The sequence below is a fragment of the Cryptomeria japonica genome, chromosome 1 (genome assembly GCF_030272615.1).
Source record: "Cryptomeria japonica chromosome 1, Sugi_1.0, whole genome shotgun sequence".
Taxonomy (NCBI): Eukaryota; Viridiplantae; Streptophyta; class Pinopsida; order Cupressales; family Cupressaceae; genus Cryptomeria; species Cryptomeria japonica.
In genome coordinates, this window is record NC_081405.1 from 632,015,510 (window position 1) to 632,087,598 (window position 72,089).

The 72,089-nt window shown below is 35.6% G+C and overlaps 1 protein-coding gene across 1 annotated transcript; it reads left to right on the forward strand.

Annotated features, from left to right (window-relative positions):
- Positions 1–26,969: 26,969 nt before the first annotated feature.
- On the forward strand, positions 26,970–54,503 carry LOC131042487 (uncharacterized). The gene is made up of 4 exons (XM_057975795.2): positions 26,970–27,538; positions 53,328–53,595; positions 53,770–53,874; positions 53,972–54,503. Exons 1-4 carry the CDS (start codon positions 27,327–27,329, stop codon positions 54,080–54,082), a joined length of 696 nt encoding a protein of 231 aa, XP_057831778.1. The 5' UTR covers positions 26,970–27,326; the 3' UTR covers positions 54,083–54,503.
- The last annotated feature ends 17,586 nt before the right edge of the window (positions 54,504–72,089 follow it).

Below are 72,089 nucleotides of genomic sequence, written 5' to 3' on the forward strand. Positions count from 1 at the left end.
TCTTTCATCTTCTTCCATTTCAAATTTTCATACCTGACCCAGAAACATTCCAGTTTTGCAATTTTGACAGTGGTATCTCCTTCATTCAATGTCTCCAATTCATGCCAAACAGCTTTAGCAGTAGATCGATCTGATAATCCCATTATTTTATGATCTGACAAGGCGCTCAAGAGTGCTTCTCTTGCTTTGCAATCATTCTATTGATCCTTACCCAATGTTGGTGGACTAGGTTGATTCGGTGTATAACCATCGTAGCCATTCTTTGTAACATCCCATATATCTTTTCCAATGCAATTCAGATGTGTCTCCATTCTGATCTTCCATAGTTCCATCAAGTTTCAGACTGTCCTTTCTGAAAAAGTTAGTTGCCATAGAAACTCCTCAAGTTGTTAAACTTCTGCAAAAAGAGGACTTGGCTCTGATACCAATTGTTAGGATCCGGAGGCAACTGAGAGGGGGGGGGGGGTCAATAAGTTGACTATTAATTTCAAGTCCAATATAAATTAATCAAAACTTGATACCTAATACCGGTAAACCAAACTTAATGCCGATTAACAGTTAATATCAATACCAATGAAACTTAATGCATGAAACAGAAAGAGAAACAACATCCACAACACATAACACAAAGATTTGTACGTGGAAACCTTGTAAGGGAAAAAACCACTGTGGGAAACCTTACCCACAATCAGATGATACTACTACAGATAGTATGTGTATACAAAATGGGGTTTGCACATGCAGAAAGGCCAACCACCTAGAGCTCACTGCTCAATCACAAAATAGGAGTCACACTGACTACAATTGGATGATTAAATCCAATGATAATGTACTACCCAAAGTAGCATCTCCAATGCTGGATTCAGTACCGGTTAAGCTCTAATAATCACCTTCAAACCTTCCTTGAACCTTCTCTATGGTCTACTCATATAATCTTAAATATTCGCACATACCATGTTACAATACCATAACCATATACCGTCTCTCTATCCTTTTTTGTTACTACCTTCATCTCATAAATGAGATCTTACATATATACCAAAACCTAAGACCAAATGTGTAGGTCGGATTACCAAGAATATTACAATTAAACCAATTACAAATAAGTCAAGATGTGATGCATCATGTCGGCTTAATACAATTACAATAATATCCAATTAATTAAATCATCTCCATAATGTGTCGTGCTGATCTGGAATAGATAATGCATGTCAGTCCATAACCTATACCAATTTGCCGGTAACATCAAATATGTCAACCTGATTAGACCAATAACCAAAATACCAAAACCAAGTGTCCAAACCATTTCTTTGACATAACCAAGTGATCTCCAGATGATAACAAGTCATCCTCAGTGCCGGTGAACAATATAACCTGTTGGTGAACAATATACTGATGACTGTGCATAAGTCATTGAACTTGTCGGTGAACATAATGTGCTAGTTCAACGTAACCAAAGATCTCCAGAAGGATAAGTGTTGATAATTGTTGACATCAATGACAAAACCAATGCAACACATCCATAATACCAACACAAAACATAGTGTCTTAACTTTTGAGTTGAGAAAATAAGAGCAAGACATTGTGTTTCTATCACAATATATTGGACCTAATAATCAAGTGAAGTGTGACTTATATAATAAACTGGACATTCTTTACCATATCTATTATATTGTGCCAATAAAGTTATGAGAGCATGAGAAGAAGCAACAATATAAAGAAGGAAAGGTTGACTAGGAATAACTAGTTATACAATAGTAGGATTAGCCAAATAAAGTTTCAAAATTTCAAAAGCTTTTTGACTCTGTTCTCCATCAAAAAGTAATATATTTCTTAAGCAATTGATTAAAAGGGAAAGTTTGATCCACAAGTTGTGAAACAAACTTATGAATAGCCTAAATTTTTCTTTGTAAACTTTTCAATTGAGATAAATTTCAAGGAGGTGGCATGCTCACAATGTCATCTATTTTCTTCCTATCCACTTCAATACCATGATGTGAAATAATGAATCTTAATAGTTTTCCACTATCCACTCCAAAAACAAATTTTTGAGGATTCAAGTGCATGTTATATTTGCAAATCCTTTCAAAAATTTGACGAAGGATCTTGACATAGTCCTAACAAGAGATAGACTTAGCTAGGACTTCATCAACATAATATTCTAAGATTTTATGCATATAATCATGAAATATAAGGGTCATCACACATTGATAGATGGCACTAGCATTTTTTAATCTAAAAGGCATCACAACCAAAAAAAATGTACCACAAGGAGTTGTAAAAGAAGTTTTATATTGAGCTTGAGGATTAGTAAAGATTTGATTTATCCAGAAAAACCATCCATAAAAGATAACAAAGCATGACCAACCATATAATCAAATATCATATCAATGTTCAAAAGAAGAAAATCATCCTTCAAATAAGCCTTATTGAGATCCTAATTTAAGTCAGTGCAAATTCTAATCTTATTATCAGGTTTGGCGATGACAACAATATTCAAAATCCAAGGGTAATAATCAATAGAGCGAATAAAGCCAACTTCTAGAATTTTTCTATTTCAGCCTTAACAAGAAAGGCTATCTTGGGGTTCTTTTTCCTAATCTTCTACTTCATGGGTTTAGCATCAGTAATCAACACTATGTTACGAGTCACAATCTTATGCCAGGCATATTTGAATAAATCCAAGCAAAAAATTTAGGGAATTCACGTGATAGAGAAAAATATTCATCTTGTTCATCATCGCTTAAACACTTGCCTATATTTATGATTTTCTCATCATTGTAAGGATCGATTTTGGCATCAATGGTATCACTCACAAAAATATTTCTTTGTTGAGGAACATTCATTGGTTGAGGAAATTTTATCATCCTCAACATTCATTGGTTGAGGAAAATTCATGAATCATCTCATCATTATCATTCTATAATTCAATGTCTTTCCCAAAGTATGCCTCAACATTTAAATAGCAAGGAAATCCACGACTATGAAGATAATGAGGAAGATTATCATAGACTCCTAAAAACTCACCCAAGGAATCATCTATAGAAAATATGTCAAGGGAAGGTGGATAAGAGCCAAAATCAATTAAATGAGGATGCATTAAAGAGAGCGAATTAGAAGAAAAGATGGCATTGACATTAAGGGATGGTCTCTTAGATGCTTTGGTGGGCTTAGAGGGATTATATGCAAGTCGAAAAGATGCCTCATGGGTATGATTCTCTAAAGGAACTTTTATCCCTTGTTCATTTGTAGCACAACCATTGCCATTATATCCAATCTTAGCTAAGATATGAAAACTGGGACCATAAAGGGAAGCCATTTTCGTAAGGGATGGTGGGGCCTCATATGTTTGAATGTCATAGGTAGATAGAGTAAAATAAGTGTTTGATTTTGAAGTAGCCAGAAAATTGTTACTAAGTTGTTTAGACAAAGTGGGTTTCTCTTCAGGCTCAACCATATCATCCTCCTTTTTAGTCCCAGACTCTAGTAGGGGAATTTAATATTTCCCTATAAAATAAGGTGTAAAATCGAGAGACCCCCAATCATCTAAGAGTGCCTCTTTAGGTGAAGAAGTATCTTCAAGAGGAGATGGTGACTCATCTTGAATGATAGAAGAAGTAGGATTAGTTGAAGAGGATTTGGAACCAAATGAAGTTTGTAAACAAGCTTGTAAATTGGTATCATCATGCAAAGTATACATCTTGTTGTTATAAATGAATTTGAATTGATGATGAAGAGTAGAACGAACAACTTGCATACTATGAATCAGGTCATCCTAAGAAAAGATTGTAAGTAAGGCTATCAGGCATGACTTGAATAGGGGTAGGTAAAATAACAAGTCCTACCTTTATATGTGAGGTTATAGTACCTAAAGAATCTCTAGCAACATTGTCAAAACCATGAATAGAAAGAGATTCAAGTTTTATAAGAGAAGTATCGACATTAATCTTATGCAATAAATCAATGCTGCAAACATTAAGGCCACATCCATTGTCCATAAGGGTTTGTCTTAGAGCACTACAATTAATAAGGACAACAATCATAAGAGGATCATATTGATTTTGAGTTTCCTTAGAAGGTAACTCATTTTGTGAGAACACAATTTGAGCTTTAGGTATTTTCATAGAGTCAATGAAAGAAGTCATATTATTAGGTGTCATTGCGGGTGGGACATCTAAGTTCTTTAAAGTGTCTTGTAACATTCCATGATGTGTGGATGAATTTTGAACCAAATATCAAAGGGATATCTTGGTGGGAGTAGCTTTAAGTTGTTCAATAAGATCATACTCTTTACCAAGATGTTGTGGTAAACAAGGTGTTGAAGGAAGTATTGGTTGAGAAGAAGGAAGAGAAGAAGAAATAACCAAAGAAAGATTAGGTTGACTATTTTTTCTTGAATTATAGGTATGGGCAACCAAATTATAACTCTCTCGGGTGATTATTTATCATACTCATAAGAACTCTTGGTCGGATAACCCCCTTGCACAATAATAATTAGTTTGTTAGGAGTGTAAAAGGTATCATTAATATAACCACCTTGAACCACAAAGAAAGGATTGTTGAGAGGTTGAGAAGTTTGAGGAGGACTAGCACCTTGTATCACAAAAAGAGGTTTATTGAGTGTTTGAAAATTATGTTCATAGCCATTCACATTTATCATAATCTCTTAGATGTTTTAAGATTGTTTGAAAAAGTTTTAGTAGAAATCAAATCATCCAGAACATCATCTAGCATAGCATAGTCATTACTACTAAATGGTTGATTATTGGATTGGAAGGGAGGCAAATAATCATAAAGGGGATTGTCATATACCACCATATTACTAGATTTGGAGGATTGCTTTGTAGGGATGACTTCATTAAAAGAGTCATCCAACTTATCTAAATCATCACTACGAAATGGCAAAGTAACTATGTTGATTAGTCTTTGGAAAAATGTTTGTTTAGAAGGTTGAGGATAAAGGAACTCATCAAGAGCCTCATCAAGTTATTCCTTACTAAAATTGTAATCATCATAAGTAAAAGGATTATCATATGTATGAAAATCTTGTAAATAGAGATCAGACATTGTTGAAAACTAACTTTTTAAAAATGAAAAATGCATATAATTGTAAACACGCACAATGCATAAAAAAATATTTTTTTCTTTTTTTGTTTAAATTTTTGACATGAAATAAACACGAAATGATAAGATCTGAACAAAAAATACAATGTAAGAGGGTTGGGTTCACTAGAATGTATTGGATAAAAATGGAATCGGGTGGTATTAGGACCTAACTCCACTTAAATTCAAGAGTAACTCTCCTTGACTAACTCTTATGAAAGAGAGTCAAGGGATGCTTCTAGGGTTTCTATTCCTTCACTTCTATGTAAAGGGGATGTGTAAAGTATAGAAGAATGTAAAACTATGATGAAAGTAAAAAGGAAGGTGAATATACAGTAAGTACAGTAGAATGATCTATAACATAACTGAGATAATAAGTACGTAAATGACAAAAAGATTTAATTGTGTACCTGTGACAAAAATTTGAGCTTGAACTAACAGGTCTAGGGCATTGGGTGCCTATTGAGCTTCAATTTGGGGATCTGATTTATGAGACAACTTGGACAATGACCTAAAAATCTGGAGTAAAACAAAAGGCACCAGGGCGTGGGGGCACCCTGGTCCTTAGACAAGGGCGTTGGGTGCCCTAGTCCCTGAAAACCAGGTTCAACTTCTGATAGTGAATCTACACCTATTTACTAAGATCTTTAAGAAACTTCCTCCTCTAATGGATACTTGTGATTGCACTTTTAATTTGAAAATGGCGTGGTTGTGGCTATATAGGGGTTTGTCTTAGTCAACCCCCTTGTTTTGGTGATTTCCACCTCCACAAATTATCGATATTGTAACTAAAAATTTGTGTGTACACTTGAATCTTATGTGTTTGTAAGATTGTCATGAGCTAAATGCAAAGTAGAGTTCTACCCAAATGTATTAGAGAAAACCCTAAATGCTTGTAATGAGAATGCTTTAAATCACAATTTTAATGCAAATATAAAGCAATAATGTAAGTCTGAAAACCAATGTGATGTAGATCTAAAGCTCAACATAGAGACATAAGAACAACATGAAATCATACCAAATCCTAAGAAAGAGGTACAAGCCAATCAACAGTCGGTGATTCCCTTATTATTCTTCAATATCTCATAAATCTTTCATGATTGCTGAAGATTTTGATGAAGACTTGATTAATGGATGAATTTGTAGATTCGAAACTTCACACAAAGCAATACTTTCACTTCACAAGAATCTCCTTCTAATTTCTAGGTTAGGGATCCTCAAGTGAGCAAATAATTGCTATATAAATGAAACTGTAAGTTTGAATTTGATAAAAGGCCTACTTAGAATTGATGAAATTTGATACCAAGTGGGATTTGGATAAGTTAGGACCGTGTTATTATCCTCTCAAAATTTGGGGAAAAAGTACGGGACCAAGTTGTATAATACCCAGTCTCGACAATATTTTTTTGATTTTCTAGGAATGTGAGATAACAGGGTTGTAATTCCAAATCCAACTTGGTGGCTCAAGCCATGATATGTAGATATATGAAATGTGCCTTGAAGATTTAAATTAGGGTAAGATTGGGATTAAATAAAAAGGGGTGTATTTAAGATCAAGGGCCCAATTTTATGATATGTAAATTCATGAGAGAGCACCTATGTTTAATTAAATTAATAATTAAATGCCTAGAGAAGTCCTATAATGTATAATGCAATGGGACACACTAGGGTGGGTGCTAACCTAAGCACGAAATTGGACAAGTAAATTAATTGTGTACAATTTACAATGCTACACTGATTAAGCAAAGAAGGGATCTCAATAGAATCAGTAAGATCAATAAAAATGATGGATCATTTGCTTAAAAGCTTGAGGAAATATCTTTAAAAATAGTGCTTTTTCAAACAATTTCTCAATAACTTTGAAGGATCCAACTATGAAGAACAAAACAAAATATTGGATCAGATTCTCAAATTGGTGAATGATAGGCAAACAAAGATTTGAATACCAGAATTTTGTTAGAAGAAGTGGAGTAGGCAGTCAAATAGTTACACTTGAATAAGGCCCCTAAGTTGGAAGGCTTTTCTGTAGGATTCTTCCACAATTGTTGGCACATTATAGGTAGGAATTTGGTAGAGGCCTTGGAAGTAGCAATAAATTGTAGTAGAATCCTGCGAGAAATAAACAATACCTTTATTGCTCTCATTTCAAAGAAAGACAAGGTGACTGAACTTGGGGATTTTAGGCCAATCTCACTTTGCAACATAACATAAGGTTTTGGTAAAAATAATGGCAAATAGGATTAAACCAGTGTTGTCTCACATCATCTCAAAAGAGCAAACAAGATTTATTTTGGGTAGATCAATTCTAGATGGAGTCGTCATTGCCCAGGAGGCGATTCATTTCCTCCAAGGAAATCAAGAGCTGGGAATTCTTATCAAACTAGATATAAAAAAAGTCTATGATAAAATGGACTATAAATTCCTATGCAAAACTTTGTTGGTTTTTGGATTTGATAAGAAATGGGTTAACTAGATTTTTACTTCTATCTCCACCCCTAGGTATTTATTATTGGTCAGTGGATCATTGGAAGGATTTTTTGAGGTTTCAAGGGGATTGAGATAGGGGGACCCTATCTCCCCTTTCTTGTTCATCATAATGGAAAAATCATTATGAAGATGAAATAGAAGAGCATAGGTAGAGGGTCTCATCAAAGGAGTAAAGGTGGCTAGCTCTTTGGAAGAAATCACCCATCAAAAGTTTGCAGACAATACAATTCTCTTTGGTATACCACAAAAAAAGGAAGCCAAAAATCTCAAAGATCTGCTGAGACAGTATACAATCACTTCTGGACAGGAAATCATTATTGAGAAATTGGAGACCTTCTTCTTCTCTGTCACACCAAGAAAAGAAATGAAGATTCTAAGAGTTTTGGGAAAAAAGATGCACTATTTACTGCACCTACCTAGGTCTCCGAAAAGATAAAGGAACAAGGAACACTAAGTTATGGGATCCTTTAAATATAAAAGTAGAAAAGAGACTTTCTTCATAGAAAGGGAGGTGGCTCTCTCGGGTAGGGAGGATCGTTATATTGAAAGAGACAATATCTTCTATTCCAATTCATCTACTGTCATGTCTTGATTTCACCATTGGATCAAAGCAATTTATGTCCCAAAAGATGAGAAAGTTCTCTTAGCAAGGGAATGTTGAGAAAGACAGAGTTGCTCTAATATCCTAGGAGAAAGTATACCAGTCAAAAGAGTTAGGTGGCGTTGGATTGAGGAATCAACTTTGGCAAAGCAAAGCATTAGGTGCAAAGTTGATTTGGAAAATGTATCAGGAGCCACAATTGAAGTGGGTCAATATTCTTCAAGCCAAATACATGAACAATAATGATCAAACAAACATTTGTGGGTGGCCAATCCCCTTAAAGGATCTAGAGTCTAGAATTTTATGATGAGTTGCAGACTAATCATTACAGATCACTTACACAAGGATGTGATGGATGGGGATATGACCCTCTTTTGGTAAGACTCTTGGGGGGTATTCGAGCATTGATAGTTTAATAAATGTGGATCGAATCAAAGGATATATCAAGCAACACTGGGGATGTTTTGTCAAGGACTATGTTATTATCCCAAATAATGATCCGGTATTAAGATGGAAATGGAAAGATTTCACCCTTCTCCCTTTGCCAAGGCCAGAGATTGAGAGTCTAATACTTGTCCTCAATGACATGACATTGACTCTCTGGAAGGGAAGTGATAGATTAGTTTGGGTAGTAGCTAAAAAATGTCAATTCAATGCAAAAGATGAGTATAAGGTGGTGGTGAAGGATCATCAATAGAGAGATACTGAGATCCGAACACAACTATGTTGGAATAAACATTGTTCGCTGGAGTGTTCTCTCGGGTGACATTACATAATAAGATCCTAACAACTGAAAGGTATCAACAAATGGGTTATGAAGGTCCTTCTAGGTGTGTCCTATGCAAATGTAGTGAAAAGATTGTGGATCACATCATCCTGGGGTGTTCCTTATCCCAAAGGTGTTGGAGATGGCTATGCGCTAAATTGAGATGGATGATTGTCTTGTCTAATGATGTGATGAGTGTATTCAAAGGTTGGCCAATCAAGAAAGGGATGGGCTTATTGGGTAGTCTTTGGATCATATGTCCTTCCATACTTTTGTGGGAACTATGGAAGAGAGAAGCAAAATAATATTTGATGATTAGTCTCAAAGCCTTGAGACTTTCCTCAATAAATTTGAGACATCCATACGAGAGACTGCAAATAGAAAAATAGGGAAGCATCCAAATAAAGAAATTTTTTTAGAATGCGATGGAAAAATGAGGCTTGGGTGGAATGGGCTGAAGATTTCTCCATTCCTCAAAGGAATGGTGGGAATAAAGCATAGAGTACTAGAGACAAGGCAAAATGACAACCTTCAAAATGGGGCAAGTTTAAACTCAATTTTGATGGGGTGGCTAGAGAAAAATCTTGGCGCCTCTGGAGTTAGATGCATCATTTGATTATGGGATGTGAGTATTGTTGGTAGGCTAGATATACCATTACAACATGACACCAATAATATGCCAAAATTTTCTACTATCACTCAAGGATTACTATTCAATATAGATTTAGAAATCAAAGAGGTGGATATTGGAGGAGATTTAGCGATAGTAGTGAATGCGATCAAAAAGAGGGAGACTCCAAATTAGATGTTGAATGCAATAGTCAACAGGATCAAGGAGATCTTAAAATTCTATGATAATTATATTATAAACCATGTCTGTAGAGAAGCTAATTTAGAGGCAGACGCTCTTGCCAAATTGGCAGCGGACAAGGTGGATATAGTGACATAGGGGCAAAATTATGGGGCCCATCATAGTTAGCATGTCGAGTAATCAAGCATAAATAGTAACTAGTGCCACGATGGCTTTTTGTTGACGAGGATCTGGTCATGATTACAATAATCATGGCAAGGTGACGATGGTAGTCTCAGACTTGATTGCCAATCCTTTTGAGGGTGCAATTAATGCATAGCATCACATCATGCAAGGTTTAAGTGATAACTCTCACACTTGTTTTATAGGTTTTGGTATTAAAGGACATAATTCTCTAGCTATAAATCAAGGAAGGATGCAAGAAAGATTGCATTTATGAGTTAGGCTATCTAGAGATTAGTTTTCTTCTCATTTTGACATATTGTAGCTCAACATTTCTTCTTTTTTTCCATTTCCCTCCCGATTTATGCCGCAATGCACTCTCCCATTAGGCTTACTTCGAACAAGAAGCAAATATTGTGTATAGGCAAAATAAAAAACAAGAGACTGAAGATGATTCTGAATAAATCCCATGAGCTGATAATTCACTGTCTGTGTAATATCTTGGGCAAGGAGTTTCTGTTCACAAACCACTGATATAGAATCAACACAGACAACATGACAAGTTCCTTGGGCACTGTCCTAGTGGTTGGGGAGTCAAAAGAGAGAGCAAAAATTGCTCCACCAGAAGGATTTCAATGAAGATTCCATGGGTGAACTAGATTTGGTGTTAGCAAATGTGGACGGGGACCAAAAAATCTCTAGCCCTTGACGACAGAGGTGTGTCAAAATGGACGATGCTCACAATTTGGCAAGAATACAACTTTGAGCTTAGGAAACCCATTATTAGGAACCATCTGGGTTTTTTGCTGAAATTGTTTGGGGTGGTGGATAATGATGGCAAATATTGGATTGCGGAATATAAACATGATGAAGGCCTTGGTCATGTGGATGTGGACGGGAGTGTTAAAGAAAATTTTCAAATTGTTTTGCAGGTTGAACGTGATGGAGCCCTCCCTATCCACAATGTTGATGAGGTGGCTAGTTAGACATGAATTTTTCAATGGCCTTGGGCACGACTTCTAGTAGGGTCTTTTGGTTTTTTATCCTTATCAAGCAATAGTTTGTCCTTATTTTTGTATAAGGTCATTTTAATTGTTTATCTCAAGGGTTTATGGCCCTCAATCTATCCAGTATGACCATTTTTTCATTAGCCTATGGGGGGCATAATTGGTGTCAAGTATTCAAATTTTGGTTTTCTGGGTATGAAGGTCATAAACGGTCATCTCTATAGAATTGTAATGTAAAACATTTTAATATTGATACAAAATCTTCACAACATATCACTTAGCAATAAAAAAAGAATAATCATATCTCAAAACTAAAACTAGAAAATCAGATCCTAAGGAACGTAGAAAATGTTAGGTTTGCCAAAATCAAAATAACTAAGAACTCATTTAAAAAATATCTAGACTAACAATTAACTAAACAATAAAAATTCAATTAATCTAAATATAAAAAACCTGAGTTTTATTAAATTTTAAATATCTTAAATGAGCTAGCTATTATTTACATAGTTTAAAAAAATTATATTAATGAATATAAAGTAAATAACCAATAATTAATAATTAATCACAAGCATAAAACCCTGAACACATAATCAATATGGGAAAAACATAAGATAAAAAAATCCCACACAACATCATACATTAAAAAACTTACATAAATATCTATAAAAAATAGACAAATGTACTTAGAGGATAAATATATTCTCTTATCTCCTAGGTGGCCTCTAGAGATCTTCTTATATCAGGTAATAATTCTCTTAGAGAGAACTCCCCTTAAATATGGGCAGGATGATAAATGGTTGTAGGATAATTTTTAACACCTTTTAAAAATAACTATAAATAAATAATAATTAAATAAATATAATTATTTTATTAAATTATATTTATGAAAATTTAATAGTTTTTTAATGAATCTTAAAAAAGTATATGATCTCTAACAACAATATGTTCTAATACCCTCTTTTTAAGGTTAATAGGAGAACAAATGTTTGCAACTTCTTTAAAAGAAAAATATGAAGTTCTCAATAACATATGATTTGTTTGACTAACATATAATAGGGACAAAAATATATACCAAGATAAAGATTATATATTCCAAACTACATGAAAATCATCTTGTCATAGATTAAAATTCTATTTTTTTATGATGATGCTTTAATGTGGTCTTATTAAATTTTGTTGGAGCCCAAGTTCCCTCAAATTATCCTCCCTAGGTTCATTACATATTTCTCATAGGTCATATATAATACAATGCTTTAGAAGTGGTAGAAATATACAAAAAAAGATGCACAAAATGTTGGAAATTTGAGTTATTTGGTTAATATCTAAGTTTGGATTAGATTTTGGTTGTCATTGATGTCAAACTTGGTTGTTCAGATGGAGTTTGGTCTAGATATGATCATGTATTGTTGCAAGTTTATTTGTCTAGTGTTTGGTGTTGTTGTTGAGTTTGATACTTTGGTGTTGGTTGTGGCAAGTTCAATATACAAAAAACAATAATTAATGTCTCATTGGTCAGACTGGTCCGGAAAGTCTTTGGTGGCCTCCAGATATGTTGAATTTTGCGTTGTGATTTCATGGACATGTTTGTGTGGTTCGTGCAGTGTTTCTCAGTTCATTCTTTGGTGGTGCAAGCTCTATTTCGCAAGTGAGCTATGTTGACTTATACTTACCAGTATATTCAGTTATTTTATGGTTCAGTGTGTCCAGTTGGATTATCTTATTTGGATCATACCTTTTGGTCTAGATATGCATTGAAGGTTGAGTTAGAAAATTGTTATGGGTCTTACCATGTTGGGTGGAGATTCGCATTAGTAAAATTGCTTTGGAAGATATCTTTTGTCCAACTAAGTTCTAAGCCTTATTGTTTATCTACACATTTTATTTGGTGGCAACTTTGGAGGATGTGTTGGTATGTGTAGTTTGTTGGTTTTGACTTAGAAGAATGTATTGTCATGCTTTTGGGTCCCCTCTTTCTCTTGGAGTGGACCACTTTGAGTATTTTTATTTCGGGTGGCTTATTTTGTGTATAATGTTTATTTTATTCTTAGTTAATCCTCAATTAGGTTTTTGATGATCTACCTTATATTTAAGGAGTGTGGATGTGTGAGTTGTGTATGGATAGTGTGTGAATTGGTGAGAAATAAATGTGAATGATATGTAAGCATATTTGAGATTACTGATGTATGAAAGTTGGATTGTGAAGAGCTTTGAAGCTGATACATTCAATGAGACAATGTGTTGTGATAGTGGTGATTATCAAAGATGTTTTCCATGATGTTGGTCACTTGACACAAAGGTTAAAGGATGATTTCATGATCAAAATATTCTTCTCATATCAATTCTACTATTCTTTTTGTTGCCAGAAGATAGTGTGTCTCTTGGTAGCCTCTTTTGTATCTTTCCCTAAAGCAGTGTGCCTCAATTGAGCAAGTCCATGTATCTTGCCCTAAGGTAGTGTGCCTTAGTCTCGCAAGTCCATCAGGTCCATGTTGATCCTTGTTTGTAAGCCTAAAATTTTATAATCAATTATATTTATATTGTGAGTATGATTCTTGTTGTGGTTTTCCCCTAATAGGGTTTTCAACATAAATCTGGTCTTTGTGTGTTGATGGTTTATATTTTCAGTATTATTCTTAATCATTGTTTAATATCAGTTAGATTTGATTTAAAGTGTTCCAGACTGATTCACCCCCCCTCTCAGTCTTGTTGTGGGATTAATAATTAGTATTAGAGTTGAGTTCCTCTTAAAGAGCTTAACTACTTGAGGTAGATCCATAATGGTGCAGGAACTTAATTTCAAAGCACTGAGGTTCGATGGTACAAATTTTTCCTTTTAGAAGGAAAGGATAGAATCTTATTTGGAAACTTCGTTGGAAGGTATATGAGAAATTATTAAATCTGGATATATGGCTCCACAGATTGGTCTTTAGACTTTGAATGAATGCAAGAATCATGAGAACAATGCAAAATCTAGAACTATGATTATTAGTTTCTTGAGCGATGAACTATTTGGTAAGGTTAGTAGATTGAAAGAAGTCAAAGAGATCTAGAACAAATTAAGCCAATCAAATGAAATAGATCTAAAGACAAAGAAATCTAGATTGATGAATCTAAAACAAAAATATGAATGTCTAAGGATGGCTAATGATGAAGGTGTTGAGAACTACATATGCAGAGTAAGTGAAATTGTGATTGGTATTAAAAGTGTTGGTGGAAAGATAATGTTGTGAGAAATATTTTTCTAACTCTGACAAAACCCTACAAGTCAAAGAAGTGTGCTATTGAAGAATGTCATTATTTGGATAAGTATATAGTTGATCAACTCCTTGGGTCATTATCCACCTATGAAGTATCATAGATGGAAGATATTAGAAGAGAAGGAAAAAAAGTTACATTCAATGTTTCAAAGATAGTTGAAGTTGAACCAGAAGGAACTGAAAACATGGATGAGATCGAAGCAGACTTTGCTAGAAGATTAAAGAGAGGAACCAAAAAATACAAAGGTAAGTTACCTTTAAAATATTTTAATTGTGGTAGAATTGGTTATTATGCTTCTGAATGTATGTACAAGGGAGATTATAAGAGGTCTAATGATGATGAGAAGAAAAGTAGACACAAAAGATATGATACAAGGAAGAGGACACATGATAGAGAGAGAGAGGGAAAATGAGTCTATGTTCTATGGAGATACATTCATCTGAGGATGAAGATGGTGAAGACTCAAATGAAGAATCTTTGTTTCTAACTATAGAAGAAAAGAGTAAAGAGATGTTTGGAAGACCGAAAAGAGTGAAGAACAACAGAAATTTAGTAAGTGAAAAGAGTGCATTGCATTCTAAAATAGAGCTAAAGGTTTAGATTATTGACTCCAGATGCTCAAATCATATGATCGATGATAAGCTTGAAAAGTATGATGGAGGATCAATGAAATTTGCAGGAGAAGAAGTAGGACCTATTTGTGGCATAAGAAGCATTACAATCGATGGTAAGCATAAAATTGATGTTGTTTATTATGTCGAAGGTACAAGACACAACTTGTTAAGTGTTAACTAAATGTGCAATAAGGTAGAAAACAATGGGACATGCCAATTCTGATAAATGGTGAAGATAAGTATTACTAAAGTTGTGAGAGATTTACCAAGAATTATCAAACTTAGTGATGTTGTGTGCAGGGAATGTCAAATAGAAAAATAGACAAAGAGGAGATTCAAGAACAAAGAATATTCTACTTCTAAACCACTAGAGTTGGTTCACACAAATCTTTGCAGACCTATAAGAACAAAAGGACTCAATGGAGAAAGGTCCTTTATGGTGCTTATTGATGATTACTTTTGAATGATGAGTTACTTTCTTAAAAGAAAAATTTATAGCTTTTGAAAGATTTAAAGTATTTAAGTCGATGGTTGAAAATCAAGTAGATTCCAAAATCAGGTGTTTGAGATCTAATAGAGGAGGAGAATTTACTTCAAATTAGTTTGATAGATTTCGTGAGAAAAATGGAATTAGAAGACATTTTTTTGCCTCTAGAACCCCTCAATAGAATGGAGTTGTATAAAGGAAGAATAGGACTATTATTGAGATGGCTAGAACTATGATGAAAGATGCTAACTTGGATATGTGTATTGAAAAGTAGTTGTGTGTACTACTATCTATATTCTTAACATGGTATGAATAATAGCTAGTTATACTAAGATGCCTCATGAGCTTCAAAATGGAAGACCTCCTACGATAAAATACTTCAAAATATTTGGAAGTAAATGCTATATCAGAAGAGATGAAAATGATATAGTAAAGTTTGATACCACAATAGATGAAGGAATATTTTTGGGATATGCTACAAATAGTAAAGCCTACCATTGTTACGACTAGAGACTAAACAAGATAGTGGAAAACACAAATGTAAAAATATGTGAAGAATGGGATCATACTGCCACTAAACTTGAACAGGAGACTAAGTTTGAGATTATTCTAGTTGCTTTTGAAGAGAAGATAGATCCGAAAGAAAAAAAAAGTGAAAATGAGACAAGTGAAGAAGACGAAGAAGAAGAAGAAGAAGAAGAGCATGGCCAAGTGCCTAAGAATCCAGCCAAATGTGTGAGAAATAATATGAAGAAGCAAGAAAATAAGATTATTGGATTAAAGCAATGGAAGAATAGTTGAATCAGATACAAAAAAATAAAACATAGGAACTGGTACTTAGACCAGTGGACAAAAATGTAATAGGAACTAAGTGGGTGTTTTGGAACAAGCTAAATGAACATGGTCAAGTTACAAGGAACAAGGAAAGGTTTGTATGTAAAGGTTATTCACAAGTTGAAAGTATAGACTTTGAGGAGACTTTTACTCTGGTAGCTAGGATGGAATCTATAAGGATGTTCCTTGCTTTTTCTTCTTATAAGAACTTTAAGGTTTATCAAATGGATGTTAAGTCAACTTTTCTAAATGGAGAACTTGAAGAAAAAGTATATGTTGAATAGCGAGATGAGTTTAAATTGTCAAAATATTCGAGTATGGTTTGCAGGTTGAAGAAAACATTATATGAAATTAAATAAGAACCTAGAGCTTGGTATGCTAGACTAGATGGATATTTGTTACAACAACATTTCAGAAAATGTACTACTGACAACAATACGCATTTCAAAGTTGAAGGTAACAATTTGTTGATTATTGTTGTTTATGTTGATGATATTATATTTGGAGGAAATGATGGTCTATGCAAAGAGTTTGCTAAAGAGATGTAGAAGGAATTTGAAATGTCAATGATTGGTGAGTTATCTTCCTTCCTTGGTTTGCAAGTTATGTAGTTAGAAGATGGAATTTTTATTTCTCAAGCCAAGTATGTCAAGGAAATGTTGAAGAAGTTTGAAATGGAAAATCATAAACTGATTGCTACACCCTTGGTTGTTGGTTGTAAGTTGAGAAAAGATGATATATTTGGAAGTTGATAAGAAGAAGTACAAATCTATGATTGGAGGACTGTTATATTTAACTACCTCTAGACTAAATATTATGCAAGTTGTCTATTTAGTTGCAAGATTTCAAGCTATTCCGAAGCAATCACATGAGAAAGTAGTGAAGAGGATTTTTAGGTATTTCAAAGGTACCCCAGATTTCTGTCTTTGGTATAAAAAGAATGGAGACTTCATGCTAAAGGCATACATAGATGTAGATTGGGCCAGATGTGTTGATGACAAGAAAAGTACTAGCGGTGGTGCCTTCTTCTTGGGAGACAGGTTGGTCTCATGGTTAAGTAAGAAGCAAGATTTAGTATCTCTATCTACTATAGAAGCATAATACATTGTAGCAACATCTTGTTGTACTCAAATTATGTAGATGAAACAAACTCTTAAGTATATCATAGTAATGTACGATGAAGTTATTCCCATCATGTGTGATAATACTAATGCTATAAACATTTCAAAGAATTTGGTAATGAATTCAAGAACTAAATATATTTCAATCGAGTATCATTTCTTAAGAGAGAAGGTTGTAGAAAGGGAAGTCAAATTGGAGTACATTTCTACAAAAGAACAAGTTGCAGATATTTTTACTAAAGTGTTGACAAAGGATACTTTTGAGTATCTTGGGTTGAAACTAGGGGTCATTGTCCCTCCTTAGAGCTTATCCTTTGTCTCCTAGATTGATGTTGGTGTTGCTCTTAGGGGGTTAAATGGAGTATTGTGGTGTTTGTTGGGTGATGGATGATCAATATGTCATGTCGTGTCCTTTGTCTTTGATGTCAAAGGGGGAGAAATGGAGAGATTTATTGAAGGGGATTATTTTTGTTTTTCCATCAATGACAAAGGGGGAGATTGTTAGAAATTTGAGTTGTTTGGTTGATATCTGAGTTTGGATCTGAGCTTGGTTGTCTAGATGGATTTTGGTTTGGATATGATCTTGTAATGTTGCAAGTGTCTTTGTCTAGTGTTTGGTGTTGTTGTTGATTTTGATGCTTTAGTGTCAACTGTGGCAAGTTCAATATGCAAGAAATAATATTTAATGTCTCATTATGTCAGACTGGTTTGAAAGTCTTTGGTAGCCTCCAGATGTTTAATCTTGCATTTTGGTTTTATGGAAAATTTTGCGTGCTTCATGCAGTGCTTCTCAGTTCATTCTTTGGTGGTGCTTCTGTTCCACAAGTGAGTTATGTTGACTTGTACTTGGTATATTCAGTTATGTAATGGTTCGATGTGTTTGGTTGGATTATCTTGTTTGGGTCGTACCTTTTGGATTGGTTATGCATTGAAGGTTGAGTTAAAACATTGCTATGGGTCTTACCTTGTTGGTAGAGATCCGTGTTAGGAAAATTGCATTGGAAGATATCTTTTGGTCGACTAAGTGCCAAGCCTTATTATTTATCTACACATTTTATTTGGTGGTGACTTTGGAGGATGTGTTGGTGTGTGTGATTTGTTAGCTTCAGCTTGGAAGAATGCATTGTGATGATTTTGGGTCCCCTCTTTCTCCTGTAGTGGACCACTTTGAGTATTTTTGGTCTGAGTGGCCCTTATTTTGTGTAATAATGTTTATTTTGTTCTTGATCGACCCTCAATTAGGTATTTGATGATCTATCTTATATTTAAGGAGTGTGGATGTGCGAGTTGTGTATGGATTGTGTGTTAATTGATAAGAAGTGAATGTGAGTGATATGCAAGTAGATTTGAGATTGTTGATGAGCGAAAGTTAGATTGTGAAGAGCTTTGAAGGTGATACATTTAGTTCAAGATAGTGTGTTGTAATAGTGTTGATTATCAGAGATGTTTTCCATGATGTTGGTCGCTTGAAATAAAGGTTCAAGGACAATTTCATGATCAAGAGATTTTTTTCATATCAGTTCTATTATTCTTTCTATTGTTAGAAGATAGTGGGTCTCTTGGCGACCTCTTTTATATCTTGCCTTGAAGTAGTGTGGCTTAGTTGAGCAAGTCCATGTATCTTTCCCTAAGGTAGTGCACCTTAGTCTTGTAATTCCATCAAGTGCATGTTGCGCCTTGGTTGTAAGCCTAAAATTTTGCAATCAATTATATTTATATTGTGAGTATAATTCTCATTGTAGTTTTTCCCTGATTGGATTTTCCACATAAATTTGGTGTTCATGTGTTGATGGTTGATGTTTTTAGCATTTTTATCAATCATTGTTTAATATCAGTTAGATCAAATTTAAAGTTTTTCAGACTAATTCACCCCCACTCTTAGTCCTCTTGTGGTTTTAACACATAGTGCCCATTGGACTTACATGTTAAATAATTTTTGGCCATTTATAATGTGGATTTTTAATGCACATTTCCCCTCAATGACAACTCCTCAAAGCTAAACATTATTTTGAATTAAGAGAATTTGGCATTGTTGAGATTTTTTGTAAATCTGACTACCCGAGCCTATATAACCATTAGTGTTTGTCAGGATTTTGCCTAGGTCTTCATAACCATATAATACAATATAAATGTAATCTTGATAGTATATTTTGAGTAAAATGGAGTGTGGTTTCACCATTGAGATTTTTTTCTCAAATAAAGTGCATATAGACTTTAATGTGTTTTGTTACATGAGACTTTTGTCAAGAGTAATACATCTATGACTATCACACAATAAGTTGGTGCTTTCATTGGCGCTCATATGAAGCTCTTATAATTGTCTTTCTAGCCATGTTGATTGCATTGCTACGTCTATCATATTTCAATACTCAACTTTTGTGGGCAAAGGAGCCACATAAGATTGCATTTTTCTACTACATGTGATAACACTTACACTATATTTAATATATATAGCTTGTGGTGGATTTCTACCAATGTAATCACCAACATAGTATCATAATAACCAAATAAGTTATCATTTTCGATGTAAGAATATTAAAAAACATATTTAAGTGTAGTTTTTAAAATATCACAACATTCTTTTGTATTTTTAAATAATCCACATTTAGATAAATCTAAATTAAATACCTATTGCATATTCAATAAAATGCTTAGAAATAATATAAAAAATCAAACTTTACATATTTATTTATAGGTTTGATATTTTCATATGATGGATTAGAGTCAAATTTGATACCTAATTTAATAGGTATAGCAATATGTTTACAATTCATCATTTGACAAAATTTGAATAAATCATGTGTGCATCTAGATTGAGATACAAAATAGAGTTACGATCTTGGAATATAGACATTCGATAGAAATGAAGAGAGAGAAAATAATTATTTTAAAGGATTGAGTTTTTTTAATAAAGTATCATTAAGTTGGCATTATATTTTCATAAAATCTTTGTTACTTTTTTAAGTAGTAGACAATCCTCTTATTGAACCCAAGAACCAATGAGCTTTAAAAAAGTCATGGTAGCATGTGAGCTATCCTTTCTAGGGTTGACCCCCACACAATCTCTTGAGATGATAACCACCCACTATAAAGAGGTGCATTGTACCTATTGGGATACAATGTTTTAGTATCTTTTATTTTTTAGTCCCTCTTAGTTTGGTCACTTAAGTTTCTTTTGAATCTTATTTATAATCAATCTAAGGAAAACTTGCATGAGTTTCCATTTTTGTGTTTTTTCCTAAGTATGAACCTTTGTGTGTGTTGTTAAAATCAAAAATCTATTTTTAACTTTGTAAAAATCCAAGTCTTGAATGTTCTTGGGTGTTTTGTTGAAGTTGTTGAAGTTTTTGTGTCAAATACACCTTTCCTCCCACCTCCACTTTTCTTTAAATTCATTATTAGCATTTTATATTTCCATTTCATCACCTCACCATACCTAAGTTTCATTCCCTTTACTCTTGTCAACCCTTTAGATTTTTCCCTCTCTAAGTAGTCTACCCTTTCTGCAAGTACATATTCCAAGGCATTCACAAACTTCGATCAAAATGACTTACACAATATCTTCTCATTGTATTTGAAACATTGGCCTTCCTTCATTTCCCTTACCTCCATGTCTTGAGTTTCCTACCACCTTAAAATCCCAATAACCCAACAAAGTGCAAAAGGTACGACTTTTTCTTGACCTTCAATAAGTCAAAACTCTCACCTATTTTTGTTGGCTTCTTGTCAACTCACTATAACAACTTGAAATTGTTCATGTGTGTTGAGAATGGATGCCTCAAACTTACTGGTTGAGACCTCATTTAAATGGTAGTTGGTTTCTGCAGTGATCACTTCGGTGTGGAAAATTGTCGTGTTGCTAACCAGCTCCAAAGGCACTTGAATACCTTTTATATTGTTTACACAACTGGAGATGCAGTGAGTCCAATAAGACTTATAGAAGTCTTGGCGACATCGAACGTTGAAGTTGGGAAATTTTTTTATCCGTAGAACTTAAGTTTTTCAGTAGCCGAAGTCACTTTTCTATCCGATGAGATCTTTCCGATAAGATTATTCTGTGTCGAGCAAAAGTGTTATCGGTAGAACTTAAGCTTTGGAAAAGTCTTTTTAATGTCGAAGTTCGATTCTATGCCGATAAGCTTTGAGATGGTCTTGATGGGGACACCGACTAACTCATGCTAAGATGCAAAACTATCAGGGATCAGAGATCAGGTGGAATAAAGCTTGATGACAATGAACTAATGAGTTACATTTCCATCAGGTGCCAATATGTCAATAAGTCGATAAGATGGTCTTGGTGGGGACCGTGGCTGACTCATGATGACATGCTAAGTTGGAAGCTGGTGATTGGTCCATGTTGGAGTATTTGTCGATAGCCTTTGAGATTCAGTTGGGACCGCAATGGACTCATGTTGACCTGCTGAGTTATCTGTTGGTGATTGGCAGAAACTAGAATGACTCAGAGGAGAGATGGAAATAACATGGTGTGTTATCGACAGTCCGATGAAGTTTGGTAGATGGAGCCATGTAACTAAAACAAACCATTTTTTTTAGCAGAGATATAATCATATGAAGAAACAGTTGCAGAGGTTGCACAGTTGCAGAAGAAAGGGCGTGAGAGGTCTGGAAGACTTGTTGCAAAACGTTTATAACTAAGGTCAAAGAGACAGTTACCTTGTAGACCAGAAGTCAGTAATGATTTATTTTGATGGTTGGATGCTAAGGGTGACGATTGAAGGTTGATGAGTGGTTGGTTTGTGTTGGATGTCAAATTGCAGAACGTTGTGCCTATTGCCTGTGTGGTATGTGGGTCAAATTCTATCTATAGGTTGAATGTTGCTAGAACAAAGACTGTGTAATATATACTTGAGAGATAAATATGTACCTTGTATGTAATATACATTTTACTGTAATACAAGAGATTGGCTTTGGTGGTGAAATTTACCCGTAAGGGTTTTCCCACATAAATTATGTGTTCTCTCTGTGCTTGTGTGAATATTTTGTTTGCTCTGTTATCTTGTTAATGTACATCTAGTGTCTACAATCTAAAATTGAAAATCACCTTTGCTACTCTCCCCATTGAATTAAACATGATGGAAGGTGTTTTCGCGTTGTGCTTTTCTTACAATGTGGTTACCAAAAAAGGTCCAAGTACATTAGAAAGGTATCGATAGTTGAAATGAATGTTATTTCATCACATGAAGACTCTCTACATGGATTTGACACTCAATTTCAAAGCATTTTTTTATAGAGAATATTGCTAAGTAGCTAGGGTTTTATTGATGGTTGTGTTTGCCTCACACCTACTTGTAATTACTCAAATGGCTAGTTTGATAACCTATCTTCATAGATGAAGTTAAATAAACATTTCACTAGCAATGATGACATAAATGCATGTGGCCAAACTGATATGGATTGGATTTTCATGAAGTTTCAAGTTATAATAATATAAATGACTCAAACTCACCATTAATGTACAACAACGACCTCTGTGGCTACCTAAATTGATATGATTTACTGACATGACAAATTTTATGCTACAAGTGAGGATTCAAGGAGGGGAAAAATAAATAAAGGGATACCTAAGTGAATGTAGTCCCTAGGATTTTAGGGTTTGATACATTTGCACATATTTTGGATAGTTTGTGATGGATTTATAGAACTATTTTGGGTCTACACATTCAAGCACCTCTACACATTAAACTATTTTAGATACCTAGAGGAACATCCTCTTGAGCCCAATAAATAGGAGAGTTTACCTGCTCTTGTAGTTAACCTTTAATAATTCCAAGTTTGTAGGTGAGCATCTCTTCGTGCATTCCTAAAGACAAAACCACAACATTGAAAGTGAAGAAAAGCACTAGGATTTGGAACCTATAATTTTAAGACCTAACTTTTTGGTGCCTTTGCTAGGGAGAACTTAATGTTGGTTCATATTTTAAGACCTTTGTAATATTTCCAATCGAAGGAGATACTTTGTATCTACAATTGTGTTGCTTGTTTCAATGGAGGTCTCTTCTAGAGATAAGAGTGGTGACTTTGTGATGATTATAACTCAAAAAACATGAAGTACACCTAAAGTCACTTGTGCATGGAAAGAGAGAGGCGATTTTAGCATCAACAAAGACATGATAGAACTCCAATATTATCAAAAGGACATAGTACCACATGAAAAACAAAACACATGTGTAAGTATCACACACATTCTCATGATATAGAATTAGTTGGCACCTTTGGTAGAAGTGGTACTTTAATTGATTTAATAGGTCACTGCACATTTGATGATTCTACTAATAACATAGTGAAAATTGTTATAAAAACACAAAATATTAGGACTAAAATTAGAAGGAATAATGCACTCATGGGTAGAAAAAATAGAGCTGATGCAAAAAGATATGAACATGATGGTAGAGATCTCAGAATGCAGAAGAGATGATTGCTTGTTTATGCACTACCTCTCCTAGTGCATTAGAAAGGGATGAATGGAACAAGATCCCCCTTTCTTGGATGATGATGCAATAATGAAATCTAAAAATGGGAGTTGAGAATGAGAAGTGGATGATAGACTTGACATAATAGATCAACTTAGAGAGACAAAGGGAGATTTAGGTCCAAATAACTTTGCAACATGCTCAAATTAATTGCATAGAACTCTTGTCTATTAGACTAAAACCAATCAAAATATACTATAGTCTAATTAACATTTAAACCCACATTACCCCTAATGTTTAGTGACATAACATCCCTAACTAGCAAACAAGATTGCATGGGAACAATAGCATAAATGTGTGGCAAAACATGATAATAAACCTGTAGCGTCGTAAATTGTACGCACTTGCTAGGGTGGTACAATTTCACACCTAGTTTAGCACCCGCCTTGGCGCATTTTGCATTTTGCATTGCATTTCCCCTTTAGCACTTAATTAATTAAATTAATTAGGTCTAAGGTTCTATTTTATCATCTCCCATATCATAAAGTTGGGCCCTTTTCATTAAAGTGTGCCCCTTTCATTTTATTCTTCCAATACACCATTTAATCTAAAACCCTAATTAGGTCCTATTTTGAACTTTAAAGCCTGATTTCAGGGGTCAAAACATCTTGAAATCAGCTGTAACTTTGGGATTCTCTCTAAAATCATCATATCCGACGGCCCTGAAAATTTGGTGAAAAGTTGTCAGGACCATGGCGCCCGGAGAGGACCATGGCACCCGGAGTGCACACGGTCCCGGACATTTTTCCCGAAATTTTAGGAGCGCGATCCAATCATAAAATAAAGCTTAACCCCAAGAAATTGGCGGGAGATTCAATCTCTAGGTCGGCCAAAAGTTGAAATTAAGACCTAGGGTTTCATATATAAGAGCTCTCTTTCTTCATTTGAAGGGATCCAAATTTTGGTTTTCAGGGGCCTTCTATGCAGCGAAAGAGCAGATCTTTGAAGACTTCAACAACACTCAACATCCATTAATCAAGCATTCAATTTCATTCATCAACTTAGGGCTTTGAAGACATAGAAGAACAATAAGAGATCACCGACTGAAGATTGGCTTGTACCCCTCCCTTGGGGTTGGGTATGGTTTCATGTTGTTTTCATGTCTTTGCACAAGCTTCATTACATCCTTTGCACTCATGCTTTAGATCACTTTGTATCTTAATTTAGAGCATTTTACTTTGTCAATTACAAGCAATTAGGGTTTACTTTGTAGGTCGCTCTAGTTTGCTTACTTTCATTTTAGGATCTTGCACACACACAAGGTCTGCACACACAACTTTTACTATACAACTTGGCTATTCGTGGAGGTGGAAATCACCAAAGTGGGGGTTTGACTAAGGCAAAACCCTATATAGCCACCTACAACCCTTTTTAGATATAAGTGCAGATTTTCGAATTCGAAGGACGCCGCAAGTTGCAGATCCGACGGAAGCGGACCGAGACATAACTTCACACCAAATTCCAACCCAGAAAGCTAGGACAGGGGCGTGGGGCGCCTTGGTCCTGCCAAGATAGGGGCGCTGGGCGCCCTAGTCCTTGTCCATTTCAGTGAATTTTGGCAGTTTCAGAGGTAGCAGCTTCAGTATTTCAGGCTTCCGGCTTCAGCGGCAGATCTTGTAGAATCAAATCCATTCAAGGTACACATTTACATTTCTCCTCTTATCCTTACAATTTTTCATCATTAAATCTCAATTCTACAATCTTGTGCTCAAAGTTACTAGTTCATACTTACACTTTAGGGTTAATAGTTGAACTTGCATCATTCTATTTATCATTTGCAACAAAGGAATAGAAATCCTAATAGGTAGCCCGTGGCTCTCTCTTCCACAAAAAGAAGTAGCCAACTGTGTGATACCTCTAGGCTCTTTCGTATTCCACAAGTGTGTGATTGAAAGTGAGATTAGGGCATGTTTGCTTAGTGTCACTTTTTCCCCTACACAAAACCCTAAAAGAATAGCTCAAAGGTTTCATTTGATCAACAAGCCTTACTGTCTAAATTTGACAGTTGTAAAATATTTCTTGACATGAGATAAATTTGCCTATGGTTTTTGGACTTGTAGGTCCACAATAAAAGTCCATTGACTAACTAATAAATAGCTAAAGTTAAAATGAATTTAACTACCCCCTCATTACCTATGATGTTAAAAACATGCTATACAATTATAGATTGCAAGCACAAATTCACACACCAACCATGTAGACTATTCCTACTCATCTTAGTCTCACAAATCTTATCTTTAATATCAATATATTTCATGTACTAAACTACAACAATGTTGTTATTTCCAAGTTGTAAGGCATATTTCCATGAGAAACCATTGAATAATAACAAAGATTCTTTTAAGGTTTGCCCACTCTTCCAAGCAATCCTTTTTTCTATTTGTTGATTGTACCTTGTTCAACTCAAGAATTTAAATAAGTTGTGGTTGCAAAACTCACAAATAATCATCTTTCATAGACACAAATATCATAATTGATGAGCCAATTTTGAGTCATCTTTGACAATTAACAACAATGCTTAAAATGAGATGGAAGAAAATAATTTTGATTTTAAAAATTTATTTAATATTAACTTGTTTCTAAAATTTATAGGACACCAAGTTTATCCCATTATGGTGGCTTCCCGGATGCTACTGTCATCCTAGGGGATTAGTCTCGCTTTATGATCAGAAGCAAATCTGAAACAGTGGAAAAATATTTTTATATTTTTTTAGTTTTTTTCTATACGTTAGTAATTGGCATTGTTTGAAGGCCTTCGGGACATTTTTAACCCTTGAAAGTTTGGTCTATCTTTTAAAATGTTGCCGAATGTAGGTTTTTTCAGGACTTCGCCTCCAACTCTTGGAGACCTTTCCAACGAGTTAAACGACTCGTAATTTCGAGACCTGTGCAGAAAATTATGCCTAGTTAAAGTTATGACAAAATTTTATTTAGTTTTTTGAAATTTTCATAGTTTTAGATTTTATTATGTAAATAAACAAGATGTGATTGTTGGGTTTCGATTCTCAAGGAGTTGTTGGTGACCCTTGGAATCCCTTGGACTGATATATGTTAGATTTTCGAATTGAATAGATTACTTTTTGATTTGCTTCAATTCTATGCTTTCTTATTCATGTAGACAAAATTTACAATACCTCAGGTTCTCACTCAGATGTTGTCATCCGAATCCATAATTCGGATCACTTTAAAAGAAGCTTTAAGTGAGATTAGACTAGGGGAAGTTGGAACAAAATGAATCATCAAAGAAATAAAAAAAACCCCTACAATTTTGGGCTTTAAAATTGGAATTTTACCATTGGCATGAACGTGGGGTTCGAAACCAGGCAACGAAACTCTACAATCGATTTCGTCGGTTCTCTCTATTAGCAGTTTACTTTTATAGTTTTATGCTAAACATTTTTCTTTGTATGAAAATTAAGGAGAATAAACTGCAGACATTCGGAATCACATTGAAGCATAAGTTTATATGTTCACTGTGTTGCATCAGTGGGCACTCAAGCAAACAATTTTCGCCTTAAAAGTTTTCAAATAGATCGTGTGATAAAGAAAAACTTGAATTCTATTGATCTGGTTAGTTCGAAAAGATGCAGAAGACAGCACAGGCTTGGTTTATGGGAGGACCCAGCAGTACAGAACAGCAGAAATCTCCATCTCTGCTGGCAGATTGGAATGCTTATGCGGCCTCCAAGGATGCGGGGGATTCAGGGACTTCTGCAGATCTGGAGGCTGGGGTTTCCACATCGTTTGCTCCTTTAATCAAAACTGCAAATGACAGTTTCATGGGCACCTTCAACGTGTGAGTACTGCTGCACTCTCCGCCTATTACCCACAGTTTTAACTCTTTGTTTGATTTTAACTGTTGTGGAATTCTCAATAAAACCTCGGGGAGGAGTGAAAAAGAATTATTTTTTTTGTTTTTTAAATTAAAATTTAGTTTTATATTCTTTGATCTTATTAAATCATGAGCGAAGTTATCGATCACCTTATATGCAGTGTTATTGAATTCTCACTTAATCCTCGAAAGAGGATTAATAGATAAAAGCAACTAATGCTCAATTTTTTTTTTTCCGAAAAACGTTGTTAGTGTTGAACAACAGAGCATTTTCTTTTTATTAAATTATTTTTGTTTATATCTTATCTTGGTAAATCGTTTGTAAGGTCTTGTATCACATTTGAATCTTTGATGTGTGGTAAGTTGATGCTATATTTATAAGATATGTAAACTCAGGTCACCCTATAATTAAACTATAAGCTAACCACATGGTTGTTATTTATGGGCTGCCTTATTGCAGTGGAGGGGATTTGAACATGGGTCATGATCTGAGGAGTTTTCCCCATTACCATTAAAACACAACAACTTGGAATTTTTTTAGAGCCTGAAACATTGGTGGAATATCCAGTGCAGTCAAAGCTTTAGGCCTTTTTTATTTCTTAAGATCCTATACGGTGACTGGGGTGCCCTTATTGTGGCGTGGGGATGATAATATGGTTTTCTTTACTAAGAGTTGACGTTAAACTAAGGTTATACCTTGAATGCCATATTAAATACCCCACAATCTCCGTTGCATTCTGTTAAGTTATGGGCAACCTTATTGTGGTGTGAGGATTTGAGCACATCTCACTTTCTTACGAATTCATCCCCTTACTTTGTACATAACAAGCCTTTGGACCTTCAAGGTTTTGATGAAAGCAGAACATTTGGTTTCTGATTTTAAACTAATGAGACTGAGAGCTGAAATGCGGTTATTATTACGTCGACCAAATTCAAAACCTTGGTGTATGCCAGTCCATGAGCACCAGGTGATCTCGGTTTTGCATTAAGATGCAATCACCCCAGCCCTGGGAATGGAAAATGCTCATAAGAAACCAACGCAACCATTGAATGGTGAAAACCCAAAACAACTAGGAATCACCCACCCCAGTGAATGTTAAAAGCCCCAAAACACAAGAAATTATACAGCCCAGTGAATTCCAAAATCGTAAAAGCACTTATCTCGAAACTGGGCTTTCATGAAGCACTTATTTACATTTCAGCCTTTTCACAGATCAATTTGGCCTCGGTTTTGTTTACACTCTCTCAGGTGCATGATAAGAAAAGAGCAATTATTTATTTATTTGTAATAGCAAAATTTACAGATTAATATAAATCTGGGAAAATGTGAAAAACAATACATACCATTATACCAAGATCATTATGGAAATATTGGATGCTTTATTTTGAAAGGTCCTATTTTTACAATTGATGAAAAACATGTCTGGATTTTCGTCTATTCTATTAATGGTCGTCTTTTGTGACCAATGTGTGAAAAGTGACTTAAAAATGAAAGAGTGGAAAACAAGGCAACAGATGGTTAGTTAGAAAAAAAACTAATGGTTGCACTGCAATTTCTAGCATTCGCCTGAAAAATGTTATTTGCAGAGAATCATTATATATCACAATGATACTAAAATTCATGTTCATAGTATTGCCGTGATAAAAAAATACCAGCAACAATTGTGTTGCTCATGATTAAAGACAAATAGTACTTATCCCTATTTCCATTGCCAAAACGCCTAGGATAATCTATAGGTATAGAGACCAATAGTAAAAATAACGAATAGTAGGAAATGAACAAAGTTTAATTATCCAAGAGAAAAGGCTGGACGCTTTGTGGGTTCCTCCTGTGTGTACTTGGATTTTAAGTTGTGCTATCTCTCCTAGTGATTAAGTTCGGCAACTTGAACTTCTGCTCCAGGTCTGTAAGTGTTGTCACAAAAGTTTTCACCCTTGCTGAGCTATCAACTGAGTGTTGATGATATAGCATCGGTAGAAATCCTATAGGCCAACTCAACAAGATCAAATGTGTGAATGGCCTATTGGCCTTACACATTTGATGAATCTATCAACTTATATTAATCCTTTAATATCTTTATTAAGTCACATATGCTTTATTAGGTTTAATGATTAAACATACATTATCGAGTTTGACTTATCGGATTTGTTTCAAAGGGGCCGACTTTTGGTTAAAGTCCGCTACTCCTCATTTGAAGGCATGCGATGCTTCATGAAGGTCGTGCCTCCTTGATGAGAGCTGACTCTTGGATATGTCCTTTCGACGGATATATATGGACGTGGTCTTCCCTCTTTGGAACAAAAGATAAGACAACAAGTTCGATCATAATCAGGCAGATCGAATTCATGTACAAGTAGATCAATTGATGGTGAGAAATTTATGTAGTGTGCTCAGGGGTGACAATAGAGTTTATCGTCTATGGTTGGGAAGGCAACAAATCTGATGTTTGCTTGTGGTTAACGAACACTACCTTAAAATCAACACTGAGCAACCTTGTGAAACATGGAAAAAACCCCGAAGTGTGGGACCTTGCGCAAAAGGGTTGAATCTCCGGAGAAGGTTGGCTTCCTTCTCAATCCAAGTGCAGGTGTTGAACCAACTCGACAGTCCAAATTCTACTTCCAAACCTATCCTAACAGCTCGCAGAGGAAAAGGGAAGAAGAAAATGCTAAAATGAAAGGAGGTGATGCACCAAGATAAGAGATGTTCCTCTCCCCACCTTGAGATGACACAAATAATCAATTGAAATACCCTAGAGATGCACAAACTTCAGTTGCATGAAGGGCCCCAAACGCATGTATGGAGGTTAGAATTTGCTGAATGTCAAAGGGGAGAAGATTTCCCACAAGCCACCCAGAAACAAGTTAACACAACATATATGTGAAAGAAAAACCACAAAACATTGAAGGTAAGGAAACATACACAACATGCATAAGTTGAAGAGAGGCAAGAATGATTATTTCAATTCGTTCTTAGGCCAATGGCCAAACTTATAGTTGCAGAAATGCAAAAAATAATACAAATCTTCAAGAGAAGTGAAAGAGAAAAGAGTAGCTCAAGCCAGTAGGGAGAGAACCCTTTACAATGAGGCTTAATAGCCTATATATAACAAACTGGTCGCAAAGGAGAGACCAAAGGTCAAAGAGAGGAAGTCTTGACCCTGGCGTGCGTAGAAGAATGTTAGTTAGGGAAGGTAGAGAGGTGCACATAACTGACATGGTGTGTATGCAAGCAAACTGGCCATACCCTGAAAAAGCAATCCCAAGAAAAAAGTACTTTAGAAGGTGGATTGCTTGACACTCCAAAGTTAGAGCGTGCGGGCCTGACATGAAGGCCATCAAGTAACCATAAATAAGCATGACCCTGGACTCCACTTGATGGCAATCCTGCAAAAAACATTAAATGTGTCCCTGTAGCTCCATGAATGAAAGTAGACATGTCGCAGGGGTTGGTCGAGCATTAAGAGCCTTGAGTGTTGATCACGTCATCCAGAAGTGTCAGAAGTCGGACGTCGGATCCTATCGTAAGGGGAGAAGAGTCGGTAACCTAGGGGTTCTAGGATTCCGGGGTCAAGAAAGGAAAAGCTTGGAACTTGGGGATTCCAGGATTTTGTGGTTATGAGGAAAAGGCTCGGAACCTAGGGGTTCCGGGATTCTGAGGTCATGAGGAAAAGGCTTGAAACTTGGGGGTTCCAGAATTGGGTCAAGAAGGGAAAAGCTTGGAACCTAGGGTTCCGAGATTCCGAGGTCAAGAAGGGAAGTTCCAAGATTTCGGGGTCAAGAAGGGAAAAACTTGGAACCTGGGGGTTTCGGGATTCCGGGGTTTCGGAGTTAAGAAGGGAAAGACGTGGAACCTGTGGGTTCCAGGATTCCAGGGTCAAGAAGGGAAAAGCTTGGAACCTGGGGGTTCTGGGATTTCGGGTTCAAGAAGGGAAAAGCTTGGAACTTTGGGGTTCCAAGATTTTAGGGTCAAGAAGGGAAAAGCTTGGAAACTTGGGGGTTTCGGGATTTTGGGATCAAGAAGGGAAAAGCTTGGAACTTGGGGGTTCTGGGATTCCGAGGTCAAGAAGGGAAAAGCTTGGAAATTGGGGGTTCCGAGATTCCGGGGTCAAGAAGGTGAATTCGCCTCCTGTCTTGAATGTAATTTCTTACATCCAAGCCATCCAGGAAATCGAAGGTTAATTCGATTCTTGTCTTGGGTGTAATTTCTTACACCCAAGCCATCCAAGGAAGACCCTATGTCCATTCCTTGCCTTGGGTGATGCATCTCATCATCCAAGTCCTCAGAGGGGACCGGCCAGATCCGTCTCTTCCTGGTTGAACTTAGTCAACCAAGCCATACATATGCATATAGATGTTCAGTATATATACTGCCCTAGGGATTATCATAATCCCTCCCTTAGATTAAGGGAGTTTCCTCTCTATAGCCTCCAACATGTGATTACATTTATAATACATTTTTGCATTTTATTACTATTTTCCTATTCCATAACCCACATGTACATATTCCTGATTTAACATGTATTCACTACATATATTCATAAAAATGTTCATTAACCAATATTCACATTTATTTCTTAACATATATTCCTACTATTCCTGATATGTATTTACTACTTATGTTCATACACATTCTTTAACATCTAAGAACCTTTCATTAACATATGTATTCAGAATGTTCATTACTTATATTTATTAATATATATATATATTAAACTATTTATTATGTTCATTAATATATATATATTAAATATTATTACCTATATTTATACATACATTCTGTGACCTCTTACCTGTCTGCACCCGCAATTTGGTCTCCAATCTGCCGTGCCGCAGTCACCTTTCCGCCCTGTCTCCCTTACCTTTTTTTCCCCCCTGATCCCTGCGGATTTGTCTGGGTTTAATACCCTTGGAGGGGAGTGATCGTGTCCCTCCACGGGCACCCTTCCGTGGGAAGGGATGTGACGGGTCGCAGCCTAGGCTGCGACTACCGTCACACCACTTCCCTTCCGAGGGGAGGGGTGTGATGGTAGTTGCAGCCTGGGCTGCGGCTTCCCGTCCCACCACTTCCCGCGGGGTGGGGGGGTCCACATAATTGTATAAACATGTTTACTTATTGCAAGGTAAGTATATTTAATAAAAATACATTAACTATTAATTATTAAATATAAAGAGATTTCTAGTGATTATTAGATATTATTAACTATTAACATAATTTAAACATATTAATTATATTAAATCAATTGAATATAAATATAATTAATTAACTCTTTTCTAATAATTTATTAGTATTATTTCCTCTCTAGTGTATTAACACTATTACATCATTTAATAATTGATTCTATCATTATTTGTGTTTAAAAGGCTTACATCATGTGGTGAGGTAGGGATATCACATTCCATTGGTTTTGTCCTTGATCAATTGGGGCTCCATGGAACATATCTCTGATCGGTTCTCATTGATGGACCAAGGGTGTCACAAAATGACAACAATAAGTTTTAATGGCTTACACACACAAAGAGAGAGAGATACACATCCACACATGTGCGCACGCATGCACACACACGCATTGGCACATAGACATCCAAAAGCAGATGTGCACACACAGACATCCAAAAGCAAACGTGGGACACTTTGTGGCTTCCAAGTTCCAACACACACACACACACCCACATGGAACACTTTGTGGCTTTCACACGCACACATAGAACACTTTGTGGATACACATACACACACTGTCACACACATTCAAAAGTAAAAAATGGGGGTACTTGTGGCTTCTACACACAAAGAGACATCCAAAAACAAACTTGGGATGCTTTATGGCTTCCACGCACGCACAGACACCCAAAAGCAAATGTAGGACACTTTTTGGCTTCCTTTTATGTGTACTTGGATGGCTGGTTGGACTATCTGTCCCAATGGTTAGCTTTAGCAACTTGAACGTCTGGTCTGGATCTGTAATTTTTTAAAGCAAATCTCTCTCTTTTCCACGCACTCACTCATTCACTCACTCACTCACACACACACACACTCATTGTTGGAAATTCTTGGTAAATTCCCTATTTAAGATTCTTTTCACAGGTAAAGAAAAATAGATAGAACATAGATGTTTCTAGATTTATGCTCTGAAAATTCTCAATTGCCACTACTATTGCCTAAACACTGCAATGAAACTGTAACTGGTCCTCATCATTTTCTCCTTCAAACTTTTGCATTTACTATTAGATCCATTTCCTTTGGTAATGATCATGCCCATTAATGCACTCCCCATTAGAGAAAATGATAAGAAATGACAAGCAATTCCGTGTAAGCTTCATATGAACCAGAGCATTTCTGAATACAGCTGATGAATCCCTTTCACAATCTCTTCAATGATTTTCATAGGTTATCAATCTATATGATGCATAAATCAGGTAGTAATAAACATCTGTATTGTTTTGCATACACTAGTAAGGTAGAAAATAATGCTTACGGTAACAATAAACTACTGAAGATTGATGACTGGAAAGGGGATTGATTACCCAGAAACTTTGTTGGAGGTACCGGAAAGGATTTTTTTTTTTTCTGAAAGCAATTGGCTATTGTGTAGTTAATATTCATTTGCAACACCCTTCAGAATATTAGAAAGTCACAGGTAAGCAAGGCAGGTTCCTGGTGATGATTCAAAGATTTCATATGCAAATGCATTTAAATTCTATTTCTTAGTAATGCAGCAATTATCTAAATAGCAATTATTTGTCTCTGCTTCTTCACATTATTGATTTTTTTTCTTTTTTATGTTACATCTTCAATTTCCACGATGACATCAAAGCTTTGTTTACCATCAATGCAAAATATTCAAAGAACACTTAAACGAATTAGAAATAGGTCTAGGTAGAGCTCTCTATGCATTAACATGGCAGCTATCTTTTGATCAGACTAAAGCCACAAAGCTTTTTCCAACATAGCTCGATGCTTTCCCATTTATTATTACTTCTGCTGTTGCCTTCTCATTGGGGAACTTTAAATTAATTTGTTTCTTACCCCTTTCCTATTGGACTTTTGATTATGGAGAAATGTCTGTTGAAGCAAATTTTCTCTATGAGGTCTTTTTATGGACAGGTTTAACTGTTATTGTGCTCAAAAAAAGTTTTGGCTGATATTAAGAGGCCATCTTCTCTATAGATCCACAGGAATGCATGTACCCCTCTAAATGCTACATATCCGAAATTCAAACATCCTTGCGATGCAGGGATGGGGACAAACATTCCCCTGCCATCCTTGCCACACCATCACCAGAGTGGGGACATTTTTGGAATGCTGTGTACAAGTGGGGCATCTGCCTTTGATGCCCCACTATCGGGGACATTCATGGGATGCCCCAATGTCCCTGGGATGGCCTACAGACTTTGAGAAATCCCTTGACTACCTTGGAGGCTCTAGGAAGTTTCCCACATCCTGGGCAGCATAGAAGTCAATTTTTTATTTTTAAAAAAAATTCTCGCTGTCATGGTAATGATTTTGATTTATGTCAAAGCTTTGAATAAACAATGTGATGGCATGTAGTAACTGTTTACCTTGGAAGACGAAATATTTACATAGTATTGCAGGATTTCGAATAGATTATTAAATATAAAACAGGTGCTGCTGTTTTTGTTTACTGATGATTGGATGCATGCTCGCTTAGCTGTTACAGTTTTTTATTTCTGCTGACTGCGTAAGAAATTTCTAAAAAAAGAGATCAAAAGTAATAAAAAAGATTCAAAACTGATGATATCCATGTCTTCAACTGTGCAGTCCTCATCATTTAGATCACTCAGATTCCCCAGCTTCATTGTTATTTCTCTGAAAACCAAAGATTTGGTCAGAAATAATGACGATTTGGTGCCAAAGAAAGCATATAATAAAATTATGAAAAATGGCATGTACCATGAAGGTCCATGTGGTCTTGAAGGCCTTAATTTGGTCTTGGTGGTCTTTGTCCTCAACCTTGCTAGGGTTATTGCCTCGTGGGACTATACCATTCAATCCTATTGAAGGCTCTGCCTTGAAACCTGCACCACCAGCTGCCTTCCCCCACATCCACAAATTTGGATCCATGGTGCCCTCACCCCTAGTCCTCAAAACTCCATGGAACAAAGATCTATTCACCGAGTATACACACAAGAAACATGCATGTTGTTGGGGTTTGGATCCATTAGATCATAATTGCAAATATTTACAACATTTCATTTAAACAATAGTTTTTCCATTTGACCTAATTCACTTTATGGAGCACATTAGGAATCCTAACTAAAATAAAACAACATATATGATTGCTAGAATGATGCCATTCTAAATTAAACTAAAGGCTTGTCTCAATTTTAATATTGCCCAAAAGATAGATTTGGGAAAGCTAGATGATATTGAAAGGAAACAAGCTAATCTAAAGGAGAGGAACAATACAAGTAAGTTGTATAATTGATACAAATTTCAACCAAAAATCAACACATAACACAAGATAAACCCTAGGAAACCCTTTTAAGAAAAAAACCCAATAAATAATAGCACATAACAGTAAAAGAATTACAATCCAATGAGAATGTATTTGCACTATCAAGGAGATCTTCAACTTTGTCTATAGAGCAATTCTAGTATCATTTACTTGTCATACAAAAACCATATGGAACTCTTCCCAAACCTTGGATTTATTAGCAAGAGGCAACTAGTTTCCGAAACCATGGGGGTTGAATCCGTGAGTTACAAACCATGGGTCAAATTGACCCAGTTAGACCCATGTGCCTCACTTATTCAATGCACTCTTAACACATGAAATGTTACTCCCAGTGAAATAATGGCTCCTACAAACAAGGTAATCTACTAGTCAACCCATGTGCTCCATTTGGGAGCACTAATTGTTCTTACAAGATGCTTTTACACACCCTTACATATGGCTATATTTAGCCAGTTAAAGATTGTCCACCTACTCTACTTGTAACTTATAATATCAATGATCTCTTACAATTGTCATAGCACATCTTCCAAGTGGCCAAATGTGTGATACAAGGAATCTTAAGCTTCCTTGCAAGGTGGCACTCTATTCCATGATTTTTCCAAATACAACATATTACACTTATCAAAATAATTCAAGGATTGCAAGGTGTACGACACACCTAGTCCTAACACATTCCCATTTGTTGTATTTATTGCAAAAGAACACAAGAGAATAGTATATTTAGATCGGTCTAACTGCTAGGAATAGAGATGCACATAACCAATCTGCAGCAATGGTATTTCCCAATGCTTATTGTCTTCATCAATGAATTTTCAGCATTTACTAAAATATCCACCTTTTTATCATTACCCTCTTATCCTCCACCATTTCATGAACACAATGGTATGGAACATCAACATGCTTTGTCTATAGATGAAAAGTATGATATGATTCTTGGCCAAACTGATAGCACTATGACCATCATAATTCATAATCAATCTTTGTTGTGTCCTATCTTAGGCCAACATCTGAACACAACCTCTAAAGCCATATTGTCTCCTTACAGGCCTAAGTAATTGCCATTTATTTAATTTCTTTAATTGAAAGAGCAACACGATCTATCTCTAGCTCATCCAACATACTTCACCATTGAATCGATTAAACGCAGCCATTGGCAGATCTCTTACTATCAATTTCAGCTACCTAATCTACATCAACGAAGTCCTATATATCCATTGTCCTACTCAAATCAAATACTTCTTGGTAGGAAATAAAATGGTAAGTTCCATGAAGATATTTGAAGACCCTCTTAATTGTCATTAAATGCTCTTTTCTTGAGTTGGGCATATATTTGCTCAAGATTCCCATTGCTTGGGCAATATTTGGTCTAATGCAGGCCATTGCATACATCATACTACCAACAACATTTGCATATGAAACATGGATAGGGTGCTCAATCGCATTTGATGGCTTAGGACTCTTCCAATGATAATTTTATTTCTAGAGGAATAGGAGCATTCAGTAGTATATGGTCATGCACCTTGAATCCTTCCAAATAGAGTCAATATGTATACTCTCATTTGACTATAGCTTTTTGTTCACTCCATTTGATTTAATTTCCAACCCTAAGGTAAACTTGACAACCCTTGAATCCTTTATATCAAATTGTAATAAAAGCTAAAATTTAAGAACCTTGATCATTTCCTTACTATTATTGATTAACATGTCATCAAAATAAAAAACAATAAGAAGAAACTAATCAATATTAAAGACATTAGCAATAACATAAAAAACTAATAATATGTCATCAACGTAAAAAACAGTAACCTAAGTTATAATGCCATTGGCATTGGCACTCATGCTCACTAGCTGGCTTGTCTTCAACATCAATTGCAGCAAGGTGGGAAGTGGAAGCATCCAAGTGAGTATGCTCTAGCTTGATTTCCCACTTCCTTCTGCCCCCTTCCTTGTAGCCACTTTGTTTGTGTGAAAGGAGACACAAATTGGAATGCACATACACCAAGTCCTTTGCCTTTTTTGAGTGCATTCAATTGCGCTTTATGAAGTAGATGAAAGAGTATGTGCTTCAACTCATCTCAGATGCAAATGAGCTGGCAACCTATTAAAACAAAATTAGAGATTTAAGAGTTATAAGATTTAAAAATTTAAGTTATAATTTATAAATGAAACTTAAAAGATAAAAGATTTTTTACTATAACTTGCAATAAAAATTTGATCGCAAGAGGTTATAGGTGTGTGAATGATTGGCCATATTGTGAGCATCGACCATAAAGTTGTCACAAAGGGCATCAATACTAAATTTATTGGTGCGTACAAAACCCATGAACTCAATTCTAATTGCTTCCCACATGTCAAGATCAATGAAAGGTCTACGAAGTGCTGCCTTGTATCGTTGGTTATGACTTTAAGAACTCTATATTGACAATCCTTGTCAAAGCATAAAGGATCTCAACACCATAATATTTGGGATTCAATGCAAATGCAATAAGATGTAGCGGTGTGGTCATTTTGTTCCATCTCTTTAAAATAATGTTGTGTAGTTGTTTGAAGAAAGTTTCTTTCTTCCTTATCTAGATCACCTCCCTCTATAAGTACCTCTTGAAGCTCATCTTGGTTCATCCTCATGTGCAATTTTCTTGGTCTTCGGCACTAATTTTACCTCCTTTTTCTTTACATCCTCATGTTGCTCTTAGGAGATCACAATAGAATTTCAATACAATGAGAATGTATCTATGCTGTCAAGGAGGTCTTCAACCCTATTTGAAGTGATTTGGCAGCATGTACTTATCATACAAAAGCTATGTGCAACTCTATGCCAAGCCTTTGATTTGTAAATAAGAGGCAATTAGGAAGCTATAAGTGATTTCCAAAACTATGGACTCAATCTAGGAGTTATAAACAATGGGGTTAATTGTCATGCTCCTCACTATTTAATGCACCCTCCATACATGAAATTTAACTCCCAAAGGAAAATCTTGACCCCTACAAACATTTTAATCAAGATGACATTGTTCATGGCTTTGTATGGGTATGAAGCTTGAAGCCTCATTGAGATAGTAGGGTATTGGGAGCAAGTGATGTGATAAAACAAAGCCAAGACATTTTGAAGTAACTCAAGAATAATCTCTAGAAGGCTTAGAGCCAATAGAAGATGTATGCAAACTGTCAAAGGATCGAGAGAATGTTTGAGATTAGAGACATGGTTTTTGTGAGATTCTAGCCATACAAGCAATCTTCCTTGAAGGCAAGTGGGTCGGAAAAGATCAAACTGCATTTCTAGGAGCCTTGCAAAATTTTAAGGAGGATTGTCGAAGTGGCCTATGAGCTGGAGTTGGCGGGAAGCAAGATGCACAATGTTTTTCATGCATCTTACCTTGACAAGGCGCTAGGAAAACATATAGAATACTCAAATGAGTTGCCTTTGATTGATGAGGACAACAAATTGGTTTTGATTATTAAGTAGTCATGGATGTAAGGGAGAGGAAGCTGAGAAAGAAAAGCACTAAGGAATACTTGATTCCGTGGAAAGATATTTCAACGAAGGATGCAATGTGGGAACCGGAAGGCCCACAGATATTGGAGCACCTGAACCTACAATTGCTCGAGGCCAAGTAATTTTGAGTAAGGCGGACTTGTCATGTCCCATTCCAATGAATCTAAGTCTGTATATATTAGGTTTGTGCTTGTGTCTTTCCTATTTTCATCTACTATGTGTTTTCCTTTCCTAAAGCCTTTTGTTCCCAACTCCACTCTTCCCTTCTTCCTATCAAAATTTAGAACTTCTCCATCTTGTCATGCCTTCCATTTGTCCTCGACCCCCACTCTCATTTTTGTTGAACTTTTGGACTTGCCCTTACCAACATGCCCATTGTTTGATCTTCAATCCCCCAACCTGTAGTATGTGTTTGGGGGTATGGCCAACCCTTGATCCCTGATATTTCTGCCTGTGTTTTTGTTCCCCTTCTAGCTTCCCAACATGTGTTCTATTATTTCTAGTTGTTTGTTTTTGGTTTCATAAGTTTCAAAGTGGAATCAATATGCGTCCTTGCTTGGCCCCTCCTAAATGCAATCATATATGTGAAACTCACAGAGTACTTGAAAAACTTGTGAGTACTCATTTTTTCATTAAACTCGCAGCTGGTTTTTGTCATAAACTCATGGCATTTTTTGGGCAAAAACTCATTATAACTCTGATTTTTTTAGCTAAACTCGCCAAATCAATATAACTTTGTGTTTACTTCTTATTTTTGATTGCCAAAGCTTTGCAGTTTGCCAAAAAGACTTACATATGTTGACTGAAACTTTATATGAGGCAAACTTTCACACAATGATCAAAAATATATTTACACTGATTTATTTCATTTTCAGTGAGTATCTGTTAAGTGTTTCTTGGCAAATTTATAGATTCAATCTAATATCTGTGATTCTATGATTCAAAATAAAATAAAATAATATTTGTGATTCAAAAAAACTAGTAAATATGTAATTCAAAATTGTAAGATTTGACTATGAAGGTAGCCACCCAAGATCTAGAGGCCTAATGGAAAGCACAATAACAAGAGAGAATCAATATGACAAGAATAAATTGTATTCCTATCAAGAATGCAATACAATGGATCAATTGGAATGAATTGGAATGGATTGTACATAGGAGACGACTTGGTTAAATAGGCCAAGGTGAGAACATAAGAGTGCATAAGATTATGGCAAATGTCTTAATCTGATGACATGAAACAAAAGTGATAACTTATCATCCCACCTAAAGTGGAAAAGTGATAGTGTGATAACACCATTAAAGGTGGATCATCCACCTAAGGTGGAAAAGCAATCACATGAGTGTTGATGTGTTTATCATGCACATGTGAACACAGAATAAAATACCATAAGTATCTTATCCTCTCTTGAACAAAGTTATTCGAATGCTGAAGATTTGCCTAATGATCAATGGAAATAACTCCAAGGTTCATATATGTAGGGTCTCTACATGTGGATAAGCACAGTTGGTTTGATGTGATTATGCTGGAATCACAAGGGGACTTACATTCGATTGCCTGAATGCTTTGATATGCTGGAACTTGAGTCCTATCTACTAGCTGGGAGATAAAAAAAAGAGCAAAAGATTGAGGGTTCAGGAAGTCTACTCTAAGACCTAGAATGCAAGAAGATAGATGAATGACTAGGTGGAGTCCTACTGGGCTAGGTCTCACCATCAAACTGAACAATTCGACACCAGCTCAGTGCAATCTTCTAAGGAACGTTTTGGGTATGTCCAAATCTTTACCATCAAACATTGATCACCGTTCAAGTTAATGCATGAACAATAGACGCATAACAATTTGAAGTTAAACTCATTCAATGCCAGTTGACCACGCAGGGCGCACTTACAATCAGTAAGAGGCTAGTGGTATGGACTAGGCGGATTCCACACGAGTGCATTCAACAATTTTCTCCATTTAATCTAATTATCTACCATCAAACTTGAAGATCCAACAAGAAACCATGCACATTGCAAAGAAACAACATATTTCACCATATCTTCAATGAAAATGCAGTCTTTTACAATTAAGGCAACAAATTTTTGCCTTCTCCTACTCTACTCTAACTTCTATTCTATTTGCTATTCTATTCTACTTACTATTAGCTATTAACTATTAACCTTTACAAATGAAGAGCTTGAACCTTTTATAGTGCTCTCAATACAATTCAACGACTCAGATCAATTTGAGATCAATGGCCAAGATTTTACAATGAAAACCCTAATTAGGGTTTGTTACAACAAACTCAATTTGGCCAATTAGATAATTACAACACATTGGTATGACCAATAGATAGCAAGGGTAGGTGCCTCGGAGTTTGTGCCATTACTAGTGAGTCAGGTACATTGCATCTAGACATGTTGATGTGGAACCCTTTTGATTGGTGAATGGTGATTGGGATGCCATCTAGGATGCCACTTCAACTTGCACCTTTGTAGACTGGATAGATTCATCATCATGAAGAGATATCAAGAGATATCTCTTGATCCTCAACATTATCTAGCTTGCTCAAAGTAGTGGTAATGGGAATTATTGATATAGCCAAGTCCTTCTTCCATCCTTGCTTGCTTGCCTTGGAGTGATTGTATGATATCTCCTTTGCCATCTTATAATCTCTCCTTGAAGATATCCTGTTCTATTGCTTGCAGCTACTGAATATTTGAAGTTTTTTAACCTGGTAGCACTTTGAGACTTCTTCATACATTCGAGGTGTTCTTGATGTTGATGAAACTTCTTGAAGGCCTCTTCCTTGTATCTTGACCTTGATGCTGAAATTCTCTCCTTGAGATCCTTTTTCCAATCCTCCTTCAACCTGGCCCATTTGATCTCTTTCCTTACCTCTTGCAAAATGAACAATTGCACATCAAACACACATGATATACAACTTGATCTAATCTTTGATTTTCTAATGATTTCTTTCTAAATCTAATCAAAGGACTGACAGTAATCAGTGAATTCGCTGTGTGGAAGGCAAACTTAATGTCCTAGAGCAAATCTGGGCTGTCTTAAGGTGAATTCGCTGGCTGATAAGCTTGCTGGCTAAGCAAATTCGCTTCTCTTTGGTGCTCAAATGATGAATCTCGCCTGCTCCAAAAGATTAGACCTGCATCTCCAATGATGAAATTCGACCTTATGCTGATGGAATTCACTAATATTCTGCTGAAGTTCGCTAATTATGCTCCCATATTCGCATTTGAAGAGAAGAGAATGTTTGAGTTGATGGTTGGAATGAATGTTCTAACTTCTCCTTTATAGGCGCTTAGGGTAAAGGTCATGTCTTTTGAGTATAAGGCCGATTCACTTAAAAATAACAAACCGTCTTTCCTATGCTGGCCGACTTCACCTCTTGGATTTGAGGAATTTGTTTAATACATGATTTCAAAAAATTCGCTCCAGGCCTTTTGAAAAGGACATGACTTTGAGAATTTCGCTCTCTGTCCTTTGGAAGGATAGGACCTATAATAAAAGTTTTCTCTTCATCCTTAGGAAGGACAGGACCTATAATGAAAATTTGCTCTTCGTCCTTAGGAAGGAAAGGACCTATAATGAAAATCGGCTCTTCGTCCTTAGGAAGGACAGGACCTATAATAAAAATTCGCTCTTCGTCCTTAGGAAGGACAGGACCTATAATGAAAATTGGCTCTTCGTCCTTAGGAAGGACATGACCTATAATGAAAATTCGCTTTTGACCTTGCTAAGGACAAGATCAAAATTAAATTGCATCATTTGATTTGATCGATCAAGGTCTGAAACAAGTAGTTCACTCTCTGACCGACCTAAGGACAGGACATAAAGACAAAATTCGCTCTTGACCCTTGGCAAGGTACGAGAGTGAAAATGATAAATTCACTCTAAGACTTCTCTGAGGACAAGGTCAAGGTAGGAAGTTGTTTGACAAGTTAGTCTTTCCGTCAAGATTTATATATGGAATATAACATTTAAGTATAGGAAAGAGAAAAGATATAAGGACTTTCTTATACTTTAAGTTATATTCCATATATATTGTCAGGATGTTTGAGAGTGGTTTCGGATCTCCAGGAGTTATAATGCAAAATCTAGTTTTTGGAAGATCCTTCAAATTTCCAGACTTAGTCACATTTCAGGATCAGGATGACATTCCAGACTTCTAAAGCGAGTTTGCTCTGACCTTGATGTAGAGGACAGGACCTAGGAGGACACCATGCATCCAAGGTTTGATTTAGCAACTTGAAGCCTGACCAGATAGTACACAAAACCCTAGGAATGATCTAAATAACCCCTAATCACCCAACTGACTTGATTTCCACTCCACTTTCAGGAGATCCACTTGACTTGATGACCTTTGAGAAACTCAAACTCTTCAATGCAAAGGCTAAGACACTAAAACGAACAACAACAAAACTAAAAGAGCTAACTCTAGAAAGCAAAAAGTGGGGGTCCCCATTTGCAATGGGGCGATGTGTGAATAGGTGGACTTCCCCGGGTTAAAATCCCCCGTCCCCGTACCAGGGGGGACGGGGGATGGCTAGGGGACGTCCCCCCGCTGTCCCCAAAATTGCAAAATTTGTGGGAAACGTCCTGGAAACTTGGGGACGACAGTGACTCTCAAAGGGGACGTCCCCCTGGGACGTCGCCTCGCCGACCCCAAAATTGCAAAATTTGTGGGAAACGTCCTGGAAACTTGGGGACGACAGTGACTCTCAAAGGGGACGTCCCCCCGTCCCCTAACCGTCCCGGGGACGGCCAGCCATCCCCCTTTTCCCAGCACATTTAAAAAACAAAAAAAGACTCCAATGCTCAAAAAAACATTTTTTTATTTTATTATAGGTCTATAAAATTGGATTTTCATTAATATGATGGGTAAACATGTCTGAATCACTTCCAAAAGCACTTAGAAATAATGAGCAGCAACTTGGTAATAAATTTCACAAACACTTAGAACGCGGTAGTGCGTAAAAAAGTGGTTGTAGGTCTGCAGTATTGGACTTTTCACAATTATGAAAGATAAACAGGTTTGAATCATAGCCAAAAGCACTCAGAAATATGAATAACAGCTCGGTATAGAATTTCACAAACATCCAAAACTTTGTAGTGCATATAGAAGCGGTTGTAGGTCATAATAGAAATGGAAGACTATCAAAATATCCTTCAACCAGAAATAAACAATGAACTACATGCAAACAAGTGTTGGCATATTGACAATGTATTTTCAATTATGAATGCATATCAAAGAAACGGGACTCGGACTCGGCTCGGACTCGGCAAGGCCGACTCGGACTCGGACTCGGGACTCGGCGTCAGACTCGGCTCCAGACTCGGCTGGACTCGGGATAGTGAAAAACTCAAGAAATTTAGAGATTTTTAAATATTTAAAACTTGTTTCAGACACCCTTTATTGAATACACCTTAAAGACACAATAACATCATCAAACTCGGCTCATTTGATTACATACACAAGTATACATCAATCACATAAGCATAAACGCAAATTGTAGCTGAAGAAAATAACAAACATAGATATATAAATATTGTCAAATGTATACAATATTACAAAACTCATGGAATAAAAAATCCATGTCATCATATGATCATCATCAAATGTTTCATACAAATACCAAAGGTAAATACAACTACAAGTCTATGGCTCAGAGGAGCCTGCACCCTCCGACCCCGGCCCCCTGCGAAGGCGTCTAAGGTAGGTCCTGGATGATTCGACTGCCATAGCCGCTCCCCGTGACACCATGCCATGCTCACCAACATCAAGAACATCTGTGTCACTATCTGCCTTTGAATCTCCTGTCTGTGCTCGTGCTCTCCGCTCCTCCTCTGCCATGGCTACAGTGTCAACCTCTATATCTACCTGGTCGATCCAATCAGTGTCAGACTCGGAGGTTAAATTTTCTCTACTTCTATCGACGCAGTTTCCCCCATATTTTTCGACGGGGGTTTGGGGGCAATGCCCCCAAGGTGGGGTCAAGGGGCAGCGCCCCGCGAGGCCAAAAAAACTTAGTACAAGTCTGAATTAGGGTCTCTTTGAGAGTCTTCCTTAGGGCCTGGTTTTGCTCTTGTTGCTAATTGGGTCTTGCTTGGTGAGTGAGTATCATTCTTGAAGGTCCAAGCTAGGTCAAGTTGGTGAGTGATAAAGTCTGGAATGTCATCCTGATCTTCAAATGCCCTGAAATTTGGCTAAGTCTGGAATGTCCTGATCCTGAAATTTGACTAAGTCTGGAATGTCCTGATCCTGAAATTTGACTAAGTCTGGAAAACTGAAGAATCCTCCAAAAACTAGATTTTGCAATATAACTCCTGGAGGCCCGAAACCACTCTCAAACATCCTGACAGTATATATGGAATATAACTTTTCCTTATATCTTTCTTCTTTCTTATACTTAAATGTTATATTCCATAAAATAATCCTGATGGAGAGACCAAAATGTCAAATTTCGCCCTTCCAAAAAAACATATTACTTTTAAAAAAAACTTTTTAAAATGTTTTTTTTTTTGTCATTTTATTAACCCAGCCAGTAGCCGAGTCTGGGGCTCAGGACTCGGCGAGTTTGGCGATTTTGAGCCAAACTCGCCAACTCGGCAAGTCTGGCGAGTTTACTCCCCAGACTCGGACGAGTCCGAGTCCGAGTCCCTAGGACTCGCCGAGCATGACTCGTACTCGGACTCGCCGAGTTTGGGCGAGTCCGGGCGAGTCCCGTTTCTCTGATGCATATTGAGTATTGACAATGATATGAACACAGATGTGGTATGTTAAGGTTCTATAATGTACATATACTTGCTTTATCCATATTTTCATATGAATATAATGTATATATACATGCTTTATCTATTTTTCATATGAACATTTAAAATTTCACTATATATTTTAAATTTTCCCTATATTTTATATAGCCGTCCCCCCGCCATACCCAAAATTGGAAATTTGCCGTCCCGGAAACTCGTCCCGCCGTCCCCTGCCGTCCCTGTCCCGGAAACTCGTCCCGCCATAGGGTGGATATGATAGTGTGATAAAAGCACTAAAGGTGGAGACACCACATAAAGTGGAAAAGATAATATGATAATGCCACCTAAAGTGGAGATACTCCTAAAAGCTTCTATTTGGTCCCTAAGTAAGCTTAAGTTACTTGTAATTAGGACCTAGGTGGAGAATAACCATGGTACAACACCTTAATTACACCAACAAAAATAAAAAGAATTCCATAGTAACCCTTGTGAGTATCAGCAAGTTTTTTGAGTACTATGGATGAGGCACCTGTTGAGGCTTTGTTGAGGATATTGCAGCTATACCCATCCACTTTGCAACACCCACACAATGACAGTAGACTTTTTGAATTTTAGTCGTAGATGAAATTTTATGATTTATTATTTTTATTGATATTGAAACTTGAAGTTCATATGTATATAGAGGTTGAACTCTCTTTTGGTCTATGATATGTATTAAACTCTAGTTTTTGTTCATATGATGGAAATCAATTATATGTTTTACAAAAATTCAATAATATGTGTGAATTTGCAGAACATTTTAAAAAATTTATGTATTCTCAAATTTTCGATAAATTTATTGAGTGATTGCCAACTTTTTCCTCGACCTTTTTGCCCAGTCCTAAGTTTAAAAAATTATTGAGCCTGCAAGTAATTGTCAAGTCTGAGTTTTTCAACTATGAATAGAATTTTCCTCCAAATGACATAACTCTTCAAATTTCCTTCATGACCTTTGATTGATATTTGAGAGGAATTATTTTAAATAAACTTTAAATATAAGAGGCCTTATTTTATATTTTAACTTTACTTGAGGCCTTTTTTATTATAATTTCATTTTATAGTATCACTTAAGTGGCCCCTTTTGTGACTTTTGAACCCTCTTATTTTATTATTATAATCCTATTTCCTTTGTGCAAAATACTCAAGACCCATAGGAAATGTGTTGGGCACTTATTTTATCTTGGTTAAATTTCGAAGAAGGGATATTACAGTCTACACTTCCCAAGATTGCTTGTCTCCAAGTGATTGCAAACTAGGATACTTGAGAATTTCTTATCCACTTGGTTGAGTCTTTTTGAAGATACTAGGATCCCACATCAATCTTAGAAATACTTTGAATATCTAATGATGCAATGTATTTCATTAACTGCATATGTGTTGCTAAGTCTTGTTGATATGGTTTGTCAACAACCTTCTCTTTCTTGTCTTCAAACAACTTTACTTGACTATCCATATTTCCCTGCAAAGCTTCTAAATCATACCCAACTCTGCTAATTGCTCTGTCTCTGCAACTTCTTTCTTGAGGGTTACTTTTTTATAAAGAACCATTCACTACTCTGATATTATCACAAGTTGCAGAACTTGAACTAGGAGATGCCTCTACCTCCATTTCAAAAAGTGGATTATCTCAGTGGGCAAATCTTTTTGCATCCATATCAAAAAGTAGGTTATTTGCAACCCAGTTGGAAAACTAAAAATTATTCTTATTATCAGATTGGAAATCAATTTCCCATTTACATTGGCCTTCTAAATTCAGTATTTTTAATTCCCAATCAGTGTCAGCGTTCCCAAATTCCTTATCAATAGTTGTTCATCTAAAAATTTCAGCAAACTCAGAACCAACGATAGTAATCTCTAAAGCCTTTTTTTCAGCTTGTGGCTCTGGTGTGTTAATTTCCTTGTACTCCAACTTCTTAATTTCTGATTTTTCAATAGATTTCCTCAATTCTTTTTCTGATGTCATCACTTCTTTGCTTTGACACTTATGCCTTGGCTCCCAAGATTCCTTGCAAAAAACCAAAGATTTTCCCTTCTAAATTTCGGCTCTCATTAGTCTTCCTTGCAATATGAGAAGTCTTGTTTTGTTTATTAGAGTGGGATTGGGCCCAGGGTACTAACTGTTCTTGTGTTGTAACCCTCTTCATGACTTATCGGGTTTTTGGTTCTAATTTTTCTTTTTTCTTTTGCTCCACTAATTCTTTACTGAAAATGTGGAAATCCTTGTGAGGTCTAGGCTTAGGTCTTAATCCATTTCCGGTTCTCTTCATTTTCATGAAATTTGTGAAAGACGTTGCCTTTTGAATCTTTATGGAAGATTTCTATAATCTACATAATTGGCGTTGATATCATCCTGTACTGAATTTCAAAATTCCACCATAGGAACATCATTTCTACAAATGAAAGTGGAATGTAGAAGCATTGTTGCTCAAGGATAGAGAATAATGCATATCCCTTGCAAAGACAATGCCAAAAACAATGATTAATCCATAGTCCTCTTCAATGTAATGATTAAGTCAATAGTGATGTATGGTTTTGAGGTTTGGGGCCCTAACGTGGGATCTTGGTACTAGGTTCAAGTTGAGAAGGTTAAACAATTATGCTTGAACTTAGATCCGTGGGTGGTTCTGCTTTGTCCTAGGGGGAGGTATTTTTATTTTCACTTTGTTCCTTAGAGGAGATTGCCTCTTTGTGTCCCTCCAAGCATCAATGTTGCTAGCTCTTCATGTTGTGTTTGCTTTTCCAATCTATTGGCATTTCCTTGGAAATGCTTCCTCTTTCAACATTGTCTTTTTGTGCTCCTTGTCAACTTCTTTTGGGGAAGGTGCTGAACCGATTGGGGGGAGGTATTTTTATTTTCACTTTGTTCCTTAGAGGAGATTGCCTCTTTGTGCCCCTCCAAGCATCAATGTTGCTAGCTCTTCATGTTGTGTTTGCTTTTCCAATCTATTGGCATTTCCTTGGAAATGCTTCCTCTTTCAACATCGTCTTTTTGTGCTCCTTGTCAACTTCTTCTGGGGAAGGTGCTGAACTGATTTGTCAAAAGCGGACATTTACTACTGTTACATCTAGGTTAACTAGATCTCCCATGTAAGTGTGTTCCCATCATCTATATTTTGAGGAAAACCACCTTTTTTTATAGAGTGAAAAGGATTGTTGTCTTTATTCTCTTCAAAAAGTTGAGCCTAAGGAGCATTTTGTTTTCTGGTGTCTAGACTACTATGAAATCCATGGGAGATACCATTGTCTATATAGAGATTATGGTGTTTCTCTATCTACTTTCTTATGTTTGGCCCTATTTCTTTGCAAGGTCACCACTCTCAAGCATAGATCTTGTCACAATGGTCCAAGCTCTACTAGATTGTTTACTTCTTTCAACTTGTCACAAATGTTGGATGCATTAAGCACCCTTGGATACAATTGATATAACATATAGATGGGGATATATCAATGAATAACCTTAACTCTCATTGTAACTGTCATGGCTTTATCTATTCTCGACATCATGGACCCTACATAGCACAGATCTCAAAGGTAGGCTCACATTACCACTTTCTTCTCTACCACCAGAAGTTCTTTGACTTAAATTGTTAGGAGAGGATGTATAGAATCAATTGCATGCTAAGAATGTCTAGCTCGGTCCCCTTTAGCCATGGACTTTTCTTGACAAGCATTTTCAAGCTCTGCATCAGTACTTCTACGATGATTGATGATAATTGTTGGCCCCTCTAACACTCCCCAAAATTCTGTTACCTGAGATTTTTGGTTCCCCATCTAGGTGTTCTTCATCTACTTCCGTTGCTTTGCAGAGTCTTCTCTCACATTTCTATTTGTGGTTGTACTAGCTAGTGGGTTACCCTTTTTGGACTAACCCTTGTTTGTCTATTTCTTTGTATTTCCTTCTTTTCTTATTTTATTGTATTTGCATTGACTCTAGCACCCCTTACATAGCTCTTTGCTATTGTAACTGATTTATGTTTGAATCCCTTTGACCTATTCTTGGTCGTTCATGGACATTAATATAATTTCTTTCTTTCCTTTCTCATTTTTTTTGGTAAAATGCTGTGAGCTTCAATCTGAATTATTTGTAATATCTTACTAACCTTGTATCTTGTTTTACAGTTTTCTTGTTAATGAAGAATGATCGTGTGAGTATGATTGTAGAAATAGACACATGCAAAGAGAAATAACAGTGATGTGTTCTGTAAAAGTCAATGACATTTCACAAGGGGAAATCTTGCAAATTAATATTTGAAATAGCTTTGAGTCCATATACTTTAATTAGGAAATTTTGCTTAATCTTTTTCTGCAAATGTTTTTCATTTGAGATCATGTTTTAAATTTTTCTGTTGGTTGGTTTGTCTTGTTCTACTTCATATAGGAATTTAGCCTTGGTCTTTTTTGTCTGGGAGAAGGTTTAGGAAAATTTTTAACTCTCTTCAAAAATATTTCATCATTTCAGATTTTGTAATGTCCCCATTTTTAGCACTACGCTTTCCAGTGACTGTTAGCCTATCCTTGGATGCCCGTAGGCCAATCAAATGCAGAATTAGGGTTTCCAACTTTTGTGGAGGTCTGCATGAGCTGTTTGATGATTGACTAGTCGAAATTCTACAATTTAGGCTGTGGATTCCTTCTGGGTTTTCCGAGTTCTTTGCAAGCGTATGACATGCATTCAGTTCCGGGAAGTTTTCAGAACTTACTAGTTTTAGTAAGTTGGTGACAGCCGTCAAGGTTTCTGGGTTTTTCTAGGTTTTCTGAGCTCATGCTCAAGGTTCAAAGAGCAATCTTTTTGGAGTTGTTTTCAGAACTTACTATTTTCAGTAAGTGTCATTTCAAGCAGTTCTATTTTTAGCAGTCAGTGCAGAGCTCCAACCTAGTTCAGCGTGACAGTTTTCAGCACTTCAGTTTCCTGCTCATTTGGTTTTGATTAGTCTTTGATTTTAAGATGATTTATTTAAATATTAATACTCCATTCTAAGGTTAATATTTAAATTATTTGATGGTCGACTTAGGAAAGGGGAAAGCATATTTTATTCAGAAGATTTTATTAATTCTCCTAAGTCAGGCACCAAGGTTGGACGATTTATTTAAAGGGGATTGCTTAAGTTATATTGATATCTAAGTCATTTCCTTAATTATATGTGGGCAATTTTTGGTTGAGGAAAATATTTTATAAGTGAATTATTGTTAAGGCAAGATGGATGCCTTAGGAGGAAATATAAGACAATTTTATGATATAATTCACTTTATTCTTTAAACGCCATAATACACCTTATCAATGTATTTTTAATAAAGTGTATTTGCCACCAAGTAATGGGCAATTTCGGAGAAATGAAATGAAATGCAAATTAAGGAAATTGGAATGTGGCTGTTTAATCCCATATTGGAGGGCTCTTATTTTGGTATCCATTATTGTTATGATAACAAAGTGCTGTCGAAGTGCTGTTAGACTTTGACTTCGAGGGATGCATACCTCTTAGTTCCTCAGTTTCGTGCTTGAGAGATAGCGCCTAGCTAAACTTGTGACTGTTTCTCATCCAGAGGAGCATATTAAGCTCAACAAAGATGAAGATTTGTGGTGTTATGATTTTTGGAGTGCTGTTAGTGAGTTTTCAGATTGTTGATTTAGTGTGGCTGAAGCGTATTTTCGCTCGTAGCTCCCTGTGAGTGTGTCTGTTTGTTTTGGGTTTTTGCTTATTCATCTTCTCTGCCTTGGGCGATTCTTCCTGTAAGTTTGCATTGGTTTTCGTGATGTATTGAATTTTATTATGCAAATCGAGCTTATGCTTTGGTACGTCCTATGCTAGAGGTGCTTTGGGTTGTGTGTCTTGAGTTTGGGGCATTGTTAGTTGCTGTTTATCCATTCTACCCTTATCGCCTTCTTTGTATCTTTCATTTGCATCTAGTTTGGGGGTTTTTCGTTGAGTATAGAGAAAGATATGAGTGATTTGGTGGTTTTTTAGCTTGCTGGTCTGCGACTTTTCTTGTGTGTGGATGGTTTTTTCAGAATTCAAAGTTGTTAGTTTGGAGTGTATTTTTGGGTAAGTGTGATTGATTGGGTTGCTAGAGTTGTTGGAGTGTTCAATGCAACTGTAAGTCCTTAATTAGCACTTGGTTTCCACTTCTCTATTCAATGTAATGCTGGTTAGTAGTACTAACAACAATTTCTTGGTTTTTAGCTGTCCCACTATCTAAGTGGAAGAGGCTGGCTTGGCCGCCTACTTAGATTAGCATCATTACTTAAATTCTGAATTTTGTGATGAACATTGTAGTGCTGATTAGTAGTACTATCAGCGCTTTATTATTGTAATTGCTCATCTTGTTCCCACTGCATAAGTGGAAGAGGCTGGCTTTGCCGCCAATTTTGAATATTGTAATACTGACCTCTCGCTGCATAAGCGGTATAGTTGATTGTAATTTCATTTCTAGTCATCCTGCTGAACAAGCGGTTGAGTGATTGCATTCTTCAGTTCTTTAGCTTGTCCTTGGCTGGTTTACTGCCAAGTGATTGCATTGTTTTCATTATCCCGCTGTATAAGCGGAAGGGGCTGGCTTGCCGCCCGAAGATTGTAATCATTTTCAGTTATTGGCATCTAACGATCCCCTCGACACTGTATGCTCTCACCCTCCTAGATTGAGCTCTCGGTGATCATAAAGTGGAGGGTTACTTTCAGCAGCATTTGGTTTTCATTTCCTAACCATAACAAGTGTTGTGTTGAATGTAATTGTGGAATTTTTTATGGGAAAAACTAAGGGGGATGTTACAGATTTTGTGGAAATTGTTACATCCCACTGACAAAATCTGTTTGAATGTCTTACTTTTGCACATTATTTTTTCGTAGGCATTGGGGCTATACTTATTATTTACCCATGCTCTCTGCACTCTGTGCATGACAGGTTTTGCAAGGACAAATCCAAAAAATTAGATGACTGACAAAAATTGTATGGTTGGATAACTGTAATTCTTTTTTCTTTGTGTCCATTTTACAGTATGTCGAAAGGAGTGCGGGATTTGCCTGGAAATCTTCAGTCAGCTACTAGCACAATGCCTTCAGGGAAGTCCATTATGTACTTTGGACTACTTTTGGCAACAGGCATCTTCTTCATTTTTATTGCTTTTACCATGTTTCTTCCAATCATGGTTGTCATGCCACAGAAGTTTGCAATATGCTTCACACTTGGCTGCATATTTATTATAGGGTCCTTTTTTGCTTTAAAAGGTCCCAGAAATCAGTTGGCTCACATGGCTTCGAAAGAGGTAATTTATCCTAACCGTTTTTTTCTCTCTTCTGAGTCATTTGAATCAGTTTATGGCTGTTTTACTTGTGAAAAGTTCTGTAAAATGGCATGAAGCTTATTTTAGCACTCAATAGTGATGTTATTATTGTTTACAAAGTTTGTTGTTCACACAAAAGGAAATGCTATTGTACAGAGACTTCCATTCACTCTGGGGTTCATTGGGAGTATGGCAGCTACCATTTATGTTTCAATGGTCCTACACAGCTATATATTGTCTGTAGCTTTTTCTGGCATACAGGTTTGTCTTTAAAAAAATCTCGCCTTTTTGAACTATATTTGGAGATTTCCGTAGACTGAGCAATATTTAATTTGAATCCTTCATTCTATTCATCCAGGTCTTGGCCTTGTCATACTATGTTATTTCATACTTCCCAGGAGGATCGACTGGCATGAGGTTTCTTTCATCTACACTTATGTCTACAGTAACTAAGTGTTTTGGACGGTGATATGATTAATGGGATAGCTTCAGCTCTGCAATTTGAGATTCATATGACTGACGGGCTAGCTTCAATTGCTGTGTATCTGTCTTCAGGCCAGATCCCTAAGCAGGTCCTATGTTGTATAGGAAGAGTAATTCAAATATTGGCCTCTAATTTCTGTGTTGCTTCTCAATGACGTAAAAATCTTCTGCCAGTGGGGTACAGATACACCCATTAGAAAAATGACTAGCATTTGTATAACTACAAACTGATTGCTTTTGTATGAACTCTCTTCCTAATGTTGGCATTTTCCCAAAAGTAGTAATGGAGGTTGAAGTTGCTAAAAGGAATCTTGATCTTATTGATCTTTACAAGATCTGTAGGGACTAACTATTTTTTGGCGTATAGACAAAGGTACATTTGTGTTCTATTCATGGTTTCCTGTTCACCTGTCTTCAAATGTTTTACAGCTTCTGAATTTATCATCAATCCTTGATAAATTTAATTTTAGATCCTTGATAACAGATTCAAGTGAACCTTGTGAACAAATTTGTAATGCATCAATTTCTGATCTACCTACGTTTGGCTTATTCAGTCAATAATAATGTTGAGGAATGCTTTGGTATTGGAATCCTCAGTCAAATTGTTATATGTAAGGGAGAACATTCCAGTTACTTCTATGTGATTGAGACCCGAAGCAATCTTTTGAGGAAACAAACACCTACCCACCATATAAATTATGCCTAGAATTTACTTTGGATTCGAATTGCAGAAGCTATACTTCAAAGTCGTTGACAAGAAAGACATACATTCTAATAAAGGAGAGCCTTAGTCTAATGGTGAAATTTGCATACCAATGTCATTTCCTATTTAATTTTGGACCCATTTTGATGGAATGCTAATACAATTACATATGCACAAATAGTGCACTCTTGTGCAAAGTTGGTTTCATTCCCCAATCTTTTACCTAATACTATTCACACATATCTATAAATGTTCAACATTATTCCAATGTTACTTTTACACGCTTTAATATATTTGCTATCATTAGCTATTTATTATGCCTACTTTTGGACTTAGATCCACACCTTGGGTTAATCTTGTGTAATGCACAGGGTGACTGCACCACATGGAATTGATTATTGAAATTAAAAAATGTAATTTTATATTTTTGTCAATTCTTACCTTCTTCACTAATTATTATGAGTTGACTTGCTACACATTTGTGCAATTATTTGCTATGTCCTGATATATAAAGGCGAGAGGAAAATCTGAAAATCCTAATTATTGTTAAGAGAAACCACTATAATACTAAAATAAACTACAATTTGCATCAAAATCATTCTTGAAATTTGCATATGTGAAAATGTTATTGATATTCATCCATAAATTGCGAAGTTAGAATAATTAAAGGGAGTTGATCTAGAAGAACATGACCTTTGCGATCCCATGACTTCTCTCCAAAATGTTTTTCAATATCATTAATTAGTTGGTGAAAAATAGCTCTGAATTTTCAACAATTATAGAATAAAAATACCTTAAAAAATGGGTGAGATTGACTTAATTGAAAACAAAAAAATAAAGCAAATTAAATACACCACTATATATATATATATAGATGGAGAGGGGAGAGAGGGAGGGAGGGGTCAAACAAAATGAATAATATCTACTTAAAAGATTTGAAAAACGAAGTTTCACACTATGTCAAACATTAAATCAATACAAACACAAAGTAGCCTGAAAATTACCATATATGTAGACACATTATGACTATTCATCATCTAGTTTCAAGCTTTGCAAATGTTAAAATATATAATACATTATTCCTAAGTTGGACACTTATCTATGAAAGAAAATAAAATTTCAATTAGACTAATATAGTTTGAAGTAATACTACAACTCAAAATATGAACGATTATTCTGCTGTCATGTGAGCTTTGTTAATAATTCTCAATATCGATGGTTATTGTCCTTTGCCATGAACCTTTGATACCGTCAAAATTTTTCGATGGCCTCCTTAAAACATACATATTCAAACACTCAAAATATTTGAATTGCACATTTCTTGACATGTTAATGTAAATTAATATTTTGGAAGACACATTTTGACATTTGGTTAAATTACTTTCCAAATTGCCCCCACAAAGCTTTTACCTTCATGAGTTGATCAATAGTTGTAAAGTATAAGAATGGATGTGATAGAAGTCTCTTCTCTTATGTCAATCATGCTAGCCAAAATGCAGACCTATAGTATCATGGACATTCTTCTCTACATTTAATTCAACCCATGCACATCTTTTGCAACATGGGACCATTCTCTCTTATAATGTTAAAGATTACTCCAATTCATACATGAGGCCCTCCAATAACATAGAACCTAAATGACATCATAGAAGTCTGATTATAACCCATACATTATAAATGTAACTATAATAGGGTAGAGGTCATTATTCTATAGAAAATTCTCTATTTGTTGCATATGACTTCTATAGTATTAACAACATAATGTGCAACTCCATGGGTTACAAATATGTTCAACCATATCACCATAGATAAGAGAAAAACATCCGTAACTATTTGTAGTAGAACATAGCCTCCAAGAGTCTACATAAACTCAAACATAAACAACCACCTTCATCTACAAGTTCATAACCCTAGCATCTAAGTAAAAAACCAATCATTGTGGTATTTTGGCACTTCAAATTAAATAAGTGTGGGATGAATAGGAAGACACAACATCTTTTACTATTGTAACTTATGCATATTTGGTCAAACTTTCCATTAAGTTCCTACAATTAGGATCTTGGTCAATTTGACTATTATGATATAATAAGTTACACTTAATAGTGAAGAAAGCGGATGTAAGATGCATAAGAGGAATTGCCTACTATTCAAGGTATCGTGATTGTTTTGGTGAGGTGTGAGATATACCATGAGTATTTGGATGCCTGGTTTTAGCTATATATAATATTGGCCACTTTTTCATAATAAAATTCATGGTATCTTGAATTCATCTAGCCTATATATTAGTACCTTGAGATTATAGTATTATGAAAGCAAACAATAAACAAATGACAAGTCTAGTGACAAGAATGAAGGGTTGATTGGATGTATGAAATGGTCAAGGGATTTTAATATGGAAGGAGGGAATGGATGATCAAAGGATTCTAGGATGGAGGATGGAATGGACAAAGGGTTATAATATAGACAAGGATGAGACAACCAAAGGATTCTAAGATGTGATCTCCAAGGAGTATGCCACATAAGGATAGTGTGCTCCACTATACATGAATAGAATGAAATGAGTATACAAATATGATGGATGAGCATGACAGGATGGTATAAATGGTTGGCTAATGACTATGAAAGGTGGATGGAATGAGTAGCTGGAAGAAACTTGCCCCCAAGTGTAGGGTTCACATAGACAATTGAAAATAGTTGCAAAGTTGGCACACACCTTTGTATGAATACGCTATATTTTGATTGATTGTTTTAAATTGATAGTTTGGTCCATTTAGATTTGTTGTTTCATTTTTCTTTTGAATCCATATTGCTTTTTTTCTTCCCTTTTGACTTTTGGATCTCCATACATGTTGCCTTGTAGATTTCTTTTCATTTTCAACTTGATTTTATTTTTATTTTATTTCGATTCTTTGTTTTGCAACTCATAATATTATTGGTCCCATTAATTAGGTTTAAGATGTTGGAGGTGAAGGTTATTAGTGTTATAGATAGAGGTGGTCGTGGAAAGATAGGTGGTAAAATATTTTCATAGGGACTATGAATGTTTGCATTGGACAAAGTTGCCCTGGAAAAATTGTATATGATGCCTTGATAACCATTATTTGAATAAATTGGTACAAATTTTAGGATGCCTTGTTTGTGAAGGCTCAATCATTTTCCTTTGTAACTGATGAGTAAATATATTTTGTTGGCAATAAGATACTTTATGCTTTTAAAATGTGATGTAACCCTATGGTTGCATAACCAATAAAATTTCTCATCCATGAGGAAACCTGCATTAACAAAGATGATTGAGCCAAGGTGATGATGATTGCACTTTCTAATCATTCATGGTTGTTCTAGCTTGATCATTTATATGCCTAATGTAAACAATTATGACTTGCTTGTCTATACACTCAATATGTTCATTATTAATTGGAACTTGATTATCGATATGCTAGAAGTGACAAATGTGTTTGTCTACGTGCTCAATGTGAACAATAGTCTCATCATGGGAAGGGGGAGTTGTATGATGGATAGAATGGATTGGATGTTTTGGCCTTGACTTGTTTCTAAGCAATTTTGAACATACTTAAGAGAGTGACATTGATATATCCTCAAGTATTGTTTCAACAATGTAGATATGTCTCCTTTTATTTGAGTATCCCTTATAGCAATTAGATCTTTAATGTATTCTCTTAGTTGTATGCACCAATTAGTGTATGTCCTTGGACCTTATGATGCTTATAGACCTTGGATCTTATGAATCTAATGAAAGAGGAGGATTCTTTTCAATTAGCCTTCTTTGAAAAAGACATCTAACCACTTATTGATGCATTACAAGTAACAAATAGCCTACCTCTTCTTAATCTATGGTCAAATTAGGCTCAACTAAGTGAGTCCTTGATATACCATGTGGTAAATTAGGCCTAAGTTTGTAATACATGGTGTTGTCAACATGGCTTGAGAAGGCAACCCTTCATCTCATTTGTTAGAAACTTATATAGGGAATCTAAATTAGTCCAAAATGTCATCTCCTTCAAGGAATCAATACAACCCTCTACTACATGGGCTTTGGCCCTAAAAAGAAAAATAAAATAAATAGTTATTTTTTATCAAGATCCCATGAAGTAAAAGAGAAGGGATGCACAAATCTAACCATACAAACACATATATAAAGCAACAATTGAAATTTATATTTGAAATTGAAGCTTTGACAAGAAAACCTCCAAAACAAACATTAGTAATTTGATTGTTTTTTTATCTTGAAATACTCGCACCAAGGGGGATAGGATTATGTAAACAACAATATAAAACCCTACAAGTCGAGAGTTAGAAATCCAAAATCAATTAAATACATAAAGAATTATAGAATATATATGCTAAAACAATCACAAATGGACCAAATAAAACAAATATCACATATTAGACATAGATTCTAAACATGCAAGATCACTATTAGAACACCACAAATCAACTGCAAACACCAATAGTTAAAAGTAGACATTGAAGATTGAATGCAGATGTTGAAACTTGCAAATGACTATTAAAAATATATAAACCATAGATTGAGTGCAAACACATCGTATGAGGCATAAAAGTCACCAAATAAGCACAAGAATTGAAACTTGCAAAACCCTAGTTAGGAAAAAACACAAATGTAAATGTAGCCAACTAAGCACAAACATTAAAACCTACAAAACCCTACTTAGTAGAAAATGTACTATGTACTTGTAGATACCATAAATCAAATGTAGACAATGTTGATTGAGTATAAATGTCGTAGATTAGATGTAGACACTATTAATCAACAACATATGCCAAAATTTGCAAAACCCTAGTTAATAGAAAATGTAAACATTGAGATTGAGTGGAGATACTATGACATATTGCAAACACCAATCTAGAAAAAAAATTAAAAAAACCTAGAGATTTAAAGAACTCAAGCTTAAAAAATCCTACTAAACCAATGTGTGCCATGCATGCTAGAATGTATGATGTTAAATTTAGAAAAATAAATAAATTAATGTCATATTAAACCCTTATTCTAAGTCAAGTAAACAACTTTAGGTTGAATGTAAAGAAATTCAAACCAAATAATTCTTCCTTTCACTTACCAAACTAGAGATCTATATTTAGTGAGTTTGATCATAGATATGAGTGATGTTGTTTCTCTTGCAACCTTCAATATTTCAATAAGCACGTCCTTGTCAAGCTCCTTTGCTCTCCTTTTTATGTGTATGCTTGATGTAGATGTTTGATATTTCATGTGTATCTATATCTTATGTATGTTTATTTATTAAAACAGTAGCAAAACAAGGGTGTTGACCCTATACAAAGACAAGCCAGAAAGGCCACTGACAATTGGTGAAGAACAAACCACTGACAGTTGAGGCCAAATAGACCACTTACAACACTCCAGTAGAACAACTAGTAACCCACATCAAGGGTGGGGATACATTTCACCCACAACTCAAGGCAGAGTTTGGGAGGAGGAAGAATGGTCTCTTCTCCATCAACAAACAATAGTCCATACAATACTATCATTTGGAAGACCATCACAAGGGGATCAAGAGGGGAAATCCCCTTAGTGAGATTATCAACACAAGGAGCAGAATGCTAACTAGGTGACATGTCAACCACCAAAGGTTGGAGCAAAACAGGAACAATAGGCAGAGAAGGGCTCACAGGGCCAAAGGGGGCCATGCTAGTAGCAAGAGGCAAAGAAGGATCCACGGGGCTTGAGGAGGCCAAGCTAATAATAGTAGGAAAAACATCATTCTGGGAGGAATCATCATCAACTTGTGAAGAGTTATCAAAGGAAAAATCGGAACCCATGAGAGCAAGTGATCACCATTAGTGTCCTTCCACCAAGTGGCAATGCATTTATGACGTGAGAGAGAACAATCTATGGCCAAGTGACTAGTAGAGAAGCAACGATGACATCGAAAGGGGAGGCCCTTATAATCGAGCGATTGAATCCATGGTCTATCCCCAACCATGAGAATCACATCACCATGAAGGGTTATGGAGATATCATATCGATTAGAATGTGTACAAATGTAGAAAGGCTCATGAAGGTAGTGGTATCATCAACCTTCAAGAAGTGATCGATAGAGTTGTCAAAAGCCTCAAAACAAGAATTTTTCCAAAAATAAAGGGGAAGATTGGGAAGATACACCTGCACCAAATGCACACTAAGTGGTTCAATAAGAGGGTTAAAGGAGGCTATCCAGGGTTTGACTAAGAGAGAGTGAGCACCCCAAGCCCATATCTTGCTCAACACTAAATCATGGTCAGCAAAAGAAACAAAAGAAGCAACCAAAAAAACCCTTAGCACAAGGGAAAAGCTCAATGTTACCAGCACATAAGGGCTTCCAAGAATCCATCACCTAGCATTGGTAGAAATCCACATTGTCCACCACCTCATGGCCACAAACCACAATAGGGGAGGTCTTGATAGAAGCAAGAGGACGATATTTTTCCTTGGGAGGAAGGGCAATAGTAGATCTGGCAACACGTGCAAAGCTCTGTCCATCAACAATAGAAAGAGGCTCTGGGGGATGGACCCCAATACCCACAACACCAGTAGAACTAGGAGAAATGAAAATTGGTGTTGAAGAACCACCAGGAAGAGCCAGCCTCAAAACCTAAGGAAATCACAACCTAGACTCCACCAAGGGCACACAAAAACATCCACGCCAAAGAGCCTAGACCCAAATACAACTACTACTGGAGGAGGTGCAAAGAAACAAGTGAGAATAGGAGTCAAAAGAATTCAAAATCCCCCGAGTGGGAGACACAAGAAACATCGCAATTGTAATTTTTTTGTATCTTATGTATATCAGATGATATCATGCATGCTTATAGGTTATGTGCTTGGTATTAAAAGAAAGATTGATGATTGAGGGTCTGATTTATATGTGGTTGAGTGAAGATGTGAATGATTGAGATTAAATGATGGATGAATAGTGGAGGAGCATAAGTGGATAACATTTAATAATGAGGTAAAAATAAATTTATTTTATTTATTTAAAGTTAATAGTGATGTGGATTTAATTAATGAAATGAAATTAATTAATTAATTTTCTGATAAAATATTCTTTATATTTACACTTTAAACTACAAATCCAAGCCAATTAACCATTTTTTATGCTTCTTGATAGTAATGGGTTACATAAAAATTAAGAAATGTTTTAAAAGGCATATTATATAATGAGCTATCACAATCTTTTTATAATTAACTCTCAATTCTGCCACTCGGAACATTAAACTATCACTAGATGTAAGAGTGATAAGAATAGAAGGAGGAGGAGGAGGAGGAGAAGACCTTCAAATATGAGAATATTGAATTTTATGGAGGAAATACTCCTGTAAAATTATTTCATATAGAAGAAGAAGGAGGAGGAGGAGGTGGAGGGACAATCAACCTTATCATTTTTTACTTCTATATTTCAATCATTTTCCTATTCAAGGTGATAATGAGCTTCCTCAACTATCCTGTCACTAAATAGATTATTAGATTATACCAAGAACAAGTTGTCAATATATTTAGCCAATAGGTTATTATAAGTGAGAAGGTTGTTGGAATGTAATACCTCACATGGGGAAATATTTTTTGGCAAACAATATTTCTAGCCAAACAAAGTTCACATTTCCACTAGAAAATATGGTGCAAAGAATCTGATGGGGCAGAATTAATATTCTTTTGCAACAAACTCCCCAACTAAGCTTAAATTCATCAAATTATAATTATGGTATTTGTGTTTTTACTTGGTAAAAGTATTTTTGAAATTGAGTCGGATTTGAACACATGAGCAACCATAGTTTAGAATATACAAAAATGACAGACATAAATGGTTATGAGAAAGTGACTGAATGTGTTTGTATAGGACTGGGTGAGATTTGATGCTTCGATGAAACAAGTAGCCAATAGTTAAGGATTTTATAATTTATTGTGGAATTTGTCACTCCCCATACACTTTCCAAGCAACATTTGAATTAGATAGAAAATATTAGAAATATATATATATATATATATATATATATATATATATATATATATATATATATATATATATATATATATATATATATATATATATATATATATTTCTTTTAAATTGTAGATCATGAACCAATAGTATTAATAAAAAAGACATAGTGTGGTTACAATTAAAAGTGATCAAGCAGGTCACTCAATATAGCCCAACCAAGCTTCACCAAAATAAAATAGTTTATCCAAGTCTAAGAAACTATCATAGCATAGAACAGTATTGATTATGTTCCAATACAAACAACATAGATAAGATGTATACATATATCAAAAACAAGTAATATAAGCCAACTCAAATATCCACTTGTCTTCAACATCATCCCTATCTAGTCCTCTCCTTCATCATTACCTTGATTTTCTTCATTATCCTACTAATCCTCTTCCTCATCCTATTGTTCCCCATCTTTGTACTACTGCCCCTCATCTTCATTCTATTGTTCTTCTTCCTCACCCTATTGTTCCTCTTCTTCAACTATCGTGTTTCCCTTCTTTTTGTCCTTGTCTCTAGATTGAATCCTACTCTCTTTGAAAGATTCATATGTGCCAAGGGGAGGGGAAATCCTCTCCCAACTAGTGGTGTCAAAGTTCTGGTGGAAGACCTTCATGTCCCTAATTGTTGCATCCCTTCTTAGTTAATATAGTGCTCTTTAATGTAAACATTCTTAAATTCCAGATACTTATCTTGAAGTTTCTTGTCAACCTATTTGAGATCCCGTGGCCAATAATTAGCTTCCTTTATGTCATCTTTAAATGGTGGAGAGGACCCCTCTTCTAACACTTTCATAAATCTCTCCGTTGGTAACCTAAGTGTTAAAGTGACATGTTCAATAATCAATAATGCAGTGAGTCTAACATTAGATCCAGTAAGTATTCTATCCTTGCCTAAGTGGTAAACATGTTCATTTAGTTTTTCCATAAAAACCACAAAATTTCAATTGAAAGACGGAACCAAATAACATTATGACCCTTTTTAAGCCCTTTGACATAACCAACAACAATTTTAGACCAAGACTTCTTATCACAAACATCCCACCCAACAATATTACCTATAAACAAGGAGCAGATAGAGATAGCATATTTACAACTAAAGATGCATGTACTCTTCCACGCAACCACAAAGGACACACATTGCAAACTTACTATCAAAGGCGAACTTTTGAATCACAAATTGCCATCTAAAACATCTCTTTTTAGGATCAATCATACCAGACCAACAAGTAGAGAAAAATTTTGACCATTCTTTATGTTCCCATTCAAGGTTCCATTTCCTATTAGCATGCTCAATAATACTGTTTGAGTGGACAATAATTTTATATAGAAACTTAGCCTTAAGCTTCAGGAAAGGAGAACTATCTAACCATTTGAAACTGGAAAAACATTCAATGTCATTATTTATTTGAATGGGCTACATCAACAACAATAGTTTCTTCATTAACTTTGCATATGTTCTTTTGTTATTATCAGATAATTTATATTCACTTTGAAGAGTAATCCAATCTTTTAGTTTTCCATTACAAAAGACATCTTTTAATGTTGACCAATCAAAAAAATTAAAGTAAAAAATGTCTAGATTTGTTGAACCCTAATTCACAAAATAAGAAGAAATAGATGTGTAAAAGGCATTAAATGAAATATTACAACTCTTTTTTTTCATTGGTCCTTTTCTTAAAAAAATATATATTCGAAAATTGTATAATTTTCTCATTGGTCAAAAATGTTGTAAGCGGTGGTAGATTTTATTGTTTAAACTTGGTCGTTGATTAGGATCAATTTGGGACCTTGATTATAATTGGAATTCTATAAAAGGCTTGGCCTTTTCATTTGCAAAAGGGGGATTTAGTGAAATTGTTGCCGAAATATTGCCAAAATAAATACAAACTCATTGAAGCTTGGTGAGAACTTGTGTTGTTTTGAATGTTTGCATGGTTTCCACTTCTCAATATTTAGTTAAAGTTAATTGATTTTAATGGTGAAATGCGAAGATATTTGATAGATTTTGTGGTTCATACCATTTTTAGTTTGTTGATTGCAAATTACTTTGCACGGTTAGTCTGAACCTTGTTTTAGCAATAGTTCGACTATGGATGTTCATTTGGATTGCTTCAATATTGAGTATTTGGATGGATGTTGACAGTATGAAAATATTTGATTACCTTTGAATATTACACTCTTTTTATGGCATTGTGAGCTATCTCTGGTCAAGTAGAAAGTAGTTCTATGAGGAATTTGTTTATCTAAAGCATTATCCATTGTCCTTAGGAATATATTAGATTTTAAAACCTTTTCTCTCCTTTGCATTTTATTTGAAATCATTCTAGGACAAGTTTGAAAGAGCATCAATCATTATTGCAAAATCTAACTTCATTAAAGGTCTTGAGGTCAAGAATTTGCTAAAAAATTCCTTAGGAAAAAATTGATAAAATCTTGAACAATTGTGTAAGTCCCTTTGCGTAAACAACAAATCACATCATTTTTCATTGAGTTTGTTTCTATCATCATCAAGACCTAAGAATAGGAACCTTAGGGTGACCTTATTTGATCATATCTTTAGCATTTGAGGTTTCTTTGTTCAAGAGATGATAGAATATTTAGTGTTTTTTATTCTGTGTTGGAGAGTGTCACAAAACACCAATCAAAAAGTCGCCCCTGTCCCACTCAGCATAATATCATATGGGACCAAAAATGTTATTTTGAACTTGCTTGTGATCAAGCACTTTTGAATTTTCTCAATTTGTTTCCACTTTAAGTTTGAGATGCTGCTAGCCCACAATTCACATCCATATAGCACTACTAGAAGCACTAAAAGCCCAAAAAGAATTTGGGTAGTTTTTCGATCCCATATCTCTACCTCTATCTATTTTGAAGAGTGTATAATGCCTATAATGCCTTCCCACCTCCCAAAGTTCTTTTCTTTTAGCAACCCTCCCAACTGGGCTTGTTTTTCAAGTTAATTTTAAGATACTTATGTGTTGTTACTTCTTCACGAATATTGCCTTCAAGGTAGTATTTATGCTAGTACTACTTTCTTTTATTGAAAAAAATCACGACTTCAGTTTTACTGATATTTACTTGCATTCCTACCATTCTGCAAAAGTGTTCATGGGCATATTGTCACGAACCCTATTTTTCCATAATTATTTAATTAAGAAAATAATGTTTATTTTTTGCAAATGAAATGGAAATGAAATGAAATTGGAATTGTTAATGAAATAAGATAGGAGATCGAATGCACTAAAATGATTTATATACAATTGAATGATCAGTAATAATTTTTATTGCAAAATTGGGATCGTCATTGCTAATGAGCAACTGAGTGCAAGTGAATGCAGGAACTGGTGAACATTGATGAAGGCGAGAACATGGTTCAGGTAGAATTGTCTTAGCTCTTGTATTTCGTTAGAATAGATGGAATCTCTCACACACCACAGTAGAAAAAATATGTTATGCAATTGTGATTTCATCGATGGATGATTTTTAATTAATGAAATGTTATGAGTAAATGGTAATCGTTACATTTATTTCGTCTATAAAAGTGAAAATTAGTTTGATATTTAGAAAAAGAGATGTAATTTAACGACTTGACGTTTTTTTTATAAACATGATTTAATGTTCCTAGTATAAGAGAATGAAGATGTAATTTCATTAATGATTGTTGTGTTTACAATTATATGAATTTCTTATGCATGTCAGTTCGATAATTGCGACTTGATCATATGTGTGTATATATATATATATATATATATATATATATATATATATATATATATATATATATATATATATATATATATATATATATATATATATTATAAACACGAAGGTGACTTTTAATTATGTGTATCTATTTTAAATAATGCTTAAGTGATTAAATTATCATTAGATAATATTGTCAATTCGAGATATTATGTTTTTGAATATGCATGTATATAATTTAGAATTATATATATATACTTTTTACATTAGATCTAATAAATTGAATGAATAATATATAAAATTCATTTATTATATATATTAGGTTTTTCTTAAATATATCATATATTATAAAGTCATGTACATTATTATTATCATATTTGAAAAGGTGGCGGGTTATAAGTTCGATAGTTATTGAACCGGTGGTCGAGCCAATAGGGAAGCCGATGTAACTAGTTGACTTGTCACCCCATGACCCATTACCCCCCCCCCCCCCCCCCGCGATCCATGGTGAATGGCAGAGAAGGCGGTTTAACCAGTCGACCTGGCATCCCACGACTGCAGTGAACAACAAGTCGATGGTCTATGGACAAGGAGAGACATGGCAACAAAGGCATTTAACCCCACGAGATAGGTAGATCTGCAGTTATATCGTGCTCTGCTGTTAATTTAAAACTCTAGCTAAGTGAGGAAAGATAGGTAAACGTGGAAAGGAGGTAAACAGTCCTGTCAGATGTTTAAAACTATAAAAGCAAGCCTAGTCGACATGTATGCAAACCATTAGAGTTCTAAGTCATTTAGAACTAAATAAACTTAAATGATTATTAGTGGTGTCGATGTTATGGCTAAGTAAAAGCCAAGAGAATAGCAACCAACGTAGGATAAGAATAGTATAAATAGTAGTGAAGGCTCAATAGAAGAGATAACTAGAACAATAAGAGAGGAATATAGTAAGTTAGAGCTAGTTAGAAGAGAGAAATTTAGAGTAGAGATAGAAGGAGAGATGCAACAAAGGATTAGAGAATGGAATGTAGAAGAGATGAGTAGTGGAGGTTTAGACGTGTTTACGACCAAGTCGTAAAAGATCAATAATGATCATCTCTGATTTAGCGTCGAACTTAGGGGTTATGCTCTTAAATTAGTGTTAGTTGTTTTGTTATTATTTGAGAAATTCTCATAATATAGAAAGGATAAGAACTAGGAATAGAGAGCTCGTGAGATAGAAGAGCGCTGAGGTGGAAATCATTGGAATCCAGACATATTGCAGGCAATTGGAAGTTATCAGGGATCACAATAGACATGGATCACGTTTCTTGAGGTAGGCTCAAATCTAGCATGTTTTATTGTAGAGATTTAAGAGATAAAGGATGATTTAGTTTTAGATTTATGCATTATTCTAATGAAAGAGTTAGAGTCGCGATATGAATTTTTAATTGTTTAAATTATGATCATGTAAATATAGATGCAATAATGATATATTTTCTAAAAGTTTGTTGATAAACTTAGTGAAACTCTCATAAATTAGATCGCCCAATCCTCTAGGAACAGAGTAAGAGGATAGAGAGAGAAACTCTGAAATTGAACTTCGAAGAAGATGAAATATTAGGATTATGACTTATTAAACAATGGAGATTATTTTGATATCATAAAGAAAAGACTTACACTTTCAAATTAGATCCTTGCACGAAGAGAAAAGATGGTTATCAGGTGTCTCATTTAAAAAGCCATATAGATAGGTGCTTTATGAATTTTCATCATGTTAGATTATTGTTATGGTAAATTAGTGAAATCAGTGAGTTGTTTTAAATCATGAAATGTCACATATTAGTATTAAATATGATGTTTTGAGAAAAGAGGTAAATGAACCAAGACACATGGGAAGATAGAGAGCTTAGACGATATAAACTTAGAATTCTAAACCATAAGATATGGAATGCATGTTAATGATCACGTTATTTAAATGTTTTGATAATTGAATAAAAGAATGCGTGCTCATTTTATTCAATTTCTATGTAAAGATACATACATGTGTTACACCACCTTAATATTTAACTCTTGTCTTTAAATTGTTTGAAAGATAGAAGCAAAATATTGTTTTTCTTTTAGATGTATATTTGTTTATCCATGAAAGATTGCTTCCTGTTAGATAGGATATTGGTTTTAATGAAAGATTGATTGTTTCTATTTCTACTTGATGAAAGATTGTCTTCTTAAAACATTGTATTCTTATGAGAAATAGAAAACTAGAATTGAAAGGCGAAATATTGTCTTCTGTAATTATTTATTCTAGATTCATGTGAACAAAGCTAGATAGGCTTGTGTTTGTGGAAAGTTACCTTCCAGGATGGGTGTCGAATGTGGATTATAGAAAGAGAGTTTGTTTTTTCCAAACTATATTATTTGCTATGCATGGCATTATACTCGACTGAGTAATCAATTGAATAAGCATTGAAATAGATGAAATTCTTTTATTTATCCACTCTACCACATCCTTGATTGATCTTGCATGTTTCTTAATGGAATTAGAAAAATGAATTGCATGTATAATCTAGGCACGTACCAGATTCCATCTTGCCTTTCGAATTATTTTGCTAAGCAATTCGTGCAGGGTCGGGTATTCTTGATTGACTAAGAATTCTAGGGAAGCGTAAGCTTTAAGGTTGGGCAAAAAAAGCGCTTGAATCTTGTTCTCGTCTTCATGCTAAAGATTTCATTGAAGATAGCTTGGGTTGCAGATCAATAGATGCATCTCACCCTTTACTTTGTATTGTTTTGTTATTGAACTTATGACAACTTGAAATGCCTAAGTATTGTATGATTGAGATACTACTTTTATCAATTTATTGAATGAAGAATCTTTATCTTTTATAGAAATTTCGTGTTTATTACAATTTAAATGGAATGATCAAATGAAGCTACGGATGGAAAAGTGGAATGAAATAGATTTATTAACTAATTTATGAGTTTATTTAAGAATAAAGAGTATTTCGGCTATTATTGAAGTTAGCACGATTTATGTCTTTACACATATAAATTCTCATGCAACCCATGAGCTGATTTAGCAATTAAAATAAGGTTATCAATATAAAGAAGAAACCTTATCACAAACTCCCAAACTAACACCATCTCCACCTTGCAAATTTAATCAATGTTCAAGCTTGTCAATATATAAACCAAAAAGAGTGGGGGATATGGAGCACCCTTGGTGGATCCCAATGTTGCTCCTAAAATTGTATGAAATGCCAACTGAACTTTTGATTTTAACTTTAACCTCTTCATAAAGCCTATGGAAAACTTCTCTAAGATGCATCAGAAATCCAAGTTATATCATTCTATCTCATAGCTTATCCCTAGGGACCGTGTCAAAAGCCTTTTTGAAATCAACAAAACAACAAAAAGCTTCTTCTTTATCCTCCCAAACTTTTTCAATGATGTGCCTAAAACTGATTCCATGATCAACTATAGAGTGCTTAGATTTGAAAACTGCTTGCCCTTTTGCACGCTTTCCTTTTTCTTATGCCCACTTGTTGATTTTCTTTTCTATCATACCGCCAAATATCTTTGCAAACAAAGGGTTTAACATTATGGTCCTATATACTCAATTTTCAAACTAAGTGGTTCGGTCGTTGCGATGTCTGCGATTCTCACCCAGGCATTTTCAAACAGCCCTCGTGCCCCTGTCGTTGTGAATGGTGCAACTGTTGGGGATGTCGTTGTTGTGGGTAGTAGTGGGGGCTGCTCTGTGCCCTTTACCATTGTCTCTCCTCTCCTTTCTGTTGAGCGTTATGTGCGAGATGTTCCCCTGGTGGTGGGTTGTGTTGGTTCCCCCACGGCTGGTGTCCCTGATCTGGTTTTGGATTTGGACGCCCTTGTTGCTGCTGTTGAAGCTCAGGTTAATAGGGACTCTCCTCATACTGATGGTGCTCCTGATGACCCTCCTGCAGCTGTTGATGCTCTGCCCAGACCTTCTTTTGTTGGGAACCGTAGCTTTGCTCGTGTGGCTAGATCTATTGCCCATCCTTTCAAGGGGGTTCGTCCTCTTCCTTGTGCCAAGACTTCCCTTGTTGTGGTCTATGGCCAGGAGGTTGTGGAGAATATCGATTTCTACCAACACAGTGCTTTGGTCTACAGATTTGCTGGGTTTTGGCCTTCCCTTCCAGACCTTCATCATTGGGTGAGTGATTCTTGGAAGCCTTTAGTTGCTTATGGCATTGAGCTTTTCCCGTGTGCTAAAGGTTTTTTCATTCCTTCTTTTACTTCTACTCTTGACCGTGATTTGGTTTTGGGAAAGTTGTGGTCTTGGGGGGATCACTCTCTCTCCATTAAGCCCTGGTCTTCTTCCTTCAACCCCCTTACTGAATCTCTATCTATTCATCCGGTTTGGGTCCGCCTCCCTAATCTCTCCCTCCATTTCTGGGAGACTTCTTGCTTTGAGGCCATCGATAACTCCATTGGTAGTTTCTTGAAGGTTGATGATGCCACGACCTCCATGGGCCACTCTACCTTTGCTCGCCTATTAATTGATGTTGACATATCTCTGGGCCTCTCTAGGGATGTGGTTGTTATGGTTGGGGATAAGCCATGGGCTCAACTGCTGGATTATGAGGGCCTCCCCTTTCGCTGTCGAAGGTGCTTCTCAATGGGCCACTTAGCTTCAACCTGCTCTCTCTCCTGCCACAGAGGCGCTGCTACTTGGTGGAAGGACACTACTAAATATCACTTGACAATTAATGCTTTTGACTCTGTCTCGGTTGAATCCTCTCGAGATGAGGTGCCCCTTACTGCTGATGATGCCTTTGTTGAGGTTACTACTGTTGTAGACTCTTATGTCCCCTTGGCTCCTACATCTGTTGCTCCTGATCCTCAGCTTCACTCTTCTCCTGGCAATTATGTTCTTCTTTACCAGCAGTCTGCTATGTTTCTGCAGCAACAGTCTATTGGTGTTCTGCTGCAACAATCTAGCAATGTCTCTGCAGGGTCTCCCCCGCCTGATTTGTCTTTGAATATTCCTAATGATAGTGTTGTCTGGACGGTTGTTTGTCGCAGGTGGAAAGGAAAATCTACGCCCCTTCCCCAACCCCCCCTTCGTCAAGTTGTGGATTTTCCCCTCTTGAGTTGGGTTGGTTTGTTGATGGTTTGATAGGTGGGTTTGTTTGGCCTGTCTAACTTTGTTTGTTTGGGGTTTACACCCCTGCTTGGTCTATTTATTTCAGTTAGCCTGTTAGCTTTGTAAAGGGTCAGCGTCCTTGTTATCACTACTTTTTTTTATCAAAAACATTATGGTCCTATGATTGGAAGGATTATTAATGTACCTCTTAAAAAGAGGCATCGTTAAGCTTATAGTCCAATCTTTTGGGAACCTATGTTGAATGATGTTTTTTGAAAATTTTCATAATGTGAGATGTGAGTTCTCACTTCCCACTTTAGATACTTTACTTGAAGCTCAACCAAATCAAAAGCATTAGGTCCACAAGAAATCAAGGCCTTTTAGACTTAAAATTTATGGGTCAAATCCCTGTAGATATTAATACTTGGCAATTTGGACTTGAAAGATCTTGCCAAACT

What these genes read in the sequence shown, in the direction of transcription:
- LOC131042487 (XM_057975795.2), top strand. Translation starts at nt 27,327, where the DNA reads ATGCAGAAGACAGCACAGGCTTGGTTTATGGGAGGACCCAGCAGTACA. An exon ending in TTCATGGGCACCTTCAACGT is followed by an intron (nt 27,539 to 53,327) that starts GTGAGTACTGCT and finishes TCCATTTTACAG; the next exon opens with TATGTCGAAAGGAGTGCGGG. An exon ending in TAGCTTTTTCTGGCATACAG is followed by an intron (nt 53,875 to 53,971) that starts GTTTGTCTTTAA and finishes CTATTCATCCAG; the next exon opens with GTCTTGGCCTTGTCATACTA.